General features: G+C 39.9%; 1 protein-coding gene across 3 annotated transcripts; it reads right to left on the bottom strand.

Annotated features, from left to right (window-relative positions):
- Positions 1-15,482: 15,482 nt before the first annotated feature.
- MYB (MYB proto-oncogene, transcription factor) lies at positions 15,483-51,633 on the bottom strand. 3 transcript variants are annotated; one of them, XM_070417738.1, is made up of 16 exons: positions 51,350-51,633; positions 46,922-47,039; positions 44,434-44,505; positions 42,826-42,918; positions 42,358-42,578; positions 40,460-40,694; positions 38,959-39,039; positions 38,398-38,502; positions 36,643-36,897; positions 35,390-35,740; positions 33,759-33,901; positions 32,695-32,809; positions 32,479-32,601; positions 31,320-31,430; positions 29,593-29,700; positions 15,483-16,757 (listed from the first exon to the last, which is right to left on the bottom strand). In XM_070417738.1, exons 1-16 carry the CDS (start codon positions 51,370-51,372, stop codon positions 16,641-16,643), a joined length of 2,271 nt encoding a protein of 756 aa, XP_070273839.1. In that variant the 5' UTR covers positions 51,373-51,633; the 3' UTR covers positions 15,483-16,640. The 3 variants fall into 3 exon arrangements, with proteins under 3 accessions (XP_070273839.1, XP_070273840.1, XP_070273842.1); XM_070417739.1 differs by lacking the exon at positions 51,350-51,633 and adding an exon at positions 50,243-50,264 and having other exon boundaries at positions 46,922-47,030; XM_070417741.1 differs by lacking the exon at positions 35,390-35,740.
- Positions 51,634-72,089: the final 20,456 nt, after the last annotated feature.

Genomic DNA, 72,089 nt, shown 5'->3' with positions numbered 1-72,089 from the left:
AGATATTAATCATAACAATGTCATTTAATTACACACACACACACACACACACACACACACACACACACACACACTGAACCTCTACAGTCTTATCTGCACACTCAGCTTTCAAGTGTTTATAATCTACCACTAACCTCACTGCTGACATCGTGTTCATCTTTTCCCCCAACATTTTGTGACTATTTTAAACATCCAGAAAAGTTGAAAGAATTTTTAAAGCAAACACGTATATATACTCACTGCTAGATTCTATCATTAATTTGCACTACTCGATTTATCATATCATCTATCCATCTACCTATTCCTCTTCATCTACCAATTCTTCTGTATTCACGTTTTAGTTAGACAGTTCAGTTGCCCAGGAGAAAACACTGTCAAGAATATTGGTTTGTGAGCAAAGTTTTGTCTCTTCACCTTGGCACCAGGGTCTGCAGACAAAACCGCTGAAGACCTGAAAGTCAGGATGCCAAGTAAAGCACCAACTGTAGTCAGTTTCAAAATGACTTACATAGTCTGAATGGAGGCACTGCCTGCCTGCTGATAGGAAAGGTTGGCAAGAATGCAACTCTTGCCCACTGGCCCAGAGAACGTTCCTTTACTGCAGCTCCAATTCTGAGTCATATTTTGGGCCTTTCTCTCTCTCTCTCTCTCTCTCTCTCTTTCTTTCTTTTTTTTCTTTCTCTCCTGGGGCTTCCCTCTCAATCATGATATAAATAAAAATAAGACATGGAAGGAATCATGGACTCATGGGATGTAGAAGGCAGGAGACCATCTTGTGACTCTGCCAAAGGGGCCCGGTGCCCAGATAGATGAAGGGTAAAGCCACTGAGCACAGAAAACTGAAAAACAGTTATAGTGATGGAAAGAAGAGGCAGAGCAACTCCAGAAGAGTGATACAGCTAGATGTTAGAGGGAAGAGTGGTCAATATGTGCCATGGGAGGGTGAGCGTGGAGGGGGTTTCTGGAAAAGGGTCCTTGGAAATGCTCTCTACTAGTTTCAAGCCATAATGCCTACCAGGTATCCCGATCACTGATTTTCTGTACCCAGAACATGCTACGTCATGCCTTATTCTACTCTCTTAATACAAATACTGAACCAAAGGATTTGAAAGCTAACGGTTTGGGAGCCCCACACATTCCAATGTTTGCTAACAGCTTTTGTGTATCAGGTGGGGGAAGTCCTGTGGCTGCTTGACTCTGGCTGCTGGGAGTTTCTTCAGTAAGTGAAGCCCAGTGACTTCTCTTCCCCCTGCAAACCACAGCCACCCTATTTGAGGGTAAGCAGATGTTAACAGAATGATACCACCTACCTAGAGAGCACTCAAAGGGGAATGGAAAGAGGACATTTTGGAGGCATTTAAGCAACTGCATGAAGAGTAAGGAAAAATTCTACTTCACCTAAGTCTGTACATTATTTTTGGATTCCCTATGGACAAGATTACTTGGTCCTTGGCTTGAAAAATAAGGATGTCAGATAATAGTTTGTAGAAAAGAATTCAAAACCTAAGCTTGGGATGAAAACAATCCTATCATCCTAATTGGTTATGGAGATAGTATGAGGCTGTGACCATTGAGAGAGAGATGAACGGGGGTTTGGAAGGGGCACTGGTGGTGGGAAGGGCTGGAGAACCACAGTGGACAGGAGGAACAGCAACTGAGCTGTGGGAATGCAAGGCTACTTGAGGCAATTGGTCCCTCACAACTGCCACGATATCCCAGACAACCCTCATCTCTCCACAAGACTTACTAGTAAGTCTGATTGTGTCTTTGGTCTTTTCATCTTAAGCAGCTCAAAGGACTGAAAATAGAGACCTCCTCTTATTCTAAGGTGCTCTCTGTATGTGTGTGAGAGGAACAGAGGGGTGAGCTATGTAACCTCTCACACTCCATGTCTTTCCTCCTAGGAAGTATTAGGGTCCTAGATATATTAGAGATAATATAGTTTTATAGTTGATTAATAGGCTATGTTTATAATCAGTGGTTGTTATGGACTGAATTGTATACCCTTAAAATTCATTTGTTGGAGCTCTAACCCCCCAATGTGACTCTATTTGGAGATAAGACATTTTTTAGGAGGTAATTAAGGTTAAGTAAGGTCATAAGGGTGAGGTCCTAATCAGATAGGATTGGTGAATTTATAAGAAGAGGAAAACAGAGACAGATCTCTTGCTCCCTCCATGTGCACACAACACAGAAATATCACGTGACAACACAGCGAGAAAGTGGCCATCTACAAGTTAGGAAGAGAAACTTCACCAGAACCTGACATGCTGGCACTCTGAACCCCGACTTCCAGCCTCCAGAGTGTGTGAAAATAAATTTCCGTTAAGCCACTCAGTCTGTAGTATTTTGTTATGGCAACCCTAGCTGACTAATACAGTGGTAATAAGACCAAAGTAGGAACCTAAATAATCTGACTACTGGTCAAATACTTTTTGCTCTTCTTTTTTTTCTTTAATCAGAATTCATTCTCTCTCTCTCTCTCTCTCTCTCTTTCTCTCTCTCTCTCTCTCTCTCTCTTTTTGTCTCTCTCTCCCCATCCCTCCCTCTCTCATCTCTATCTATTTATCTTTTTTCCCAAGGGAGTGTTCTGTTTTTGAATTCCAGATGATCTACTGATGATAGGACTTAACAACATGAAATTTAAAAGGGGTTTTTCAGAGGACTGGGAACCATTAGGCCGCCTAGGGGATTTCTATGTGCTGCCGAGTATTCCTTGTTTCCCTTTTACAGTATTGATATTTACCCTTGAAGTTTTGTATTCTCCCTAGTGAATATTCTCCATGAAGACAAAAGCTGTGTGTCTAACATAGAGAGATCACCAGCTTTACCTTCTGTCCCAATTCTCCCATTTATATGTTCAATAAACATTCATGAAAGACATTATGAGCTAGGCATTGTGCCCATGGAAGATGGTAATAGTACAGTGTTTCTCAAAGTGTGGATCTTGAACCAACAACATAAGCATCACCTTGTATGTTGCCCCCTAATATGTAGACAAGGTTGAGAACCCCTGAGATAGTAGGAAGACTACAAACGGGAAGTGGGATTGAAACTGAGCACACTGGCCTGGTCAGTGTGACTCAGTGGTTGGGCATTAACCTATGAACCAGGAGGTCATGGTTCAATTCTTGGTCAGGGTACATGCCCAGGTTGAGGGCTCGATCCCAAGTGGGAAGCTTGAAGGAGGCAGCCAGTCAATGATTCTCTCTCATCATTGATTTTTCCATCTTTCTCTCCCTCTCCCTTCCTCTCTGAAATCAATAAAAATAAAAATCTATATATAAAAAGGGCTAAGTGACTGACTGGCCAGTACATATGATGTGCACTGGCAATTTAAAAATAGACGTTGACTCAAGTTTGAAGAGCATGTGACTTTAAAGTTAAAGCTGTAAATACTTCATCACAAGGGAAATTAGTCAAGCACTCTGAAAGTGTTTTTACTCTTAATGTGGTGTCCAGGGAGATATTAGAATAAGTTTAATCAATTTATTAGTCATTGTTTTTATCAATGTTGTTTTTATATCTTGTTTTTGTTGTTTTTATATCATGGTTTTGTTGTTTTTATATCATGTCTGTTGTTATATCATGTTGTTGTTTATTTATTAATCAATTTATATATTATTTCCATATACACTTTACAAATTTTCTTTCATCTCTGACACTTCTATTATAAAGGGCGAGTAGCAGTATTAAAATATTTTGTATTTTAATTCTATAATACTATATTATATATACTATTTTGACATGTGATTTTTTGTAATAACGTAATTACCGCACAAATGTTTCTTCTAATTAATTTCCTTTCAATGTGCATGAATCTCTGCACTGGGCCACTAGTGTGTATATATATATATATATATATATATATATATATATATATATACTGAGCACACTGAAGGAGGCCAAAATATTAGGTTGAGTCACATAAAGTTGCCATTGTTGTAGATAAAAATTGTCAAATGTTGGCAATTATATATGATTTAACCTAATAGATGTTCTCAACTCCCAAACAAAGCAGTCATGGCATGTAACTAACAAAAGGGCTGAGGATATGAAGAAATCAATAAGCTCCATTAGTTTGTGTAACTGAAGCAGAATCCATGATCTTCACCACTAATAATAGAACTGCTATTGTGATTTTTGGTTACTCTTCCTCCAGGACGAGGGTCGCAAACTGTTTCTGCAAAAGGCCTGGTAATATATATTTTAGACTTTACAGGCCATGTGTCTTTCTCGCAACTGCTCAATTCTGCTATCATAGTGGGAAACTAGCCATAGACAATGTGTAAGTGAAAGGGCGAGGCTATGTTCCAATAAAACTGTATTTACTATACAGGCAGTGGGCCAGATTTGGCCAAAGTCCGTCATTTTCCAAGCCCAACTCTATGGTATGGATTTTCCACAAGAGTGCTAGAGAATACGAATAAGTTGCCTAAGACTTTTGCATGATGAAAGAGCTGGCTAGTCGAGTTAGGTAAAGTTATTCAAAATAGCTGTAAGACACAGAGAGCTTCCATATGTTGAGTAGCTTTCAAGTGATACAATAGAGTATTGTTGAGTTCTTTGAACTAGAAGGACTCCCATTTAAGCAGCAATTATGAGACTTGGGGACAGAGATGGAAGGAGCCCTGAAGTGTGGAAACTCCTTTTCCCTTCTTATACAATTGGTATTGAGCAAATGTTGTTGTATTAGTTTGCTAGGACTACCATAACAAAGTACCACAGACTGAGTGGCTTAAACAACAGAAATTTATTTTCTCACAGTTCTGAAGGCTGGAAGTCTGAGATCCAGGTGTTGAAAGGGTGGGTTTCTTCCAAGACCTTTCTCCTTGACTTATAGATGACTGTCTTCTTGCATCTTCACATTGTCTCTCTGTGTGGGTCTATCTCCTAAACTCTTATAAGACATCAGTCATGTTGAATTAGGGCCCACCTATGTGGCCTCATTTTAACTTTATTACCCTTTAAAGGCCCTATTTCCAAATACAATCACATTCTAAGGTACTAGAGGTTAGGACTTCAACACATGAGTTTGGGGTGGGGACATAATTCATCCCATAACAACTATCGGATGCATTACCTTCAGGAGCAATCCTCTAACATCACCATACTTTCCCATTTGCCATGTCTTAATGACTTCACTACTCAGAGATGGTTGGAGCTGAAAGGTGTCTATAGCTGAGGTTATCCAAATTCATTTTATAGCTGAGCAAACATAGACCAAGAGAGACGAAGTGGTTGACCATAGTCACATGGATAGGTGGAGATGAGACCATGTAGGGTTGTTAACTCACATTCTTTCATGGGTTTTCCAAATATTTTTTGAGCACCTATCACATGTGGGGCATTGGTTTAGACACTGGAGAAAACATGGGCTTCCCACCTGAGTTAATTTAGATGCACACTGAACCATGACCCATAATTAAGCATGTGGCTCTGATGTGACTGGGAAAAGTGGAGGGCTGAACATTTGTTGGTTTCATTACTAATAAAAAGCTAGGAGTACTTTCTGAAATTTATGTTTATAAGTTCTAAGCTCTTTATTTTATGGTATCATCAATTATAAGGCTCAATGGATTTAATAACAAGTTTTTAAATTTTACTTATTAATTTGAAAGAGAGCGATTAATTTGTTGTTCCACTTATTTATGCATTCATTGGTTGCTTCTTGTATGTTCCCTGACTGGAGATCAAACCCTCAACCTTAGTGTATCAGGATGATGCCCTAACCAACTGCACTAGCTGGCCAGGGCCAACAATTTTCAAACGAATAAAAATCAGGCTATGTTAAAGATACAGCCTGATGTCAGAAATGTTAGAACATGAAAAAGCACATGTTAGATTTAGAGATATAGTTATTAAAACAGCAAATCTGAAACAGGTGATTTTCCTAGTACTTTGGGGGTATCCAAGACCATATTGCTCTACTAGTAATTCAAAAATTATATGTATCAAATTATGTATAGTTTTGAATTCTGCCTTTCATGGGAAGTGCTCAATAAATATTTATTGAATAAGTGAGTTAGGTTCTTGGCAAATAATCTCTTACCTGTCATTTTTTATTCTCTTTAACTTACATATTTATGCCCTTTATTTCCCCCTTCATTGTCAATTGGTGGAATTTCCTGATGGAGTGGCATTAATTCATGTCTTCAATGCACTATGTTTAACCAGAGTACATTTCTAATGTCTTTTCATTTTGGCTGATTTGCAATAGGGAAGGGAAATTGACTGGAGATGACTTGAGTAAAGACAAGTACTATCTTACCCAATGACCATCTTCCTAGTGTGCCTTTTCCCTTGATCACTGCTTGCACTGACTCAGAAACTGACCAGGAAGAATGTTTCCATTGTTAGGTATTTGGGACCATTAAAGAATAGGTGGATGGATTTACATTCTTTAGAAAATTGATCAAATGAAAACAAATCCTAGTTCTGTCCTTAACATCTACCTCATAGGCTAAAGGTAATTTATTAACTTAGAAATTTATTTCCAAGGATATTTTACAGCAGGAAAACCTCACAATTCTAACAATTCCAATGACTTAGGGCTACTTTAAATTTTGTCTTTGATCTGAGGACTTCCATGTGCTTTGTAACTATATACTGGATTAAATACTTCCTCCATTTAAATAGACATCCCAAAGCACAGAGCTGCAAAGTGAGTTGAACAAGGGTTTTTCTGCAATTTGATTAGAGACTGGTTTAGAACCAGGGACTTCTGTATGAAAACATTGTTTCAGTTTGTGTTTATTTATGTGCTAATCTTCTTGAGATATAAATTCCCTAATGATAGATCATGTGCAATAAAACCATATCATTAAAGAGATATATTGTGTGTAAAATTATGCTTCCTTACATATTGTAAAAATCAAGAAAAAGATGGATCTGAAGGCAAAGGTTAGCCTTAGTTAATATCTATAACATGATTTCCTAGAGTTAAGAAACTCTCTACTTATAGTTATGGGTTTAATAATTTTTTAATATTCTATAGACTGATGGGTAATATCATGAATTATGGGCTCCACAGGAATTGAAAGCCATGGATAGTGTTAGAAAAGAGCACAGGTTTGGAGGAGTAAAAGGTTTTTCCCAAAGCAGGTATTTTCGTGTGGTCCCCTCAGACCACCTGCAGGAGAATCACTTGGAAGCTTGTTAAAATGTTCCTAGGCCTACACCTCACTCATGAATTAGAATCCCTGAGGATGAAGCCAAGAGTCTCCATTTTAGACAAGTTCCCAATGTGCTTCTAACGCCCCCAAAAGTCTGAAAAGCATTGGGCTAGAAGAATGTGTTCTAGATTAGAGAGTATAAATAACATAAATATAAAAGCTGAAGATATCTTCAAGAATAAATATTGGCAAGATTCCTTAACGGACAAAATACCAGGCAAATCAAAGATTATGCCACATTTTCATTTATTTTTATTTTATTTTATAATTCTTTATTGTTGAAATTATTACATATGTCCCCTTATTTTCCTCATTCACCCCCTCCAGCCAGCCCTTCCCCCCCACCCCATGCCTTCAGCACCCTATTGTCTGTGTCCATAGGTTATACATATATGCATACAAGGTTTTTGGTTGATTACCTCCCACCCACCCACTCTTCCCTGCCTCCCCTCTGACATTCCACACTCTCTTCCATGCTTCCATGTTTCTGGGATCCTCTTCATTCATTGGTTTATTTTGTTACTTAGATTCCACATATGAATGCGATCACGTGATACTTGTCTTTCTCTGACTGACTTATTTCACTTAGCATGATACTCTCCAGGTCCCTCCATGCTGTCTCAAAGGATAAGAGGTTCTTTTTTACTGCTGCATAGTATTTCATGGTATAAAGGTACCACACGTTTTTATCCATTCATCTACTGATGGGCACTTGGGATGTTTCCAGATCTTAGCTATTATAAATTGTGCTGCTATAAACATAGAGGTGCATACATTCTTTCTGATTGGTGCTCTGGATTTCTTAAGATATATTCTTAGAAGTGGGATCACTGGGCCAAATGTCAGTTTCATATTTAATTTTTTTGAGGAAACTCCATACTGTTTTCCATAATGGTTGCAGCAGTCTTATGCCACATTTTTAAAAGTCAATGGAAGATTTGGTGTTTGAAAACAAGAAAGGTTGTGGATAAATTATTGGTTATTGGTTGAAATATTCTGCTCTTACAAAAGAAAAGTGTTTAATGCAAACAATTATTCCTGTACTAATTTATATACTATAAAACATGAAAAGTCTGTTGCATACTTCAGATCAAAGGCTAGTTTCAATAAGATTTTCTGGAATTAAGCACATTCTTTTGAAATTAAGAAGCAGTAGGAAATGTACTATGTAAAATCCAATTAACTGGGTATAAAATTCAGACTCTGAAATTATCTGGCCCTGCTAACCCGAGGTCTAATTTTATATACTATCTATGAAAAAAGGATATGAACAAAATTATTTATATAAATCCAGTATAAATTACTCACTTTATTTCCCTGCCTAAAACCATTTAATGGGCCCCCATATCTTTCAGGACAAAGCTCAAACTCTTGAACATTTATAGGGCTTCCCTCTCCAGCCTCTTATCTCCCCCACACCACCTGGTTTCTCTTTCAGTTACTCCTCATTCTGACTTCTCAGACATCACCAGTGTTCTCAAACCTTCCTTCCCTCTCCCTTCTTCCCAGCATATAGTAGGCACTTAATACATACTGTGTCATTACTAATAATATTATTACTGACAATAAAGAAAAGTGTACATGTTTAAAATATACTTTCAAGGCAGAGTATTCAGGTGTTTCTGAGCACTTGTGTGTAAGAGAGGTAATAAGGTAAAGGGAGAAATCAAAGATGACACACTTTTGGCTTGAGAAATGAAAAAAAATTAATTAAGAAATTAGAGCTAATTACTACAAATGAGAAAAATAGAAACATTGAGTGATTACAAATTTTACTTTGCTTAGACTAAATTTAAGATGCATATGTGAGGAGGATATTAACATGGAATAGAATACAGGAGTTTGTAATCCCAGAAGGGGGTAAGAACTGAAGATAGAGTTGGTATTTAAAGCAACAGAAATCATGAAATCCCTCAGAAAAAAAAATGATATCAAGAGAAAGTGGAAATGGCCACTTCAAGGCCAAGAGTAGGTGGAGTAGGAAACAGAAGAAGCAGTGAGAAAGGAGGAAAACCAGGAAAGTGGTGCTCCGAAAGTGGTTCAAGAAAGCGGGAGTGTCACTTCTGTTGAAAGCTGCAAACAGGTGAAGTAAAATGAAGCCCAAGAAGTGACCACAGAATTTGGCCACATGGAGGCCATCGGTGACACTGACAAGGGCAAGCAAGGTGGAGTAGGGGCAATGGAAGTTCATGCAGCGTGGGCTGCAGGAAGAGGCAACGAGAGAAAGTGGTGACCACAACCGTAGAAGATCCCTTAAGCAGTTACGCTGAGAAGAGGAGCAGATAAATAGAGCCGTATGATGGTGATAGGGGATAAAGGGAGGATTAGATTTTACTGCTGGGAGATATAGACTGTGTTCGTGAGATAAGAATCATTTCAGAGAGAGGAAGACATTATAATATGGGATAAAGAGATAGTATCTGCAGTATGAGGCCCTGAAGGACACAAGGGGGTGGCTTTGTAGAGGCCGAATGGAAGGGCTGGCCAATGAGTGCAGCTCTTCTATGCTGGCAAGAGGGAAGGCAAGGACTTCAGTACACGTGCAGGTCTGTGAATGGCTTTGGTGTAGGAAGGTGAATACTTCTGTTTTCTCCTTGATGGATGAATTGAGGTTATCAGCTGGGAATTGGGTAGAGTTGTGATGTGGAGGTTTGAGAGGAAGGGGTGTGAAAATGTGGTCTGGAGCATGGGGAAAAGAATACACTAGAGAATATCCTCAGGCAGAATTGCCTGAATGCCCATTTGCAATTTGTCATCATGAATTTGAAATAAGACAAGTCATTATATTTCCTCCAGTAAATGTCAAATCTAACCTCACCCTGTTGCCTTCTCCAATTCCTGCCCCTACTTTAACTTGGCTTCATCTGTTAGTCATGCTGGATGCCAGTTCTGTGGGAAACCTGTGTTGCTCCTCCAAGTCTAGATCTGATGCTCTTCTTGGTCTCTGTTACCTTTGTTAGGACCATACTGTAATCCACTTACTTACCAATATCTGCCAGCAAAGCATAAGGTCATGGGAGGCAAGGACTTTTTTATATATGTTGTTCAAGTTCTACCCCAACTTCAAACATAGCACTTAGCATACAGTAGGTGCTGAACATATACGAATTGAATAAAAGAAATATGGCCCTCAAGGCAAATGCCAATGTCTCCAATTTTCACATTAGCATCGAGAACATTTGCATTGAATGTTAATTTAAAAGGATTCTTACCTATTTATTACCAATCCACTAACAAGTTCCTTGAGACTTAGAGTTCAGCTTCCTCTTCCTGCAGTTCCCAAAGTTACTATGTATGATAGTGTACAAGTCAACTTCATTTTATTAAGTTTTGCCAAATGAACAAAGAAGCCAGACAACAGTGTGGTGGTCACCTGAGGGAAAGCAGGTAGGGCAGGTAGTAAATGGTAAAGGGGATCAAATATATGGTGATAGAAGGAGATTTGACTTTGGGTGGTGAACAAACTATACAATAAATATACAAATGATGTATTATACAATTGTACACTTGAAATCAATATAATTTTACAAAGATGCAAGAATGCATGTAGTAATTCACATGATCTTCACAACACCCAACAATCTTGAGATGTACTTTTAAAAAATTACATATATATATATATATATTGATTTCAGAGAGGAAGGGAGAGGGAGAAATAGAAACATCAGTGACGAAAGAGAATCATTGTTTGGCTACCTTCTGCATGCCCCCCATTGGAGATTGAGCCCACAACCCAGGCACGTGCCCTTGACTGGGAATCAAACCATAACCTCCTACTTCATAGGTCAAAGCTCAAGCACTGAGCAACACTGGCTGAGCTTATCTCCAATATAAGTAAAATATAAGTAAAACAAAGCTTAGAGAGATTAAGTAAAGGTCATACAAAGTCACAGAGGTCATAAAGAGCAGAGTCTGAATTTAAGCCAAGACTGGTTGGGCTCCAAAATGGGTTTTCTTTCAATAAAGCAATGTGGCAAGTCCCTTATCATAAGCCCCTTATGATGGCTAAGGTCTTTTCCAGTTCTAATAATGGATAATTTCTAAAGAAACAAAGTTCCTCACTGCACATATTTCTCTTCTTGGGTTATCAGTCTCACTAGTGGCTGGGAGATACTTCAGAGTCTTCTCAGTGTCTCTCCTCTTCTGATGTGCATATGTGGACACAAGCTTTACACATAGTGACTCAAACAGTAACCTTTCTCTGAGCAGTAAGTAATACTGTTTCCATTTATTTTACTATTGGAATCTCTGCTGCAGAAAGCAGGAGGATTTAAAAAAAATGACCAGTACAAATAAATGTTTTAGAGATGCTTGTGAAATGGGTGTTATGTGAATGTATTTGTACATAAAACCTAAATTTACACTACTTTTTCATTAGTTTAAGTTTTTAGTTTCTAGTTATTGGGTTACGTACTTGTTGGAAAAGTAAATATTTACTTCAGTTCTGTATAATGCTGAGTTCACTCTTGCCATTAGTTTATTTTAATAGTTGTAATATGATCACTGAGTTTAACTCTGTAATTGGCAATGCACATGATCAGCCAGATGAACATTCGACATACGACATGATATGCACCACTGAGTTATGGAAGGCATATGTAATAACAAACATTTGCATAGTGCTTTATTTAACAAGAGTCATTATAAGAATGAACTCACTTCACAGATGAAGAAACAAGGCACAGAGACGTCAGTGACTTGTCCAAGTTCAAAATGCTAGTAAGTGGCACCTGGAAAATACTTTGAGAGTGCATGAATATTACAAGCTTTCTAACACTGGCATGGTGTGTTATCAACGATCAGAAATATGATCAAAGAACACTATACAGTCTTGAGGAAACCAAGATGGCGGCATAGGTAAACACCGGAGTTTGCTGCCTCGAACAACCACTTCAAAAATACAACTAAAAGACAGAACGGACATCACCCAGAACCACAGGAAGGCTGGCTGAGGAGACAGTCTTCAACTAGAAGGAAAGAGAACAGCATACCGAGGCTCAGAGGAGGCGCAGTGTGGAAAATACAAAGGTACGGAGGTGCGTGTGGAGTGGGCTGGTGGCTGACGGCGCGGTTGTTATTTTCAATCTAGAGGGAGTCTCAGACTCTGAGCTCCAGATCCAGGCGAGTCTCTAGGGACTCAGACTCAAACGGGAGAAGCGGGATTGTCTGGCATCAGTCGGAACGTGAGGGCAGCTTTCTCTCTGAGGTTTGCAGCGGTTGCTGGGATTCTGAGAAGCAGAGCCTCTGGGAACGGGACTGAGAGCAACCATAACTGCTCCCTCCGCCTGCCCTGTTGATCCCGTGTGACCCGCCCCGCCCAAGCCCTGCCCAGAGCCATTTGCCGGATAGCCTCAGGCAAAGGCTAGATTAGCACCTCCCCAGAGGACAGAAGTTTTCCCACTGCAGACACAGCTGATTATCACAGCCAGTTGGCCTGGAGGTCAAATCCTTCTAGTATTAACTACAACAATCAAGGCTTAACTACAACAAGACTGCAACAAGACTGCGCACAAAGACCACTAGGGGGTGCACCAAGAAAGCGTAAAAAATGCGGAGACAAAGAAACAGGACAAAACTATCAAGGGAGGATATTGAGTTCAGAACCACACTTTTAAGGTCTCTCAAGAACTGTCTAGAAGCCGCCGATAAACTTATTGAGATCTACAAGAAATCTAATGAGACCCTCGATGCTGTGATAAAGAACCAACTAGAAATTAAGCATACACGGACTGAAATAAAGAATATTATACAGACACCCAATAGCAGACCAGAGGAGCGCAAGAATCAAGTCAAAGATTTGAAATGCGAAGAAGCAAAAAACACCCAACTGGAAAAGCAAAATGAAAAAAGAATCCGAAAATACGAAGATAGTGTAAGGAGCCTCTGGGACAGCTTCAAATGTACCAACATCAGAATTATAGGGGTGCCAGAAGATGAGAGACAGCAAGATATTGAAAACCTATTTGAAGAAATTATGACAGAAAACTTCCCCCACCTGGTGAAAGAAATAGACTTACAGGTCCAGGAAGCGCAGAGAACCCAAACAAAAGGAATCCAAAGAGGACCACACCAAGACACATCATAATTAAAATGCCAAGAGCAAAAGACAAAGAGAGAATCTTAAAAGCAGCAAGAGAAAGAGACTCAATTACCTACAAGGGAATACCCATACGACTGTCAGCTGATTTCTCAACAGAAACTTTGCAGGCCAAAAGGGAGTGGCAAGAAATATTCAAAGTGATGAATGCCAAGAACCTACAACCAAGATTACTTTATCCAGCAAAGCTATCATTCAGAATTGAAGGTCAGATAAAGAGCTTCACAGATAAGGAAAAGCTAAAGGAGTTCATCACCGCCAAACCAGTATTATATGAAATGCTGAAAGGTATCCTTTAAGAAGAGGAAGAAGAAGAAAAAGGTAAAGATACAAATTATGAACAACAAATATGCATCTATCAACAAGTGAATCTAAGAATCAAGTGAATAAATAACCTGATGTACAGAATGAACTGTTGATTATAATAGAATCAGGGACATAGAAAGGGAATGGACTGACTATTCTTGGGGGGAGGGGAAGGGGTGTGGGAGATGCGGGAAGAGACTGGACAAAAATCGTGCACCTATGGATGAGGACAGTGGGTGGGGAGTGAGGGCGGAGGGTGGGGTGGGAGCTGGAAGGAGGGGAGTTATGGGGGGAAAAAAAGAGGAACAAATGTAATAATCTGAACAATAAAGATTTAAATAAAAAAAAAAAAAGAACACTATACAGTCTTGAAGACGAGTAACAAATCCTTGGCTCCAAGAGCACCAAGTGCATCATGTATATGAGAATTCAAAGTCTGAGTTGGAAAAGAGTGACTAGAGGAAATTATAAGGAACCCATGTGCAAGGGATATTGTAAAGCAGTGAAAAGAACACCAAACTGAGAGATGGCAGCCAGTGGAAGTTCATCTGTAAAACAGAGAGTTGGACTGGATGACTGGCAGGGACACTCTGTCCTTGCCCCGACAGATAATGTCCTCTGGCTCTGCCCTAGGAGGCCTGCTGGCTGCCTTTTGTCCAGGTGCTCCCTTGCCCTCTAACTTCTGCTTGGTTCTGTCAATGAGGAGGACCCATGGCAGAGACAGGAGGGGTGGGGGAAAGAAAGTTAAGGATTCCTCTTGAATCTCCCTGTAAGGTCCCAAAGGTTGTGGATCCTCTGAAGGCCTCTTGCTTTCTATGACTCTCCCCCTGCATGGGGCGGTGTTCTCCAGGCCTGCACCCAGGGGCACACACTACTCCTGCAGTCCTCCATGCCTTGCTCACATCCGTAGTATCAGTACTCTTGCAAATGAACTCCCTTGGATTATCCCAATTCAAATGCCACTGGAACTCTGCTGATACTGCAAGAGTCCTCCCAGCTGTCATTGCACACATGCTTATTTGTGAACTACTGAACTTGGTTTTCTTGTCTTTTTCCAAAGTAGAGACTCTTGGCTTTTTCAAGTGAAGTTCAGATGGTGTGAAAATTAGCAGAAGAAAGAATTCTGAGTTCATTCCCTTTTCTTAAAAGTACTAGTGGCCTGGTGCACGAAATTCGTGCATGGGGGAGGGGTGTCCCTCAGCCCGGCCTGCACCCTCTCCAATCTGGGACCCCTCTTGCAACCCGGGACTGCTGGCTCCTAACCGCTCACCTGCCTGCCTGCCTGATTGCCCTAACCACTCTGCCTGCCGGCCTACTCAGCCCAAACTGCCCGCCCCTGCCGGCCTTCTCACCCCCAACTGCCCCCCTTTGCCGGTCTGCTCACCCCCAACTGCCCTGCCTGCTGGTCTGCTCACCCCCAACTATCTCCCCTCCCCCCCACTGGCCTGATCGCCCCCAATTGCCCGCCCTGCTGGCCTGATTGCCCCCAACTGCCCCCACCCTGCTGGCCTGCTTGCCCTCAACTGCCCCCCTGCCAGCCTGCTCTCCCCCAACTGCCCCCCCCACCGGCCTGATCACCCCCAACTGCCCCCCTGCCGCCTGATCACCCCCAACTCCCCCCCCCCACTGGCCTGATTGCCCCAACTACCCCCCCTGCCAGCCTGCTCACCCCCAACTGCCCCCCTCCCCCGCCACCAGCCTGATCACCTCCAACTGCCCTCCTCTCCTGGCCTGATTGCCCCTAACCACCTCTGCCTCAGCCCTGCCACCATGGCTTTGTCTGGAAGGACATCTGGAAGGTCTCCCGGAAGGTCTCCTGGTCTAATTAGCATATTACCCTTTTATTCGTATAGATAAGAACATCCACTAACCCCAAGTAAGACAGAAGTCAAAAGTAGGTAAAATAAGGGCACAGCTTTATTTCACTACAAGGCAGTAAGTACATTGTCGTATCAAAAATTCAGTGCTAGTGATGTTGTACCAAACGTTGTTAAGGCAGCCACTGGCTACGGACCCTAGTCTCTCCAGCCCAGCCGCAAACACAGGTTCCACATGTGCGGCAGTTCTCAGACCAGACACTTCAAAACCAAGAGGAATGCTGATCAAACACATACATCTGAATTTAGGAACAGTCAGGCCGAACTCAAAACAAAACATAGGACACCAACAACATAAATCTCCCAAAAAATAAGTGCAATCCATGCTCTTATGAACCACAGTTAACAACAACAAAAAATAACAAAAAACAAATGCAAAAATCTCCCAAATAAGTTTTCCAATGTATTACAAAAGGAAAAAAAAGTATACATATAAAAAATAAAAAAGTCTGAAATACTAGTGCATAGTCAATTACCTAACACCAAGTCTCTGTCCAAAGCTCTACTGCTTCTCTCATACTAGCAGCATGTCTACAGGCTAAGACCATAGCAGCAAGACACATCTTTTCATTTGGCATTTACAAAATTAAATTACTGAATAAAAATATAATTTGTTTTATAAAACTATTTCATACAGTAATAATTTTTAAAGCAAGCCAACAAAAAACTCACCAAATGGTTTAGTACAATAAATGTACCTCCAATGTTAGTAACCATAAATGAGCATTTACAATCTCGATTCATTATCCCATGGTATTAAACCAACATTTATAGTAATGCATTGTGTTTAGTGGTTGAGAAAAGTGAAATATTGGAGTACCATATTTTGGGTAAAATTTCAAAAACCTCATCATGAAAAAATACTGGTCTGTTGGATCCTCTAAAATACAGGTAAATCGCTTTATGTTTTAAAACATCTGCACTAAGATATTAACAACTGGATACAATTCATTACCTAATAATTTAGGTAAGACTGTTATTTATTTTTTTTAAAAAAATCCTTTTAGTTGGGTGAAATCTGATGAGATTTCATCCACCTAAAATGCACTTGGTGCCGCTCTCAACTGTTGTACCACAACAAAAATAGGTTCTTCTCCCTTTCATGAAAAGTTTCATGTAGAGGAACGACATATCCTAAGTCGACGTGAAGTGTTCTGAAAACCATAATGCTTGTCTGGGAACGTCTCACATGACCAGAGTCCGGGTTGAGAAGGCATTCCCATATTTCCGAGCCTGACCAGAGGCTGTCACCTGATCTTCCATCTTCCCACAGGATGCAGCTTCCCAGGCCCCGCTACAAGGCTGGTGGGGAAAAGAGGGCAACAGCAAGGTCAGACAGGAAGCACATATGTTAGCACCCAAACGGAGTCCCAATCCTAGCACCGCCAGCAGAGGGAATTTTGACCTCCAGATAGCAAGTGGTGGACACCAGGGAGCCTTGGTCAGATAAAATTTTAACTCTCTGACACCCAGGAATCCAGCAGAAATTATTTATACCTAAGAGAAAAAAATCCACTCCAATCAGTATCTTAAAATATAGCCATATTTTCATACTTGAGTGCCTTTTGTCTATTAGGCGATTTTACAAAGACAAGGATGGGGATAAAAATTCCCCAGACACCAAAGGTGAGCTCTATTTACCCATTAAGCAAACTCGTGAGTGCGTGAGTTCTCTGAATGAAGAAGCTCTCATAAGTGCTAGAATTGATCACCAATTCTTAAACATGGCATATGGTTTTTTTGTAAAATAGCAATTAAATAAATAATTTAGAATATCTGTTTACCAGGAGAGCTTACTTTTATTTATTTATTATTTTTTAAATTAAATCTTTATTGTTGAAAGTATTACATATGTTCCCTCCCCCCGTTGACCCTTTCTAGCCCCCATCCCCCACTCCAGGCCTTCCCCACCCTATTGTCTGTGTCCATGGGTTATGCATTATGCATACAAATTCTTTGGTTGATTTCTTCCCACCCAGCCACCCACTCCCGCCTTCCCTCTGAGAATCCAGTCTGTTCCATACTTCTATGTCTTTGGATCTATCTTGTTCCTCAGTTTATTTTGTTCATTAGATTCCACAGATGAGTGAGATCATGTGATACTTGTCTTTCTCTGATTGGCTTATTTCACTTAGCACAATACTCTCCATGTCCCTCCATGCTGCCTCAGGATAGCTCCCTTCTCAAAGACACACTGGAAGATGGAATGGGCAGCACCCAGACCCAGGTCCAGTGCCTGGCACCTCACACACATGATGTTATTTGCACAGCACTGCTACCCCATGAGGGGGGTTCATTCTCTCCTGAGTCGGGCAGAAAACAGACACTCAGGGAGTGGAAGTAACTTGCCCAAGGCCACTGCCAGGGTAAGTGATGGTGTGGCTTTGAGTCTAGGTCTGTCTTCCACATAGCCCCGGCTCCTGCCTTCCCTCCGTATTGCTCCAAACCAACATAAGTACTCTCTGTGCCCTACTTAGTTCCCAAAAGGATCTGAGATGCTCACAAAATAAAGACAAGATAACAGGGTTTAAGAAGTGGACAAGGCAGGGCCACAAATAAATGTATAAAAATTAATAATAATTGTACTTCCCATGAAGCACAATGCACCTGCTAAGTGTAAACCTCAGTTTTGGCCCTGAGCTCTCCAGCAGTCAGTGCAAAGAGGGAAATAGAAACACAAACTCAAATCTAAACCAATGGTTTTTAAAAAGCACAACTATGCCTGGTATTGACATCAAAGAGATGTTTCTTTTCCACAGGACAAAAGAAGAATAAGAAAAGAAAGGCCTCTGCTCTCTAGAGCCTCGAGTTCCCTTCAGGAGACAGAATGAACACATGTGAAACAGCTGGAACAGTGTGAACAGAGTGTGGTGGCAGGCCAGGGGAGGAGGTGATGGGACACCCAGGAACTGCAAGGGCAACACTCTAGGGCAATGATTTCCAACCCTTTCCATCTCATGGCACACCTCAACTAGTTACTAAAATTCTGATTTGACAAAACAATAGGTATACTTTTGATTCATTCACATTGGATGGCTATTGTGTCATTTGTTGTTGTTGTTATTGTTAATTCTCACTCAAGAATATTTTCCCATTGATTTTTAGAGAGAGTGAAAGGGAAGGGGCAAGACACAGATGGAGAAACATCGATGTGAGAGAGACACATCAACTGGTTGCCTCTTGCACATGCCCCGACCAGGGCCAGGGATTGAGCCCTTGACCGGAATTGAACCCGACACCCTTCAGTCCAGGGGCCAATGCTCTATCCACTTAGCCAAACCAGTTAGGGCTGTGTCACTTCTTTAAAATTTGAAAATCTAAGGGAAAAGAGGTCAGTATCTAAATAGTCAGGTATTGCATGTTTTAAACATTCTGCAGCACACCAGTTGAAAATCACTGCTATAGGGAAAGGGCAACAATAGGCAGGATTTAGGTAGACTGGACAGAGAGGAGTGCAACCCAGGTGGGGAAATAGCATGAAGGAGTCAGGGAGCTGACATCTGTACATTCTTTGTGGGAGGACCTGGGAGAGAGGAAGAGATACAGTGCACTAAATGACCCTTCACAGGTGCTTACGACACACCTCCCATGCTTCCAAGTGTTTTACATGATCATCTCATTTAATTCTCACACAACACACGTGAAACACTGCACCTGTTTTACAGACCAGCCATTTAAAAGGAAGAGAGAAGTTAGGGAACATCCTCAAGGTCACCCAGGTAAGAAGTGATGAAGCAAGAATGTGAACCCAGGCCCTAGTGAATGTAAGAAGCTGCGTCCATTAGAGTTCTTATCAGTGGACAATTGTGGGGTGAGGCCAGGAAGGCCTTGGAATGCAGAAAGAAGCATTTAGTTGGGGTGTCGAAGTTATCAGACTTTAGCAAGGAAGTATGATAAATCTGAATGAACGTGGTGATGGGGTTTCCTCACCTAATGGCTGAGACAAAGTTTCAGTGACATAAGGTTTATAGCACATGTGTTTAACTTGCAAACTTTCATAGGACACAAACTGGGTTCACTCACTCCTGCCCAATCTGCCACCCATCTCTACCACCAACATCAAAGGCACCGGCCAAGTTTACACATGTTTACCCCAAAAGGCTCAGAGGCTCCACATGTAACCTGAACTGTACGACATAGCAAGGTGGATTATTATCGCAATATTTTCCTGGAAGTGGATCACAAAGATGGCAGGACAAAGGTGCCAGGCATCAGGGCTGACTTCTGCCACCAAGCCACTTTAATGTTTTCTCAAGCTAAAATCATCAGGGTAGTTATAGCCTCCTATGAAATAGTTCTGAATAAGTGATGTTTCTCTAGGTTCGAACAAGTAGATAATTCTCATACAAATTTCATGTTTTAGTTACTTGACTGTTAACATTTTTCAGTTCAGTATTGAAACACCAAATTGACACAAGAAACCCAATTAAAAAATAAAATGCAATGCTATCATTTGAAATCTTGAGCTCACATTTGTAGTCACTGTAGCAGTGTGACATATAATAACTACCATTTGAGAGCGAACAGCTTTACTATGGTGGATGTCTACCATGAAGTATTAAGCAGTGCTTGAAGTACTTGGATCTTACAAAGCTAGTGTCTAAAGAAGTAGCAAAGCCAAAACTGGTTTGGCTCAGTGGATAGAGCATCGGCCTGCGGACTGAAAGGTCCCAGGTTCGATTCCGGTCAAGGGCATGTACCTGGGTTGCGGGCACATCCCCAGTGGGAGATGTGCAGGAGGCAGCTGGTCGATGTTTCTCTCTCATCGATGTTTCTAACTCTCTGTCCCTCTCCCTTCCTCTCTGTAAAAAATCAATAAAATGTATTAAAAAAAAAAAAAAAAAAAAGACTTGAATTAAAAAAAAAAAAAAAAAAAAAAAAAAGAAGTAGCAAAATGAAATATCTTAATATCCTAATATCCTATGTATAAATCTAAAATTACATGAAGATACACACAAAAACCAAAAATACAAATTTTGAAAGAATGCATTCAAAAAATGGAGGGAAAGGGGAATCTAAATGAGAATGGAGATGAAAATGAGGAGCAGTGAAGAATGTTCCTGTTTTTCCTGCTTAAGAATTTTTCTACTTAATTGTGTTTCAATTAATATAGAATTAATTTCTAAAAGACCATGTTGAAACAGTCTTATGCTTGCTTTTACTACACCTCTTGGTTCAAGTCAAGCTCTGATCCTTGGCTATATGATACCTAAGCTAATTCAGAATTCCCAAAATCTGTTTGGGAGAATCTAATTCCAAGTATTACCAGTTCAATATATTTTCAACTTGAAATGTGGCTGTGTTCTTGCTGGATCTCCCACACGCTATCGCTTTATTCGTATTTGGCTCTCCTCCAGGACCAGATGTTTAAAATATGATCAGTATAAGGAAGGTACCATATATTTTAAAGTAGGATTTTGAGATAAACTTTTCAGTCAACTTTTCTTAAGTCAAAGTGGAATTTACCAAGAAATAAATCAAATGGACGGAAATATTCAAATTCCAGAAAGCAGAGCATTTCAGGGGCATATGAGCCCTGAAGCTCAGGGCCTAAGAAGGGCAAGACGACTTGGAACACCTGACTCTCCCAGTGCAAACACCAGGACAGAGTACCACTGTGTACAAGAGCCACTGTGTGCAGAACAATAAGCCAACAGGTAAGTGTGCGGGCACCTCCTTTTCTGCACCGTGAGAGCACAAAGCAAACACTTCTTATAGCAATGAATGAATAAAACTGGTCAGAGCGGGCACATACCCACACCTACAGCATGAAAGGGAGAGCAGAAGGCCGAGTACTTGGGTAAGAAAAGAAACACTCAGGTCCAACAGCCCAAATGGCAGCTGCCTCCTCTTCTGCTATTTCCTTCTCCCTCCTTAACTTGAAGCCCTGGGGCCCTGGGCCAACTTTTCATGCAGACAGAATAGTTTTGACAAACGAGGATTAAATGTCTTCGTGCTGGAAGAAGATTTTTTAATACTGTCATGTAGACCTTTGTGCATCCTCCTCACTCCCTCTCTTTAAATTTTAGTTTCATTTACCATAAAAGATTGATAAGAATTACAGATTTGTGCACACAAATTCTTGTTAAGTTACTAACCCATGGTACTATTGCAGACATGTCACTCTACCCAGATTTATTTCAACATTAATAATCCTACCACACATCCTCCTCCTCTTGCCTGCAAGTCACCTTGCTTATCCTACAATCTACCTTTACTGCCCCTGGGCAGAAGTGAACTGTAAACAGACTGTCAGAGCTTTCACTGAGATATCCTGCTAAAGCACTTTAAATAAATACTCAGATCCTTTGTAGAAAACAGAAGAAATAAAAGGAGACAAGACCATGTCCGCAGGTGGTTTTCTGCCAGATTATCTTCACATTTTTCACTTAGAATATGAATAGTTTTTTCATCATGCTGAACAACTACTATTATCATTACATTCAAATAGCAACCTCACACAATAGCTGCTGATGTCAAAGGCCTTGGCAAGGTATGTGCTCTGCAATCCGAAAGCCTAATAAGAAATTTGCATAAATCATAAAAACCAATGCAACTTGTGAGATGATATTATGTTTTTCTTTTAAATTATAAGCAGATATGAAAGATGTCCAAAAGAGTATGAATAAGAATGATCTGACTTTTCTATTTAGCCCATCTGAAGAAAATAGTTTGGGCTAAAATTATAAACGTCAAAATTCCTTCCTGAAGGGGCATGTTTTTAAAATGTATCAGTTATAATAGATAACAAAGAAATATTTAGTTGTATCTTGAAAGTCAAGGATGAACCTGGGTGAACTGTCACTAAGATAAGGTTATTTTAGGTTTCCAGACTTTTCTCAGGCATTAATGCCACCCTATGCATAAATGCACAAAACAATGACTGTTCCTAACTTCAGGATGTTAACTTTTCATAGTAAAGAGCCCTAAAAATTAGGGGAGAGAAGGCCCAGGCAGTGACAGGAAGTTGCCTAATCCACCAGTGCCTCCACTTCCCATCCAAGCCTAAATTAACAATTGCTAATACTCAGGGACTTTGCCTAAAATTGGAGCTTGTCCCAGATATCTCTAGGACAGTTCTGTCTCTTCACTTTACATCTTTATAGATTTTCCAACAGTTTATATCTTATAGCCTAGGGTGTTACAAATTTTTGGAAGAATAGCTCTTTCCTTAGTCACATATTAGTTCCAGACTATTAAGATTAAGCCAAGTGCCAAATTGCTCTAAAGTAAGTCTATCTTTGCTGGCCCGAGGAAGATTCAATGTCGTAGTGTTAGCAAACCAACCCAAACAAAATCACCACATCTTGTAATATCTGGGGCAGGGCACCCTGAGTTGGAGAACTTGACATACCTTCCTACTCATTTAGCCTTTCTCAGGTCAGCCCCAAAGTTATACCCAGCAAACTTGCTTAATTTATTTATTTTTTAAAATTTTTTATTGAGTTTATTAGGGTGACTTTGGTTAATAAAATTAAGTAGGTTTCAAGTGTACAACTCTATAATACATTATCTGTATATTGCATTGTGGGTTCACCAACCAAAGTCAAGTCTCCTTCCTTCACCATTTATCTGCCCCTTCCTCCCATCTCCCCTCGACCCACCAAACTTGCTTATTATATAACATATCTTAAAAGCAGGTTGCTGAAATACTACTGATACTTATGCAAGATTCTTGCTAGGACAAGTGGAAAAAAGTGACCCAAAGGGAGAACCAAATGAATATGAATGTACACGACAACACACTGTACTAAAGAATGCCCGGAAAGCTCGATGCCACATGGAGACAGACTGTTTCCATATCTGTTGACATGCCAACACAAGTAACAGAAAAAATAGAGAAAACCAGTAAGTCAGTTGTTTCATTTCCATAGCACCAATGAGATCTGACTACCTTTATTTCAGGAATCAGTTGAATCAGCCCTTTCTTTTGGTGACCCACTGACACAGTTCTGCATGAGTGGAACAGGGAATGAGACACAGTGTGTTAGAGGAAATAATACACCACAGTGCAAGAAGACTGGTCGTTGGTGAGGCCTCCTTGCCTGTGTTTCTAAGGACAGGGCTGCACACGGCCTTTGCCTAATAATAGACACCACCAATGTACACTGGCAAATGAGCTGCCATTTTGAAAGCATTAGAATATCCACTTGAACTTCATAGCAACCTTGTGGGATAAGTGAGGGATGTGCCATGATCCTAATTTTCAGACAAGAGCATTTTGATCTGAAGAGGCTAATGAATTAAAGACATGCATGCAATTAGAAAAGGATGGTGTCTAGACTAGAACCCAGGTTCCTGCTATCTGTGTGGTAATTTATTATACTCCTTAGCAACGCCGATCAGGCAAAAATGTTTTTACCCTATTAAAAAAATCATAAGTAATTTATATAAAAATAGGAGCAATCCAAAAGACGTGAAGCTGAAAAAAGTGAGCTTTAATTGTTTGTAATAATATTTTAAGATTTTTGATGCTGTGCAAATGTGTTTAAATTATAATGGCTTGAGAAATTGACTTAAACTCACTTTTTAGAAAAGTAAGGCCATGACAAGCCAAGTCAGGAAATTAAAATTTAAGGCTGTCATTCTGTGGTTACCAAAAAGAGGAAAGTGAGTGAGTAAAAAGCATATGAACACATCTTTTACACTTGGGTTTTAAATAGGAATAAAAGGAAATTATAATTTAAGAGAAAAATACAGAAGTTCAGAAGGCTTATAACTTAAGTACAGTTTCAGATCTACTAATAAAAATGTCGATCTTAAGAAATGCTTGGCGGTAAAATGTATTTATTTAAAAATGTAAAGCAAATTGAAAGCATATTGAGGAAAATAGGCACCTCTTTTCTTCTTGCCGAGGAGGGAGAGTGTGTGTGTGTGTGTGTGTGTGTGTGTGTGTGTGTGCACCAGCTGCAGGCTCTCTCAGGGTAACTTTTGAACAGCTCAAGCTTTCTAGGCTGAATGTTTATTTCCTCACTGTGATCATTTTTGAGCTTTTAGACTCCATTCTCTACCCCCCACACAAATGGGGGGAAAATGGTCCAAGATGAGGAAAATGGTCCAAGGTGAAAATCTCACATATTTTAAGCTACACAAAAGACACAAATACCACACATGTCTCAGAACATTTATATTATGATTCCCTGACTGCTTTTATAATTTAAAATTAAAGCACCTTAGAAACCAACAAGAAACCCAACAATTATAAGATTATGTAGCTGCCACAAACTACTTTTGGCAAATATTCAACATAAATAATTTTAAAAACAAATATAACATTAGTTGTGCATAATGGCTAATAATTGCCTCTAAGCATTCTAGCTTATGTGTTAGGAGATATATGGAGAGTTCTGATTTATAAAATTTATTGCTTCTCAATGCACATAAGGAATGGACATATTTGGTACCCTGACTTTGGTCTCTACAGACATTTCCTACTAAAATGGCCAATCTTGGGGAAATGGTTGGTTTCTAGGAAGAGAGGAAGGAAATGTGGCTATTAAATTAAAGCCATTTGAATTAAATAAAATGGAAAATTCTGTTCCTCAAAAGCACTAGCCACATATGACAGCAGCATACTAGTATGGAACATTTTCATCATGGCATAGGTTCTATTGGACAGCATTGGTCTAAAGATTAAGAGAGATTTAAGAGACTTAAACACCAAATGCAATGTGTGAAATTGTTTCAATTTTGATCAAACAAACAATAAAAAGATTCTTTTCTGGATTAATGGGGAAATTTAAATAAAGCCCAGGAATCAGAATATCAAGGAAGTATTGTTAATAATGTCATCCATAGTATTACGTTATATATGAAAATGTTCTTACTTTTAGAGATAGATGAAAATAAAATGTTGCATTGTCTGGAATTTTAGAACGCTTCATAAAAAATGGATGAGATATAAAAAATGGATGGCAAAGTGTTAATAATTGCTAAATCTAATTCATAGAATATTTTCTATACTTCTATGTATGTTTGAGATATATCATAATGAAATGTTAAACTCATAGCTTCTTGTAGTTCTAGTTTTAATATATCACATGTATTTACACATATTTCTGTATAAGCATGTGCATTTATATGTACATGAAAAGCTGAACCGTAAGGCCCAGTATCTGGGCCTCCATAAGAGTAATTGGTCTGTGTGAAGTGTTACTGCCATAATAAAGCCAGCGATGATTAAAACCAAAATGACAGAATCCAGACTTGCCAAATTATGTAGTCTTCAATAAACTGTTCTTATACCTAAGGAAAGTTATTTAGTCAACTAGATGGATAGATAATAGTTATGTAATACTGCACTATTACAAGTGGCAAATATTTTAGAAGTCTCAGAATTTTAAAATACTGTAGGAGTCATATTTAGTTGTTTTAATTAAAAAGCACTATGATAAAATATGTAGTTTGGCTAAAATCTCACTTAACACATTTGATTTATTGTAAGTATAAATAAAGTTTATAGAAGTTAAATGTATATATAGTACTTTAAATCAAATAGCCACATCATTTAACAAAGGCACAATATGTTCAATAATACCATGCATGAGAGATCTGCCTAATTAGGTCAAATTATCAATGGATACATATGATAAAGCACTGTTTTAAACAAACAAAATTAGCAAATTGCATAATAACCTATATATTGTTGAGCTAGGATTATATGAAGTATAGGCAATATATGCTTAAATATTTAGAATTATTTGATGCATTCTTAATGTTCATCATAAAAGTTTGAAGCATTTTAGAAATCACATATTTCTATGGTATCAGAAGCTAGATCTTCATGTCACAAAACAAAGGAGATACTTAGTGTGTATGATTCATTCATTAAATAAATATTTCTTAAAATGAATTGGTTACCCATTATAACAGGTTATTAAAGTAAATTTGAGCAGTGTACATCAGTAAACCATATAGTGCAGACAGAAAGATTGACTCTAAAAATAACTTTCAAGTCTCAGTTATTCAGTTTAGTAGAATTGACAAATACCACTTTCACTGTTGGATGAACATAGCTGGCTTAAACTTAGTATATAGATGTCAGAATCGCTAGAGTTCCAGATAGGACTTGTTAACATGCTGGAAATACAGATGAATAAAACAGAGCTATTACTTAATTTTGAATTTCAAAGATAAGTAATGTCTTCTTGAAATAAAATATAAATATGTTGATAATAAAGTTCCATACTGATTTTAAAAAAATTCAATAGCGTTAAAAACTTAAATACAGTTGACCTTTAACAATGTGAGGGTTAGCAACACTGACCCCTGCACAGTAGAAAATCAGTGTATAACTTTTGACTTCTCCAAAACTCAGTTGTCCTTTGGTACCCATGGGGAATTGGTTCCAGGACCCGCTCAAGTACCAAAATTCACAGATGCTCAAGTCCTTTATATAAAACTAGAGGCCCGGTGCACGAAATTCGTGCATGGGTGTGGTCCCTAGGCCTGGCCGGCGATCAAAGCGTGAGCATCTGGTGTGGAAGGGCAGGTCCCAGCTGACCTCTGGGCCCTGGGCAGCACCTGGGCCCCCAGGCCCCTGTGCGCTCCCCTCCACCTGAATCATTGGGCCCCCACCCGGCTCCCCCAGCACCTGGGAGCCAGGCAGCAGCCTCACCCCAAGCTGGTCGCCATCTGCAGGAGATCGGCAGGGCATTTGGGCCCCACTCACACCTGCCTTGGCCTGGCACCGCCCGCTCACCTGCTCCACCATCCCGCTGCGGTTCTACTCTCTTCGGGGCCCATCGGGGCCAGCAGTGCCTCCACTGCCACCCGCTGCCAGCCCTGCGTTGCCAACACCCACCATGCTCCACACTACCCCCTGGTGGTCAGCACACGTCATAGCAAGCGGTTGAACTCCCAGTTGAATTCCCGGTCAAGGGGACAATTTGCATATTAGGCTTTTATTATATAGGATAGTGTAGATCAGCCCTTTGCAATCATAAATTCAACCAATCACTGATTGAAAATACTGTTTTTCATCCAAGCTTGGTTGAATCTGTGGGTGTGAAACCTGAGGATACATAGGGCCTACTATTATATATTTATTGACAAAAAAATCCGCATATAAATGGACCAGAGCAGTTCAAACCCATGTTGTTCAAGGGTCAACTGTACTGATAACTTGCCAATTTTAGATAACATATATTTTATATCAGTACCATGTTCAACCCAATGGTTTTGGCTAAATACTAATTGGTTATGCCAAACACTTTTAGGATTCAATTTTAGGAAAATAAACAAGGGTTTTCACCTTAATCATAACTACTTAAGTGTATTTTACATAGTTGCTCTTTGAAATTTAGGATGCCCTTTTTATATACTACTAAAAATGTGGGTTGGGTCCCACAAGCTAAGTTACAAAATATATGCAAAACTTAATCTACCTTAATGTACGAATAGCACTTAGTCAAATTCTATGCTGTGGAAACCAAGGGCCAAGTAATTTAGGAAGGGAAAGGGAAGGAAAAACAAGGAAGGCATCTTCCTTCTGGAGCCAGGATCAGCGCCGGGTGAAACTAAGAAGTAGCTACCTTTGCCTTGGCACCCTCCTAAACCGCCTTCTGTGTCCGTCTTATACTTTGGTGCAGTTCGTTCCCTTTGTCATCTCCCAATTCTTTGTGATATTCGGAATCTTCTGCACGTGGGGCCTACCCAGGAACCACTCCGGGTGCCCCACAAGCACCGACTCTGCCTATCCACACTTTGGTTAACAGTCACCTTTCACCAATGCCTGTTGGATCAGATAGAGGCTACAGGAAAGCAATCTGGTCGAATTAAGCACCAAAATGTGCCTAGAGCCCTTCCAGCTGTATTACTTGCATTACATTATTTGTACCACTTGAAAAATAATGCTAAATATCACAAATCATTAAAAGGGGGAAATTTTAAGATGCTCACAATTTGGAGAGAGAAGGCCTCCCCAAAGATGGAAAAGCCCTTTACAGAAAGGGCAAGCTCCTAAATCACACATCCTATTCCAGTGCACTTAGCTCACAGTATACCCTTGACTGTCCACTTCTAAACCCAAGTTATTTATATGCTCCAAGGCTTATGAAGTCCCCCTTCGTGTCGCTCAGGGAAATGGAGGGGGCGCTCTGCAGGTGGCTGGGCAAGGGGCTATTTAATGTTGGGAAATGCTTTAAATAATTTAGGGGAGTAAATTTGCATTCTTATTTACATCTGGTGCAGGATTAATTTGGAATTTGTTGTATTTCATTAACACATACTGACTTCAGAGTTACAAGAGAAATTCTTTTGACATGAAAACCCAGCAGCAGATGGTCAACAACAGGTTAGCCCTATGATATTGACACTTGACTTACTTATTCTCATAGTCAAATATGTCATAATTATTTATTTTTTAGCTAGCTCATTTCAAACTTCATTTAAACTCTAAATAGCGGCTTGAGTTGATGGCTTAGTGATGGAGCATAAAAATTTTTGGAACAAAAAGTAAACTATAGCAATGAACTTTATAGAATTTTTAAAAGCAGAAGGAGATATTGACACATGTGTAATATATGAATTTAGTCTCAGACACAGTAAGAAATGTTTCATCTCATCATACATTGGGAACCTGCTCTAATAAAAATTTCCAGCATGTCTCATATGAGTCACAGCAAGGAATTTTCAATTTTTTGAAAAAATATTTTTATGGATTTCAGAGAGGAAGGGAGAAGGAGAGAGAGATAGAAACATCAGTGATGAGAAAGAAACATTGACCAGCTGTCTCCTGCATGCCCCACACTGGGGATCAAGCCCACAACCCAGGCATGTGCCCTGACTGGGAATTGAACCCTGGCCTCCTTGTTCAAAGCTTGATGCTCAACCACTAAGCCACAACTGAGTTTTTATATCAAGAGTTGTTTAAAACTACCACTCCTCTATGTCTAAAAACTCTTATCAAAGGATTATCGGTCAATGGACTGATTGATTGATTGTCAAAGTGGACTTTACTTCAGTAGCTCACAGTGGTCCTGCTCACCCCACATGAGAGAGGAGTCCTGATTGGGGTTGAATGGTCCACCTCAATTGTTGCCAGTTGCACCTAGCCCTGGGCAGGGGGAGGGACAGGCTTTCCCCAGCTTGTCCTAGGGAATGACTTTTAAGATACCAATGTTGGAATGGTAATTACCTGCAAGGGACTTGCCAGGGACCTGTTTTTAGGTACTGTAAAAGCTTTGAGAACGTTGTCTTCATCTTCTGATACTGGCGTCATTAAAACGGAACTTGTAAGAATATTCTAAAGGGAAAGAGAATAATTTGAAATTCAAATGAAGTTGGATAATATGAAAGCCAACACAATTCTGACACTATAGTGAGTAGATTGCTATGAGATGATACACATTAGTGGGGAAAATTCAGGTATCTGCCAGAAATTCTCTTCTCAATGAACTAAAAGGAAAACTCAACTATGTATTAACCCTAATCCCACTGTGGCCAACACCAATAAGAAAAAAAGCTAGGCACTCAGAAAACATCTGCTAAATGAATTACTAAATACATCTTTAAAAATGAAAGTTTTACTAATCTCTAGTGAGAGAACTATTTTATATATTGGCACAAAAATATTTCAGAGGTACAAATTAGTGGCACTATAATAGTAATGGTTAAAAGTATGTAATTTAAAACTAGACTTTCTGAGTTTTAACCCACTTATTAGCTATATGATCTTGAGCAAGTGACTACGCCTCCTGGTGCCTCAGTTTCTCAACTGGTATAATGGAAATAATGTTACCAACCTTGTAAGGATGTTGAGAGCATGAAATGAGTTAATGTATCTAAAGCTCTTAGACCGGTACTTTTCACTTTGTACATATTGAAAAAATATTAGCAATTGTTACTAGCTTTGATTCATCATAAAGGACAATCATTTACAAATTAGAAAGTTAAAAAAATGGTGGTAACTGGTGCTAAAAAAAAGAAATGAGCCATCAAGCCATGGAAAGACTTGAAGGAAACAAAAGTACGTATTATTAAGTGAAAGAAGCCAGGCTAAAAAAGCTACACAATGTATGATTCCAACTATATGACATTCTGGAAAAGGCAAAACCATGGAGACAGTAAAAAGATCGGTTGGTTGCCAAGGGCTGAGGGGGAAGAAGGGCTAATAGGTGGAGCATAAAGAATTTTCAGTGAAACTACTCTGTGTGATACTATAATGGTGGATACATGTCATAAATTTATCTAAACCCATAAACTTTACAACACCAAGAGTGAGCCCTGATATAAACTATGGACTTCGGGTGATAACTGTAACAAATGTATCACCCTCGTGGGGGGTGTTGATAATGAAGGAGACTGCGTGTGTGGGGACAGTGTGTATATGGGAAATCTCTGTACCTTCTGCTCAACTTTTCTGTGAGCCCAAAACTACTATAAAAAATAAAATCTATTTTAAAAATGGTTGTAACCAAAGCAATCCATTATAGGGTACAATAAAGGGCATCCACTATAGACACTATAGCACTATGCCACATGCTACATAGAACCAACCAGGTGACAACTTAACAAGGAAATACTACATTTAAAAGACAAATAAATAAATGAAAAGAAAATTTAAAAATTAACATTCTGTTTTCATGGAAAATACATATGTTCATACAGCAGATTTTTTTTAAATGGCAAGGACTTTCAAATCCTAAGAAAACAAATAATGACAAAGTCTGCAGTGGAATAGAACCTATTTCCAATACATAAACAAAACCTCAACTTTACATTCAACATTAATAACAGTAAGAAAATACTCATGCAAGAGAATATTTCGATGATGCATTGAGGAGTGCGGAAACCACAGTAGCCCACGGGCCACACACAGAATCCTGTGTGCACCAACATCTCATCACATGGATGTGTACTTACTGGCATATCTGCCACAGGTGATGCCTGTGTGAACAGCTGAGTGTTCAGATTCTCGCCTTCCCAGTGGTTCGAGCAGAAGAAGTTTCCTGCTTTATCAGTTGGAGATTCCACCTAAAAGCAAAGAGGAAGTGCTTTGTTGTTTCGAGAACCAGAATTCCCCAGGAAACAGTTCTACTCAAGAGTAAATTTCTGTAAAATGAATAGGGTCTGAGAGGATCATGTGTAGCATGGTAACTATAGTTGATGTCACTTATTGTATATTTCAGTGGTTCTCAACCTTCCTAATGCCGCGACCCTTTAATACAGTTCCTCATGTTGTGGTGACCCCCAACCATAAAATTATTTTCATTGCTACTTCATAACTGTAATTTTGCTACTGTTATGAATCGTAATGTAAATATCTGATATGCTATATGTGTTTTCCAATGGTCGCAACCCACAGGTTGAGAACCGCTGGTATAATTGAAATCTGCTAAGAAAGTAGAGTTGAAATTTTCTCACCTATAAGGGCGAATATGTGAGGCGATGGATGTGTTAACTCAATGAGGAAGAATCCTTTCACAATGTATACATATATCAAATCATCACGTTGTACACTTTAAACAATTTACAACTTTACTTGTCAATTACATCTCAATTAGGCTGAAAAAGAGTAAATGTCTAGCCAGTCTCCTAGTCACTTATCCTTATATGAAAATACATTCAAGAGGCACTGTATCTAAGCTGTTAGAAACATTTCTTGCTACCAAGCTCAAACTTTGATCCTTGCAATTTAGATTCCCTTTTTTATACCATGAGTTAAAGATACTATTATTTTAATTTAAATTTCAATTCTCCATGACATCTAAAAATTAAATATATATATGTATCAATAATCTCTCTATGTAACCAGGGACAAAAGTAAGTAAAAAGCTCCTTCCTTCTCATTCCTTTATCCTCTCCAGCATGTTTTCTGTTCAAACATGAAGTAGATAGAAGTGGCTTGGCTTCCCAAATGACAGGCCACATGCCTGCAGTCTGACAGCAGCTCTGAACTGCCTCTGGCATGAAAATCTTGTAGGAAAAGGGTATTGTTCCACAGTGATGATGCAGACTCATCCATAAGGTACAGAGGGAACAGCATTCACAGCCTATTCCTTTCAAAGGATCACGAATTTACCTCTTGTTTGATCTTCTTCAGTAAAGGTCCATTTCCTTGAAACTCGGTAACAATTCCAGATTCATCAGATTCCTGTTTGATCACATCCTGCAGGTCTTCTACTAGATGAGATGGTGTCTGAGGCTGAAGGGAAGAGTGGGCATGCCGTTTGCATCAGAGGAAAATTTCTGTCTGAACTAACAAACCAACTAACCCAAGAATTTTACAAACACTTACTAGCATCTTCAAGGGGCCATATTTTATTTCTTGAGCTGCAAGTGCATGTTTAAATGGTGTAGGGGTTCTCGGAGAGCTTTCTAGGATTGACTTTTTGATAGCTGGAGTTCTGAAACTTTAGAAAGAAAACAAGTGTTGGCTCAATACACAAGAACATATGTCCCTCACACTGCTCTCCCTATTACATTTAATATTTTTCTACTGAATAAAAGACTCTGTTATTCATATGGAATTGGGTATACTGATTAATCACACACATATTGTTAATAAAAAGATATTATGTACATCAATCATTCTGAAAACACATGTACTGCCTGCCCCTGCGTTTCTATAATGATCATAAGCATTGTGAAGATCTGATGTCATTTACAAATACATTTCACCTATTATTAAAACATGGTCCACAGTAGAAAACATGTTAATATTTTAAACTACTTATTGTACTTGGAAATAATAAGATTAAAGATTGATTAAAACTCATATTGATGTTCTCTGCCATTTCTTTGAATTGGTTAAGCCTTTATTGAATATAAATGACTGCTTAATCATTCCTATAATATCATATAATATTACTGGGGGTGTCAGAAGCAGTCCTAATCTATATAAATTTCAAAAGAAAAAAATAAGGTTAAAAAATATGAACTAAAAAGAACTATTCTCATTCTTGTTCTGAAGTGTATAATCAAAGAGAAAAGGAGGCTAAAAATCTTATTTTCAGTGAAGAAGAAAAGGCCTATTGAACAAACAGAAAAACTGAATGGAAAAGTTATATAAAAACTACCTCTGCGTATATGGGAAAATTTGAGGTAAACTACAAAAATTAATTTAGTTTATCCTCCCACCATCTACCTCTGGATAGTTATAATAGGCCCAGGACACATATTCAATGTGGAATATACATGATTAAATACATACAAGTGGATCCATAACATTATATACATTCAAATGGATCACAGTGTTGATGCCAGACACTGGGGACTATATTGAGACATTGGAGACTATATTCTCTTAAATAACTATAAGTAAATAAGATCAATAATTTTATTCTTGAACCAAGAACTTACATAGTATTTTCCTTTTGAGCTTTCACAGTCTGGTCTCTATGAAATGGTGTTGTAACAGTCAATTTGTGACCACTGAGAGGGGTGGCAGTTAAAGAAGGCATTTCCAAGTCTAAGTTTTCATGATTACTGGAAGTGTTTAAGAACTAAATATGGGAAGAAAAACATTACTTAGATCAAGCAGTCATTCTTTATTGAGCCAAGTTTAAAAATCACACTGTGATAACAAGCAAATATGTTTTACTGACCCACCATATAAAATAATAAAGATGCTCACAACATGTAGTGTTGGACAAGGGTATCATTTTATGTTAATTGAACACCAAGATTTGGAGTCTGATTTAAAAAAAAAAATACCAACCAAAAATCTAGGGTCAATGCTGAAAAAATTGCAAAATCCTAAGAAAATATTCTCAATAAATGACATTTGCCATTAAAGAAATAAGATGCACTCTTCATGAAGATTAAAAGTGTTACAGTGATTTGGGGAAAATAATGATTATTTTTCTTTTATACTCTGTTGTCTCTCTTTAATGATCGTCGAGCCATTATTATAGAAGGCTTACATTAGGTGGAACATTTTTTAACAATAAGCTATTTCTCTCAGAACATTAATGTTCTAGGAAAATAATAGGTGTTCCTCAAACAGTTCCAAGGTAAAATAAATTTGGGAAACACATGTCATAACCTCCTCCTGGACATTCACAATGCACATCAGTGGATTAAAATCAATCTTTAACTTAGTTTGAGTCAGTGTTTCCCAAACTTATATACTTTATATGTGGATGGAACATCTATCAAAATCTTGCAGAATGAGTATTATCTAGAACACAATTTGGAAAATACAAGCAAAAAGCAAGATAAATTGTTTTGGTGAGTGCATCACATTTGTTTATACTTAGTGCTGTTCTTAACACTCAACAGAAATAATTGGAAAAACATTTTAAAGTGCCAAATTACCTATTAATTTCAATTATTTTAATAAGTAAGAAACACACAAGTTTTTAAAGGAATTATAATTTCCATGCCTTTAAAAAATACTATATGAAACAAGAATATTCATTGGCAAAAAACTATGCTAATAAAATCTTATGGCACAACTCAATATGCCATAATTGAGAAATTGAAATTAAAACATAAATTGTTTTCCTTAAGCATTTGTCCCTTATGCTCTTCCCAAACTTTTCCACTTAAAGATGGAATGGAACCCTTAAAATTTCTAGTTGCAACCCAAGCATAGTTTGCTTCCCTCCGCCCCTGGGTCAGTGAATCATGTAAGTGAACAAAGAGGCAGAAAAATCTGTGAAAATTTTTAAAGGGAGTGAGGGAAGGGAGAAGAGAAAGGGATAGAAATGTTAAACTCTAGTAGTGGAGGAAATAATAGCACATCTCATGCAACTAACCATCTTTCAAATCACTTGAAAGAGAGAATTATGACAAAATCATCAGTCAACGTACAGACAGCCTAAACTTTGGGAGGCAGTATAACTTAGCAACAGCTAGATTCAACAATGCAACAAAATCAGTGAGGGTAAAAATAATTAGTCATTTGTCCCAAAGGATTAGTTTCTAGATTATTAAGGCTTGATTGTCTGTTGAAAATTAGTAACAGCTGCGCAGAAACTGTGCTCTACCTGCGAGGGGGAGAAGGACAGGCTTTTGACAGGGGACCGATTGGGAGTTGAACTGCTGACGTCAGCAAATATGAAGGACCTAGGGTCTCCAGTGGCTAAGGGGCTGGCCTGGCGCCGCTTTGTTCGAAGGATGACCAGTGGAATGGTGCTGTGCCTCTCAGGAGGTACGGGCTTGAGCGGGCCAAGTGAACCCTCACTCAACGTGCGTTTGCTAGGCTCTCTTGCGGGTCTATCCACATTGCCCTCTCTTTGCTGGAGCTGTAGGGCTTTGCCTGCATGCTGTTGGCTAGGTGAAAATTCTGCTTCTCCAAAGAGTTCAAAATTGCTGAGGTCACACCATGATGAAGAATCCTGAAAGAATGTGGGAGGCGCAGAACTCTGAGACAGTGTGTGCATGATATGTGCCGTCACCTGAAACAGCACTGAGAAAGAGATGCTGAATGCAAAGAAAACACCTGCCGGGCCCCCATGTTTAACATCTTCAGGATTAACAATTGTTCTGATACCCTGCTGGTCCTACAGGAGCGATGCAGGGGCCTTTGGGTGCTCTAGCATTTGCATGCAGTCCAAAGCAAAAAAACAAAAACAAACCCTTTTCTAGATGGCACACTTGGCAATGTTTATCCCCTGTCTGAGGGGGGACTGATTGGAAGCTGAACTGCAATACAGGCTTTTTAACTACAGGGAAACAGTGGAAATGAGTGGAGTGTCTGCTCTTGAGGGGCTGAACCCAAGTCTGTTTCACTGAAGGTGGTTTGTCTCAGTGAACCATATGAGACTGGTAATCGATAACCAATGTTTTGTGGAGAAAGCCATGCACCACCAATGAACCTATTACCACTTCAAATATATTGAAAGATTGCTTTAAGCTCTGAGCAAACATAATTCTGAATGTGCTGTCCAAAAGCAAGGCACAATTCTAGAGAAACACAAAGAAGGAAACAAATTAAAAAAATAAAAGATAACTCAAAGATCATTCCCATAACCCAAGCTCTACTTTTAGGTCATTAACTTCACTATTTAAAAAAAAAATATATGCATTTTGAAGGAAATGTGTGAAAAGCTACCTTTTATCTGGGTAGCCTATGAAATCAGATCTTTGGGGAAAAAACATACACAGAAAAACTAAAATAATATTTTTACCTTATTTGTTAATTACATGATAGTTGGCTCTGGAAAATGGCAACGCTTTGAGAAATGGGTTTCCTCACTCCCCTTCTAGAAACATTAACATGCCTGAATAATCTACTTACAGAATCTATAAATTGAAGTGTTTCTGCAAATTCTAAGAGGTTCTTAACATTATCCAGAATGGCTCCTTGGTGGACGATCATGCACCTCGCAGGAGAGGCGCTTTCTTCAGGTAAGCAGCCAGGATCCACAGGCAGAGATGGCGTGGAGTGGTGCTCTTCCAAACAGGAAACAGGTGCACTGTCTCCATGAGGTCTGGTGTGGTCGGCGATGGTGGTGCTGTGCCACCCGGGGTAGCTGCATGTGTGGTTCTGTGTCTAAGGAGGTGGGGGGGGGGGGGGGATAAAGAAAGAGCGGGGAGAAGAAAGGGAGAAGGAACTTAGCAATGAAGTTGCACAAGGTATCAGATGCTGTTGGAGGAAAGATAAAAGTAGTTGCATCATTCAGAACTTGCGCCTATGAAACAGTTGTCAAGATGTTTCCTTTTATCAATGCAAGACCCTGCTTTTTAATAGTGGTATAGTCTGTCATCTACACGATGACCTTAATTGCCCATCCTTTCGTTAAAAATGCAAACAGGGGGACCATGTTACAAAGCCCGACTCTCACATGGAGTTAAAAATCTATTAACATAATTTCCAATAGGACCATAAATGTTTGCTGTGAATTAAGAATTCTCCTATTCTTTCTAACCTACATAAAGGCTGGAGAATGCAAGAGTTAGAGTTGCCTTTCTCTGCATATATTCTTGTTGCTTCTATCCCAGCTGTGGGCAAACTACGGCCCGCGGGCCAGATCCGGCCCGTTTGAAATGAATAAAACTGAAAAAAAAAAAAAAAGACCGTACCCTTTTATGTAATGATGTTTACTTTGAATTTATATTAGTTCACACAAACACTCCATCCATGCTTTTGTTCCGGCCCTCTGGTCCAGTTTAAGAACCCATTGTGGCCCTCAAGTCAAAAAGTTTGCCCACCCCTGTATCCCCTTCTACTGCAAAGGATTGCACCGATGCAGAGAAGGAGTGCCAAATCAACGTGGTTAGGAAAGCAGAAGAGCAAATTAACAGAAGTCTCCTTTCAGCATGACCACGAAACAGGAGAAATTGCAAAACATTCAAGTTAAAAAGTGGGCGAACTAACATAAGCACATAATAATGGTATTATTTAACCAAAAAAGTTTTTACTCCTAGAAATACCTACTCTGTATCACATCTCTTTTATTTACTTGGCTGGTTAACTACATATGTTACAAATTACAAGCTGCTTTCCCAGTTTGCTGCTCAATCACTAAAAAAGATGTCAACATTCAGTAATGGTTCGCATAGCTTTCACATATGCAAACAAAAGAGAGCAGCTAATGTTATTCATGGAGAGAGTATATGCATCTTTTTCACATGTATACACTGAACATGCACCAAATCATGTATGAAATAATAAAGTATGAAAATCTAGGTTAAGAAACATAATAAAGAAAAAATGAAATGAATAGGCATCATACAGATACAAAGCTTTGTAAAAAATAGTTTCATTCATTTTTATCTTTGATAGTCTTTGAATTGATTCCAGTCCTTCTAAAAAAAATCAATGATGACAATCACTAATAGATGTGTCTATTGCAACATAAAAGGACTACTTCCAATTTAGTCAACATTCTTATACCAACTGGGTTTTATTACACAAAACTCATGTCTAAATGTCACTAATGGATATACAGAGCCTTGACTATGTAATATTTAGAAGAGAAGGAAAAAGATACAGAAGAGCACTGGGGTAAAGCCACACTCCTCCCATTTCGGCCCACGGTGACATTCTTACTGGTAGCGCCTGCTGTCCTTTGAGCTCATTCTCAGTTGACATTAGGAGCAACTCTAATTCCTTTATTCGTTTTTCTTTCTCAGGGTCTTCATCATTATAGTGTCTCTGAAATTAAAAGTTAAGAGAGGAAAAAAATAAAAGGCTTTAATGGAAGCTGTAAACACAATGGTTGTGGCCTTTAGTCAAGAGGGAACACACAGCCCAAAGAGCCTGGGCGTGAAACCAATACCAACTGAATTGGGCCACGGTTGAAATCTTTGTGAATGTCATTCTGGATGTAAGAGAGTGATGGGACATCGGAGGCTAAAGTGGACGCTGACTGATGAGTTGTTTATAATATGAGAGAATATGAGAATCCCTGAGCAAACTCACTCTCGAAGTGAAGACTGGCAGATGGCTGGCTGGAGCTCCCCCACCCACCTCTCCACTTGTCCCTGCTTTTTTACTTCAGTTGGTCAGGTGACAATATGTGTTTATAAGAAAGAAATAAAGCATGTCTCAAAAATGGTGCCTTAAACAGCTAGTGAGTTTCTTTAGGAAATGACCTTACAATGGTCTTACCTGAATGGCTGCAGCAGCAGGCTGTGGAACATTGACTATATTGACATGTAATGCGACAGGATATGGGACATGACTGGAGACCTAGACACAAAAAAAGGCAAAACAAAGGACGAATCATTCATGGTTACATATGCTTCAGGGCACTTGGCTTGCTTAAGGACTGAGAAAAAGAATACTTCACTGATCAAATTCACTAAAGATTAAACAAACACACACACACACACACACACACACACACACACTCCTCTAATTTGAAATTTTAGCCAGGCTTTTAATAATGGCTAAATAGCTAAAGCAACATAGTGAAAAAAAAATTTAAAGTGCTCATCATCGATCCTGACAGGAAGTATTCCTTAGAGAAAAATACATCTAAAATACATTCATAAATGGATGAAAGGAGTTTTGGTGGGAAAAACTGATGGCACTAGCTGTTTATAAATAAAAATATTTCTCTGGGGGTAATATGAGTTTTAGTAAATAGCACAGAACTGCTTAAGATAGTTTGTTCACCTGAGACCTTTCTGGAAAGTCTATAGTCAAATATATGTCAAAACTCTTCACAAATATGCTTTGTGTAGAATTTGCATATGAGCTCTGTATTCTTGGGTAAATTTCACTGTTTCTTATTGTTAATATAAAGATAAAAGCTTCTTGCTTTTTTTCTCTTTATTCTTCTCTTTCCACCCACTAAGAATATTTCTTTCCCTAAGTATAAATATCAGGAAATGAAAAAGGAGTCACACTAATCCAAGAAGGATAAAAGGAGACACCAGAGAATAGTATCACAAAACTGCTCTTGAGCCCTGGCTGGGTAGAGCATTGTCCCATATGCCAACTTTGCTGGTTTGATCCCCAGTCAGGGCACATACAAGAATTAACCAATGACTGCATAAGTCAGTGGAAAACAAATCAATGTTTTCTCTCTCTCTCTCTCTCTCTCTCTCTCTCTCTCCCTTTCTTTCTCTAAAATCAATAAATAAAAATAAAAAATAAAAAAACCCCACTGCTCCTGTCCTAGAGTATGAAGGTAAACACAGAATAAATAAATTAGGGCATTTCTGCTCCATCACTACCAGAATGGAACTTACAATTATCTGTTGAATTTCAATGTTGAACTATCTGCTCTTTAAATGTAATATTATGCTCACTTTCATTTTGGAAGACAAAAATATTTGACTACAACTGCATCCCTATTTCCCCAGTCTTCTTCAGCAGGACCTTGTTAAGTAAGGTTACATTCAAACACTAAACTCCAAATTAGATTAGAAGCAGCAGCAGAATCTAACAACCTGGCTTGTAGCCTACACTGTCTCTAAGAGTTGTGTAACCGTGGACAAATCATTTAATGCCCTTGTTCCCAGAACCATATCAGGAAGAACAATACCTATGCCATGATCCCGTTTATGAAAACTCTCTGAAAAGTATGCAACTACAGGGTATTATTACCGGGAGCTAATATAACCACCTCTCTTGTTAAACAAAATTCTCAGGAATGGCTTACATTTTGTGCTTCAGAAATGTGGTAATAGGAATAGTCGTTGTTCACTGAGGGCTGTCCAGTTGGAGGGAGGTGAGCTGGCGGCGGAGCAGGAGCAAAGCCCATCAAATGACTGTTCTTCTGGAAACTTGCGGCCACCGTTGGCTGGCTAGCTTTGGAAGACTCCTGTAGATAACCTTCCTGCTCCACCTTCCGACGCATTGTAGAATTCCAGTGGTTCTTGATAGCATTATCAGTTCTGCACAGAAATATATCACATACAAATTTCACAAACAAAAACTTCAATTCAGATTAGAGTTAATTGACAGAAAACTGTCCCTAACAGAGACCTTTTCTTTTGGTCCACTAATAGTGTCATTTCTTTTTAATCATTTCCGTCTTTTCTGCCTCCTAAGATCATGCTTTCCCTATTACCTAATTTAAATTCCATACGTTTCTCTTAATTACATAATATGGAGTTGTAGTTTTCTATAAATATTGAAATCCTTAAACCATTTTGTTTCCTTGATAAGAGTATTTTCAATACAACCACCCTTCGTATTTATTCTGACTGGTACAAGACTGTAATACAACTTAAAGTTCCAGCTGTCCTAGAAAATTACTCCTTTGATTTGGCTTAGTTGGGGCTACACAGACATCACAACGGGTCCTCAGTAAAGTGGGTGAATGATAATGATGCTGCTGCCACCTCATTGTCCTCTCTTTATCGACAACAGCACCAGCCAGACATTTTGAGTGAAAAAAACCCAACTCCCATCTTTTGAAAAGCATTTCAAATTGTTCTGGTAACCAGACAGAGGTGAGAATGGAAAACAGGCTCTAGATAGGAGAAATGCTAACTCCCAATGTATTTTCAAACTGCAAAGCATTTTTACTGAAGTGTTTCAATTCTTAGGAAAACAGTTTCTCAATTTAAAAAAACCGTTTTAAGCCTCCCTTTTACTATTTTGATGGGGGTGGGGAATGTATGCTAAAGAAAGAGGAAGTTCAATCGCCCCTTAAATTTTTAGAAGAATCAACAGCATATCCTCTCAGACCATATGGGAGAAAAGGCGTCCTTTTATCTACCTCCTGGATTCTCTAAGCTCACACTGAACACAAGGGAGGAAATGCTTTGGAACATCACAAGAGAACACCAGATAAACCATCAGAGCCATGGCCTTCCTTGAAATGACCCTTCTTCCACTTTTGGATTATAAAGCTCAAGAACAAAAATATTTAAAATATTTTGTCTTAGATATTTTTATGTAAGCTTCCCCCACCCCCCCAAAAAAATCTGTTATAACTGTTTAAATAGGGAAAGGGGCAAAAATGAGCTTCCATACATTTCCCTCATAATGAGGTCATTTTTGTGCCTCTTTCATTAGAAAGAAAGGATAACACTGACATTATTTAAAAACCTGGAAGCAGTATGATAATTCCATAACTATACTATTTCTTTCTTTAAAAGAGGAAAATTAAGCCAAGTGGTTTAATGAAATGCTGGTTTATCAGGAAAATGATAGGGAGGTCCTTCTGGTCACTTAACCAGCTATGTGAACTTAGAGCAGAGACAAACTGTCTAGCTCAGTTTCCTTCTGTATGTTTAGAGTTTTGAAGTTTCAATGTGCTTTGACATGTATTTTACTTGACACTAACACTTGCCCTGTGAAGGAAAAATGGGGAAAGTGAAGCTGAGGAATGTTCAATGGCTTGGCTCAAGGCTCACTGTTGGGTGGATTCTGGAAGTACTCAACCAGATAAACTCCAAGATCTCCTCCAGTTCTAAAAGCTATGGACCTGGTCTAATGAATGAAACACAATCGATGGAATGTAATTCACTCACCATACATTTAAAACAGACTGTTCAATACCCACTCCCTCATTCCTCCCAATCAATATATTTTTTGACATATTATTACCGTCCAGGCAGTAGTTTTGCGATTTCTGCCCATCTGTTCCCCAGCCTCTTGTGTGCCTGGTAAATAATTCTGTCTTCCTCTTCTGTCCAGGAGGTTTTCTTAACTTCTGGATTCAAGTGGTTATGCCACCTCTCCCTACATTGTTTTCCAATTCTCCCCTTTAAGTGCTTGGCAATAACAGACCAACGTTTCGGACCGTATTTCTGTACAAGCTCTATCACCTTCAGATAAACACACAAAAATAACCTATGTTTTAATGTTATGTAATGAGTCAGTGTAATCATTCTGTTACAAGATCTTTAGAAAATTTCTAAAAACCTGCTTTCATTCATTTAAAATATGGAAAAAGAATTCTTTTGGTTCCTGTTTGCACACCTTACCTGTTTCTTCAAGTTGGGAAACATTCAAGGAAGTAGTTTGGGGAATATTCTTAATTATGATTCATACAACAATGAACAAGGAACTTACTCTCTGATCTTCCTCTTTGGTCCAGGGACCCTTGATGAGCTCAGGGTTTAGTACTTTCTGCCATCGGTGCTGGCACTGCACATCTGTTCGATTCTAGACAAATAAGATAAAGTATGCATTGTCATATAGAGATGATGTGATAAGTGCACACGAAGATTTTGCTAGAATATGAATCATACATAGATAACATACAGTGACAATGATCAAGAACATTCTAGGGCATGTTTGGAGAGCCCACCCATCCCTCATTACTTACAGCTAAAGAACATACAAAGAATATATCAAAGTTGCATCTAAAATTAGAAGTTCTTCCTCCTGAGGGCAACAGTCCTGCCATGTGAACAAAAGGACCATCATATTGCATGTATGGCTGTGAATTTAACTTAACCTTAACCTCAGTCTGTTGCATGTGAAAGTACCTAGGACTAAGACTAAGCATGTTAGGGATTCCATATTAAGGTCAAGCTTTTATGGAAACCCACTCTAGTGACTCCCATTCAAACTAAGAGATGTGCTTCAATTTAGGGCCACCAGTGTTAATATTCAGAACAAAAATGAATAAACATAGGCCCTACCTTATACCAGCTTGTAATTTTATAAGGAGGAAAAGACAAATACATAATGAATAGAAGGCAGAATTTGATTCATATGCAAGAAGAAATCAAAGCAAAATGATATTGGGGAGGGAAAAGAAACCTCTTCAGGAGAAATGATGTTTCCTTAGGAGGAGTCCGGAAAAGCTCTTGTTATGGACTGTGAAGGACATGAAGTAACTATGCAAGACATTCTAGGAGGTGGCATCGCCAGGGACAAAGGCCCAGAGGAGGGACAGCAGACATGAATTCAACTCAACCTGCTTACAGAGGGGAAGTCAGAAACAGAACTGGAGCTGTATGTTGGGGCCATATGGGAGGACCCTGTGTGCCAGGTCCAGGCAGTGTACTTAATTTGTGAAACTAGGTCACTGTTGTTGGTTTTGAAAAGATAAGGTACAGCTGCATTTTAGGAAGCTCCCTCTGCTAAAGGATAAAAAAGTGGAAAGCTATAAGTAGGGAAACCAGTTAGGAAGCCACTGTAATCATCCAGAGAAGAGGGAAGGGAGAATAGTGAGGAGAATTAACAGACCAATGACAAAGGAATTCCAGAACCCTTAGTCACTACTTAGGTGTAGGCAATGGGGAGGGAAACAAGTCTAGAAGGACTCAGAAATTTTCAACTGGGGTACCAAAACATGGTTATTTTTTTTTAAAGGAAATTTAAAAGAAGCTGGCTTGGGGGAAATATCACAAGGTTAGTCATCTATCATATAACAAATCACCAGAGTGCTAATTTATAGTATTCTATAAATGAAAAGATATTTATATGATCCAACAAATGAAAAGGTAAAGTAAGAAGCAAACATGGAAAAATGTTGTATGTCCTTTAATAATAGATTCAGAAACCCCAATTATATGTATTATAATATACAGTACAGGTTATGGATGAGGCATTTCTCCCCCAATTTCTCATATATAGCAAATAAGCAATGTCTTAACATATTCTCCCAAAATATCTTACTTAAATCTTTGGGAGATTTCCTTTTACATGAAGAAAAAATTACTAACTTACCGGGAGATAATTGGCTATAACTTTCCAGTCATCTGTTCCATTCTGTTCCACCAACTTCTTTAGTTTTTCATCCTAAGACAGTTAAAGGTAATCCAAGGACATCAGTCATTTACTGTACAACTCTATTCAAGTTAGAGTAAAGGGGAATCAATTCAATAATCTAATTCACAAAATATCTCTCAAAAATATCCAAATACAACAGATAATTAATGTGACATACTGATTTAGAGTATAGATTTATTTAGAGTCAGACAGACCAGAGACTGAACCTTGACTCAGCTATTGATTAGTTGTATAAGCTTGATTATATCATTTTGCCTTTCTGGGCCTTAGTATTGTCATCTATATAATAGGAGTGCTGATGTCAACAGGGTTATTTGGGGATCACATGAAGTAACTATGCAAAACATTTAGCATAATGCCTGGCTCACTGAATGTTTAATACATGGTAACTATTAAAAGTTTTACTCTGTGGGGGAAAAAAGACCTCCAATGTTAGATTCAAGATATTTAACTAGACAATAGATAGGATCTTGAGTAAGAAATAGCTCAACCACCATTCTAACATTTAGTTATTTTAACCTCTTACAAATAAAAAAAATGGAAGATCACTTTTCTTAATTAAACTTAAAGGTATGTATGATGTAATAAAGTCATTTAGTTTTTGTATCAAGATGTGCATATTTTAAACATTAGAATATAGAACTTAATAGAACAAACTTGTTAGAACACAAAAGACACCAAACATCAGGGGAAAATCTTTCAGTTCACTCTTTCTAAACATGATCTACCAAGTGAAAGAGAACCCTCACATTTTTGCACAGCTAACTTCACACACAATGTGCATCCATGGTATGACACAGACATGGGAATTAGGAAACCTGTGTTAACAAAATCTCCATAGGTAAATTATGTATTTCCTATGGACTTTACTGGAAATCCTGCCTGCCTAACAAGAGGAGCTCTGGCTTATGTGAAGTAGGGTGGAACGAAACTGCAGAAGAGCCAATACTGTTAATTCTAACATAAAATCTTTAAAAAATCAATTGCAAAATTTTTGAAACTTCAAAGAAAAAGCAACCTTTCCTATACATTAATACTTTTTCTCCTTAAATATTTTTTCATTCCTACAAAGATCAAGCTTTCAATAAGCTATCAGAAAAAGGTAAGCAGATATATCTCCTTCCATTATTGATTGCTTTTAAAAAATCTTTATTGTTGAAAATATTGCAGATGTCCCTTTTGTCTTCTCCAGCTCCGTTGACCCCCCTCCACTCCGCTCCTAGCCCTTCCTCAGGCCTTCACTGCACTATTGTTTGTCCATGGGCCATTCATATATGCATATAATTATTTGGTTAATCTCTATCCACCCACTCCTCCTGAAATAAGTCAATCTGTTACATGTTTCAATGTCTCTGGATCTGTTTTGTTCATTAATTTATTTTCTTCATTAGATTCCACATATAAGTGAGATCAAGTGATACTTGTCTTTCTCTGACTGGCTTATTATGCTTAGCATAATACTCTCCAGGTCCCTCCATGCTGTCTCAAAGGGTAAGAGATCCTTCTTTTTTATAGCTGCATAGTATTCCATTGGGTAAATGTACCACAGTTTTTTTCATCTATTCATCTACTGATGGGCATTTGAGCTATTTCTAAATCGTAGCTATTGTAAGTAACACTGCTATGAACATAGGGGTGTATATATTCTTTCTGCTATGAACACACGGGTGCATATATTCCTTCAGGCTTCTTAGGATATATTCCTAGCAGTGGGATCACTGGGTCAAATGGTTGTTTATTGATTGCTTTTTGAACAGATCTCCATGTATATGGCTCTGTGAAATACTATAGATTATATTTTAAAAATGTTAAATGAATCCATTAAAACAAGTTCTATGAATGTTCTTTTTACTCTTTTGTTTGTTTTGTTTTTGGAAATAGCAATTCATCTATTTGTTCAGGGAAGATTTGTTAATAGTCCACTTTGTGTTAAGCAATTCTGGGTTCAAGGACCACAGAAATGAACAGATACGTAGCCTTGCCCTCAGTAGACTTGTTGCCTCCTGTAAGAGGCATATATGTCACAGCAATAATAAGAATATGTGTCCAATGATTGCAGGATGCATCCCAGGAAAGTGAAGGATGGCTTCGCAGAAGAGGTGATAGCTCCACAGGTAATAAAGAAGTAGTAAGAAGTTGTGGAGCAAAAGGATAAGAACAGGATAGGCAGCAGGAAGCATAGATGAAACAAATTAAGAGGAGAGGACATTCAAAGAACTACAAAAGGGTTGGATATTGAAGATATAGTGCACATATGGGGAGTGGTGAGAGGTAAGTATGAGTATGCTGCACAGGCAGGCTAGGATACGATTTCAAAGAGCCTGACAATGAGTTTGAGCACGTGTAGTTTAGCTGAAATTTTGTTTTTCATAAACTAATACATTCTATGTTCTATTCCCCATGTTTTAATGACGTGATTAGTTACCTCTTCCCTGGTCCACCTAGTTTTCCCCAAGTGACGCTTTCCAGACTTGGGAAGCAGCCCATCATAGTCATGGTCACACATCTCAATGTCTTCATCATCCTCATCACTACTGTATATGCTGCAGAAATAAAAAATGGGCAGATGTAGACTGAAACAAGAAGGTTTAAACTATTGGATTACAAAAATTCCACAAAAACTCAACAATCATTTCAAAGGTTAGGTGATAAAACTTTGAAAACTTGCACAAGATTGTTTTCTGCATTCTGTTGCTCTAGTATTGGAAACTGGTTCTGCTGTTATTGGTCTCCACAGATACAGCAAAGGACCTGGCACTTTCTTATTGCTCTGCATGTTTAAACCTGCTGTTACTGTTAGACCAGTGACAAGTTACACACTTGGCAGGCAACCTTCCAACCAATGAAAGTTTAAGTTTAAAACTTAATATTAAGGACAATAAAAGGCATGAGAGCCCATGTCCTTTACGTAATTATACACTCAAGATCTTTGGCATACATCACAATATTTAAATAATATTTCCCAAATACAATAAATAACTCAGTCATGTTGTTCCAATGGGACCGGTGTTTTATTAAGAGAAAAACATTCAGGAAGTAATATACCCAACAATATAATTATAGTCATTCCTTCAAGATTAGAAGACTAAGAGAATCTAAGAGGAAAGGATTTTAAAAACCTGAGGAAGAATAAAACATTCAAGTGATCTACTTTGTAAATAACATTAATATCAAACACTTCAAAACTCTAGGCCAGTTGATCCAACTTGTGGCCACATTTACAATACTCAGTTTCCAGAGTGACTAAGTGTATAATTACACCACCTGATAGTCAGAATCTTACTTACTCTTTTTTTCAAAAATCTCTGACTGAATGGTATTAGAAATATCTTAAAATGTACCTAATTCAAAACTAAGGAATTCCCCCAGATGGGCTTAAAAAGAACCCACTACTGTTTTTAAAGGAGCCTTTTCTTTTACCTCATTGACCCAAACTATGAATTTTGACGACTTTTGAAGTTACTCTATACTTAATGTTTATTAATCATATTCTGAATAGATGAGAGTAATTTTGCAGTCACAGATTACTTTTACTTATAATTTTACTTATCAAATTAAGATATGAAGAAAAATTGTACTAACTGAAAAACTTCAATAAAATTTATTCTTGTAATACTGAGACTAATAAAATAATGATATAAAGCAATATCATAATGTAACTTATTCTTTTTAAAAAGAAAGTTTATATTCATATTAGGTATGTCTTCCCAAACTATTTTACAAGTATACATTACCCACCCTTTATAAGGCAAACAAAAGGGCTTACCAAAAATCCTGAATTTGAGGTTCTTATAATTTAAAACTATTATTTGGGGCAACAATCTGAAGGTCCAGGATGCATGGTGACAAGCAGGATGTGATCCAAAAGTAAAAGGCATCACACACACACACACACACACACACACACACACGACATTAAACTGTACTTATAATCCATAACCATTTCTTTCATTTAGTGTCTATCCCTTCAAGCAAGAGCCTGAAGTTCTGCAGTATCAACCAGAGGTTCTTAACTTCTGATCAATAATTACAATAGTTTCCCTTGAATAAAAAATACAAGCATCATAAGTGAAACCATTATTAGAAGCCCAGAGCTGTAGGTCAGCATCTTTTGAAAGATTCACAGGGAACTCCTTGGAAATCCCCCAAATGAAGTGGCACCCTTGTGAAATATCCGGGATACCAAGAAAATCAGAGTAATCTGAAAGTGACCCATAGATTCAACTCAATTTAACTTTTTAGGTTGGGCGGGATCTGGAGATTACATTTTCAGAACTTCTCTCTTGAAACAGCTCAACTCCGAGAAACAAGCAACATATTCAGCCACCCATAGGGGGCAGCCAACATCAGTTGAGAGAGAACAGGCATCAAACAGGACTAGAATTCTGGAGGCAAAGGTGCCAGTCCTAGTTTTGCCTCCACCTAGCTGCTTGACTTGGACAAATCACTTCCCCTCTCTCAGGACCTCAGTTTCTTGCGTCTACCTAAAGGGCTTGGAATCTATTTCTAAGGTACTTTCCAGTGCTAATAAATAATGGTTGCATGACTTCCGTGTCTCTTAAAAATGAAGCACAGCCGCAGAGATGTGCTAAAGCAAACTTTTGGGGGAAATGTGGCGTGTGACTTCCGCGGGTCCTGAAGAGGCCGTGAGGGGAGCAGGGTGAGCCCAGGGCTGCTCACACGCTCCTGGGTCCATCAGCAGGCTAGGCACGGGGGCTCGCCTTTGAGATTTGCATGCGATTTCCTTGCTCTAGGTTGTCCGGGTCGCCTAAGTAGCATGATTAATTTCTACTAAGGGCCTGAAATAACTTTTCCTTCATCTGTACTGACAAGATCTCAGACCCAACAGTCAGAGAACTTTCAAAGGCTGATTTCAGGCTTGATGCACTTGACTCCCCCACCTGCTAGACCTGGTGTGGTTACAAGAGTACGACTATGAATATTACATTCTGTCAAGGAAACAAACCGTGCAAAGAAACGAAAAAGAAAAGAGGTGCTGGGGGTTGGGAAAGAGGGAGGGGAGCGGGAGGAAGTGTCTTGTGGCCGCTACTGTGATTCTAGAAATGGGGTTCAGACTCATTTCGCTGACCTGGTTAATAATCCCTGCCCAGTTGGCGCCGGCCTTGCAAGAAACGGCTTCGGGCCCGCAGCCGGGTTTCTCTTCCCCCCACCCCCGGAGGCAGGTTCAAGGCTCCCGCCCCTCCAGGCCGTCTCCCCCCTCGGCTACCTGGGAGCCGCAGGGAACCAGAGAGGCCCCGCCCCGCCCCGCCCCGCCCGGCGGGGACGATCTAGAGCTCCCCGCGCGGAGCGTCCACCGAGCCTCCTCCCAGCACCCCTTCCCAGCGCTCCTCCACTTCCTCCCAGTTTCTGCTCGCAGAGAAAATAGGTGACCTTGGCTTTCTACTGTGAAGTCCCCAAAGCGAAGGTGAAACCACTCGAGCAGGAGCAGCACCCTCGCCCCGCTCGGCCAGGCTCAGGGCGAGGCGCAGGGAGCCGGCTCCCACCCCCGCCCCCCAACCCCCAAGTCGCCTCCCTTTTCCTCCGGCGCCCAGCCCTGCTTCGGCGCTGCACCCCCCCGCCCGGCCAGGCAGGGTCCGAGGGTGCTGCTGCAGGGCCCACACCCACGCTCTGTGCAACTTCCCAGTGCGGCGCGGGGACCGGCAATAGCCGGTTCAAAAACAAATAAGCACCAGAAAATCAAACCAGCCGGGGGGGAAAAGGGTTGGGTCCGCTTTGCCTTCAGGACCTTTTTGCCCGACCTCTTCGCTAGGGTCCGTCCGGCCACCCCTCCTCCGCCCCGGCGACCTCAGGCGGCGGGAGCACTGTGCGGGGAGGAGCCGGCGCCCTCGGCCGCATCCACGTGTGCGCGCCTCGCCAGGAGCCTCCAGCCCAGGGGAAGAGCCCTCGGGGATTGCGTCCCGGTTGCGCAGCAGCGGCCTGGGGTGCTGCCCGACTCAGTCCCTTTCCGTTGGGTGGCAACGCTGACGGCCGCCGAGCTGGCCCCCGAGCCCGGCCGTTCCTAGTGGGCTCCCGCGCGTCCAGTCCGGGAAGTCCAGGGGCGGGTGGAAGCCCGGGCGCCAGCAACTGACAGTTCGGACCCGTGTGTGCCTCCCTCTCTGTTCCCTGGTCCCCTCCGTCCGGCCAAAATGTAAAGGGACTTCACCCATCCACCCCAAGCGCGGTGACATGTGCGGCGCCGGCGCGTGTGCAATGTTTGCATTAGAAATAATAACTTTCCCAGAGCATAATGATCAGAACCTTCAAAGCCATGGCTTAAAACAATTTTGCAAATGTAGAGACTCATTCCCTCCCCGAAAATATTTTTTTTCCCCAGCCGCCTGTCAGCTGACGCTCTTCTTAGGCTCCATAAAGAATGAATGAAATTTAAATGAACTACCTGCAGCTACTACACAATCCGGCATTTTCCCTATATCTGCCATATGCTCGGCATTTCCAAGTCCAAACAAATCGTAATGCATCCAGCAATTATGCTGCGACTCCCTCGCCGACAGCCGCGGCATCAAGCCAGGGACCTAGCGGGCTCCCCGGGGCCGGTGGGCACCGCTCATTCTCCCGCAGGAACGTGCTGCTCTTTCTCCCCCAGAGAGAAATGCAACTTGCAAAACGAGCCGCAGGGAGTGCTTCCCGACGTCCTGACACATTTCCTGCACGGACGTTTCCATTCATCAGTCTTTCCAGCGGCTTCTGCTGCGGAGGCAGAGGTCCGAAGTACTCGCAGGATCTGACAGCCCCGCACCAGATCCGGGATCGAATTCCCACCTGCTCTCCGGCAGCCTCGCGCCCGCGCCCTGCGCGCCCCCACCCGCGGCCGCCCTCCCGGGCGCCCCGTTACCTGTGCCGGGGTCTCCGGGCCATGGCTCGGCGGGCGCGGGGCTCCGCCGGGAGCCGCGGGGACCGCAAGGGGCTGCAGCCTCCCGCTGCCCGCCGCCTGCCTGCGTCCCTCCCCGGCTGCGCAGCGACGTTCCGCACGGCCGGGGCGAAGTTTCTCAGGAGAAAGAGGAGGAGGAGGTCGCGGAGGAGGAGGAGAAGGAGGAGGAGGAAACAGGTTGATATTAAAGTGTAAACTCTGTAAACAGAGATGCCATCAAACAAAGAGCTTTGGACACTCCCCCTCCCGCCAAATCTGGCGCCCCTGCAGTGCGCACGCGCCCTGCCCGCCGCCTCCACGGTCGCCTTGGCTGCCGCCCGCCGGGCAGCGGAGCTGGCCGGGCCGCCGCTCCTCTCCGGCTCCCGCGCCGCCGCGCTGCGCCTGGCGCGCCCCGAGGCCCGAGCGGCGCGCGGGCGGGGAGCCCAGGGCCAGGGAGGGGTGGCCGGAGGCTGCGGCGGCGCCTTTTCCTGCGCAAACCCCGCTCCCCGGCCCCGGCCGCGAGGGCCCGCGCCGGGTCGCGCTGCTGCCGCCTCCCTGCTGCTCGGTGGCCACACCACAGCCTCCCCACTCGGCACGCTCCGGGCCCCAGAACCCGAGCTCGCTGGGCTCTGACTCACTGTTGCGGGGGCGGCGATGGGCGCGCAGCGGGGCGGGGTGGGGGGCGCGACTGCCGCATTAGGGATTGGGTTTTAGGCTGGGGTGAAAACTCAGATTTCTGCAGATGGGGGCGGACGGGGGCGGGGGGCGGATAGTAGGGATGGGAGCATATATGTTCATCGGAAGTTTGGCTAGGTCTTTAAAAAAATTTAATTTAACTCGTTAGTGCCAAAGGACACTCATTTCGAGTGGAGCTGGAGCGATCACGGTTCACGGACGGGACACTCCCGCGGAGCTTTGAGTCCCCTCCTAGATCCTGGAGCCCACACGCCGCCTTCGTGCAGTCACAGGCCCTTCACTCTCGCCCGGTGCACGCCCGGCCCCACCCACGCCGCCCGGCCCCGGCGGCGCCCACTGCACGCCTCCGCCCGGGCCCCACTCTGGGATCGCGCCTGGATCCCACACCTGCAAAATCCACGGGGCTGCAAACAGCCCGCCCCTAGCAGAACTCAAGAAACCCCACGTTTGCACGCGCGGTTTTAAAACTTCAACGATTTGTAATGCGGAGATCGGTATCCATGCTTAGTGTTTTACTAGATAAAAATCGCCCAGAACGTTCGCGTTCATTTAACGAGGGGCTCCCGAAGAAGTGAAGGGAGAAGATAAGTGCTGCATTTATAAGGATCGACGATTGGGGGGATTTTAGGGGAGTTTTAGTTTTACTTCCGTTTATAGACTTGTACCATTGGGGATTTTTTTTTCTTCATTCTCTGTATACACTAATTTATTTTTCCTTTAATCTTATAGGAGTTTGAGACTTCTGCTGACTGGGTTTGTGGGTGTCCCATGTGCCCCGGCAGTTCAAACTTAGCTCAGAAAGCATTTTTCTTACTAAAAAAGCATTTTCTTACTGAAATGAGTCATAATTTTATTAAATGGCGAAGCATGTTAGGTTTCAAGACTTTATCTGGTGTTTTAAACTTTGTTTCTTAAAAATTGAAATACAGTTTAAATTCTTATCAAAAAATGTCAGTTGCTGGTAAGATTAAAACATTCCTTTCTTTGTGAGAAAAACAACAACACTGAAACAAAATTATTGTGAGATAGTTCAGTTCACAATTCTGAAAGACAAGTCACTTGTAAGTTTACATATTTTCAAAGCCAGTATTTATTGCTAGGTTCTTTAACAAAGTTTCTCCACATCAAAAATAAACACATTTAAAAAATATCCAGAACAAACATCTAGAAACCACCCGTAAAGGAATTGCATTCTGTCTCTGGGATTATTTTCTGAATCTAACTGGCATGATTCCCAAACACTGAGCCTCTGCTACAATGAGAATATGTGAACCCTTCCCAAAGTGAGTTCATAACCTCTTTCCCAAGTTTCTTAGGAGTTAAAACTGCTCTATGATTCTTAAACTCCTTTTAAGTGGAAGATACCAAATTCCGTTATTTCCTTTGTGCATCATTTTCCTATGTGTTGTTTTGAGAATTTATACTACTTTCATTCCCCAGACATTTTGGGGTATCAGTTCACGTTTTTCCTCATATGTGTGACAAAAATACATTTGGGGGCAAGCTTAGTCCAATAAAGAGTATACACGCAATGATTCTTACTAGGCTAATTTGGGATATATTGCCACCTGATAAGTATATGGGAGGATAGAATATAATGGAGTTACCATAAATTCTTGTATATATAAAATATATTTTCAAAAACATTGCAGAATGTTCACTGTCACTATATACATTTCCTTTGTCCACTTAAATTACAAACACATTTTAGATGACTTCGTATATTTTCCATTACTCTCAATTTAAAAAGAAATCTGCTGAATCAGTTATTTTAGCTGTGGCAGGGGCTAGGATAGTGCTAACTTCAGACTTTTAATTGCAAAGCACTGGGCAGGAGTCAGCAAACTTTTCTAGAAAGGGCCAGATGGTTGTGTTGCGTATTATTTTTCTTTTCTTTTCTTTCTGCTTTTTTCTTTTCTTTTCTTTTTTTCTTTTCTTTTCTTTTCTTTTCTTTTCTTTTCTTTTCTTTCTGCTTTTCTTTTCTTTTCTTTTCTTTTCTTACCTTTTCTCTTCTCTTTTCTTTTCTCTCTATCTCTCGCTCTCACTCTCTCCCCCCCTACCCCTCTCTTTTACCAACACTTTAGAAATGTAAAAATCATTTTGAGCTCAAAGGCTGTATCCAGACAGCAGGCCTACATGAAACCAGTGACCCTCAGTCTCCAGTGTGTATCAGAATCACTGGGTGTGGCCATGAAAAATGCACAGTCCCAGGTAGTCCCCCTAGAGACAATGATCAGTAGGTCTGAGGCAGGGCCCGGGAATCTACCTTTCAGACAAGTACCCAAGTGATTATGGTAGAAGAGGTGTCCAGACCACTGATTGTCAATCTGGCTCAATACATTTTTACCTTTGCCAGTCGTCTCTCACCACCTTCCCCTACTTGATTCTCTGTCACCTCTCCTGGCCTAAGGATTCGGGCTTTCACTAACCCAAATTAACTAAAGTCCATGGGAAAGTTGATACCAAGTGATCACAGGGCTGTGTCAGCCTATTCCTTCTTCCTTTACTACTAAATGTCAGCCTCATATCTGAAATTTGGAAGAAAAGGAATTACTGATTGTCATCATGATTCTCCTCAGGAAAGCAAGCACTTAAAGCATTTTATTTTACTCTGAACACTGGGGGAGAAAGATGTGTAAAAGGTACATAGCCAACGTTTTTTGCTTCTGATTACTGGGAAATCCTGGGCATGTGGTAGCTCTTTAATACCTGTGATCAGTGTTTCAAAGATGAATGAATTTTATCAATGATGGTGACAGACAAGGCTTTAGGGACTCTATGTCTGTAACTGCTCACCTTTCCCCACCACCTCAACACAATTTGGGTCAGAGCATTAAGGGGGAGATAATTACAGTAAACACCAAATGGTGAAAATACATAAAATTCTTGATCATTTCAGTTAATGAATGACAGAGAGCCGGATCATATATAATTGCAATCCATAGGTTTGAGATAAACCTCATGTTGGCTAGCAGTAAACTTTTAGTAATAACCACGGCAAGTACAATGTTTCCTAGAGCCTCCATATGGGATAGCGACTAAGTTACTGATTCCTGGGTTTTGCATTTCCTGTGTGTTCCCAACCTCCTGATTCACATAAACTTATATACTCCTATGACAACTAACCAAGTGGGGATATTTTCATTGCCACTTAAATGGAGTCTTGAATATGAGGTATGAGTTTTTTCATGACGAGGGAAGAACACTCCGGTGTAAGGGAAAAGTGTGAGCAAAAGCACACAGTCAAGGAACCACAAGGCATATTCCAAGCACGGGCAACAAGGAGCTGTCTAGATTGCTTGGAGCAAGGAGCGCTTTAAAGGCCAGATTAGAGAGAGAAGTGTGTGTGTGTATGTGTGTGTGTGTAATGGAAGACCTTCACTTGAAAAGTTAATCTAATAGTATCATCACATAAATCAGAATGAGAAGAACATGAAGGGGAAGAGGTCAGTTAATTGTTCTGGACCCTAATTGGAATGAAAAAGGAGGGGGCAGATCAGAAGAACATTACATAGGCAGAACCTACAAGACTAGTAACTGATTAGATGGCCCTTGGAGGCACCATTAATAGAAATAGGGAAGTCAAGAGGGGAAGAGAAGTGTGCGCTAAGGAGATTCAAAGAGGAAAGTGAGTTTAGATTTCAGTATGTTAAGTTTGTGGTTTCATATGGAAGAGATCCAGATAGAGTTGTTCGGCCTGGTAGAGAGTGTGGGATCAGACTCTGCTGGAGAGGTTGAACTAGACAGCGGTTTACTAGAGTGAACCAGTTGTGAGCCAGTTGTTAGACACATGCATTATTAAAAATGAAATTATATAAACCTACAATTAAATATATATTTAAAGGTAATAAATTTTTAAAACTAATAATTTCCTAATTATTTTGCTACACTTTACTATTACATATGCTCCTGAGGTTATTTATCTCTATCATATCTGCATGGTAGAAATACTGTGTAATGTATGCTAGTATGTATATCTTTCCAATTCTGTGTTCAGTGAAGTCATGTGGGTAGCTTGCAATGGGCTAAGGCTGGAGTATTTATACCACAAATAGCAGCAAGTGCTATAAATAGGGCCTTCCCCCAGAATACTGGTGGTTAAATCTTGACCAGGGCAACACTGAGTAAATGCTATGTTAAGAGTTATCTGCATGAAGGCAACAATTGCGCAACCTCATGGATTTGCTAAGATACATTTGTATAGAAAGATGATCAAGGAAAAGTCTTTGGAGAATACTTAAGAGGTTCAAAGATGAGACTGGCTGTAGGGGCTAGGTCAGTGATGGCGAACCTATGACACACGTGTCAGAGGTGACATGCGAACTCATTTTTTTTGGTTGATTTTTCTTTGTTAAATGGCATTTAAATATATAAAATAAATATCAAAAATATAAGTCTTTGTTTTACTATGGTTGCAAATATCAAAAAATTTCTATATGTGACACGGCACCAGAGTTAAGTTAGGGTTTTTTAAAATGCTGACAGGCCGAGCTCAAAAGGTTCGCCATCACTGGGCTAGGTGGAAAGATCTGTTACAGAGCAAAGGAAATTATGTGTATGTGTGTGTGTGTGTGTGTGTGTGTTTTCTTCTTTAGACTCATGTAGTTTGTCAACTGATTTTGACAGGTTTTCATTTACTTTGAGGAAAAGTATTTGGGGCAGTGGTTTTCAAATATTTTTGGCTGTGACTCACAATAAGAAACCCATTTTTCATCTCATCTCAACACACACAAACACACACATATTCATGCTGAGCTAAAAAAAAAAAAAAAAAAAAAAAGATGTTTCACCAAACACTACTCACCTCTAGTACCAATCATGTAATCTGATCTATTATGTTCTATTTCACTCTAAATAACTCCTGGTCAGGAACCCTATATTGTTTTGTGCCCTGCTGATAGATAGTGAACCAGTTTGCAAAACACTGTTGAAGGATTAAGGCCTTACCTCTTTCTACTTTAGAAAATATGCTTTTTGAAATAGCTAACTTTTCCTCAAGTGACAGTCCTATCTTCTCAAAGCTTTGGGGGAAAGTCCTCAAACCAGTTTACAGGATTTATTTTTCTCCCATCTCTTCTCACGATTATTTTAGCCAACTCTTCCTCCTTCTGTACACATCTATCCTATATAATAAAGATGTAATATGCAAATTGACCCTCACACTCTTGCATCACAAGATGGCTGCCGCCACGTTGTCACAAGATAGCCAGCAGAGGAGGGCAGTTGGAGGTGACCAGGCCTGCAGGGGAGGGCATTTGGGGGTGATTAGGCTGGCAGGAAGAAGCAGTTAGGGGCAATCAAGCAGGCAGGCAGGCAGGCGAGTGGTTAGGATCCAGCAGTCCCGGATTGTGAGAAGGATGTCCAAATGCCAGTCAGACATCCCCCGAGGGGTCCCGGAATAGAGAGGGGTCCCAGATTGGAGAGGGTGCAGGCTGGGCTGAGGGACACCCCCTCAGTGCACATATATATAATATATACATATATATATATATAAAAGCCTAATATGCAAATTGTTCCCATGGGAGTTCGACTGAGAGACCAATCGCTTGCTATGACATGTGCTGACCACCAGGGGTCAGCATGGAATGAAGGAAAGCCCGGGCCAGCAACCGGCAGCTGGGGAAGGGAAGCCCCAGCTGGCAGTTGGAAGGCCCCGATAGGCCCTGATAGTAAGCCAGATCTAGGGACCCTATTATGTACGAATTTCATGCACCGGGCCTCTAGTATGTTATAAATGTAAAAGGGCAGCTTTCCGAGTCAGTCAACAAAATAACAAGCTTTTGTTAATAGAAATTCTAACAGAAACAACAATGACACTTAGGAGCTTGTATTAGCAACAGAACAATAAGGTGTCTAAGCCTGACAATGTTTTCATAATTTCTCTTATTGATAAACACACAGTATTTACTCATTGCCAGACACTGTGCTAGGCATGGGTTTTTAGAAAGAAGAACATGGGCCCTTTGCTAGATGATTCCTGCACATTATAGGCCTCTTTTCCATTTCCATTGTCACCACTCTCTTCTAGATTATCATTACTTCAGCATGAACTACCTTCACAGCTTCTAACTAATTTTCCACTCTATGATTTCTTTCTCCCCCACCCATTCTCACCTCACTGCTGTATCAATCTCACTATAACCACTTTTGGCGGTTTAGTCATATGTTTAAAAACTCATAATTGGCCTCTTCATGTTGAAAAGATAAGATCTGAACTCCTTAACTTGGCATTCCCTGTCTTGAGCTTGCTCTGGCTTCTGTGCCCACACAACCTTGCCCCCAGGGGTGATGGTGTTTAATAATTGGTGGCTCATGTACTGACCAATCAGAATGGGCCTGTGCTATAGACAACCTGTGCAGCCCGACTGGGGTGCACTGGCTGCACGTCATTCTACTTCACAACACAACCTACCTTCCAACCTTATCTCCTACCACCCTCTGTTCACTCCGTTTCCTCCCCCTAAAAAAACATTGGCAATCTCAGGGCCTTTGCTTACACCATGCCTTCTGCCTGCAATGCCTTCCTTCCTCCTCTCTGCTTACATAAGTGCCCCCCATCCTTCATGCCCAGCTAAAGCCCAACCTTTTTCATGAAGTTATCTTAGACTTCCCTAATCCACAATCATTGCTCGCACATGTCAGCTGTGATAATGCCTACTTTCCTGCCCTTTACTGAGCGTATGATCTTTAATACCTTCCTTTGCTATTTATTTACTTACCTACCTAGTTATCTATCTATATATCTAACACTTTATATTTTTTAATGTGCCTTATCTTGATTATTGATCACAAACTGGAAGGGAGAGACAGAATCTTCTACTTTTCTACATACTAAGTTCCTGGGTCAGGATTTTAAGCACAAGTATACACGGAAATGTCTGTAGTGCTGATGACAATCCATGAGGGATTAGTTGGAGCTGTTATATGTGTGTGCTTTTAAAATATATTTAAGCCCTAATTGGTTTGGCTCAGTGGATAGAGCGTCGGCCTGCGGACTCAAGGGTCCCAGGTTTGATTCCGGTCAAGGGCATGTACCTTGGTTGCAGGCACATACCCAATGGGTGTGAAGTAAGCAGCTGATCGATGTTTCTCTCTCATCGATGTTTCCAGCTCTCTATCCCTCTCCCTTCCTCTCTGTAAAAAAAAAAAAATCAATAAAATATATTTTAAAAAATAAAATAGAATATATTTAATAATGCCTTATATTTGTTTTTTTCTAATTCTTTACTGTTGAAAGTATTACATATATCCCCTTTCCCCCCACTGACCCCCCCCACCCCACCCCTGCCCCCATGCCTTATATTTGGGTTTTAGAGATACAATGAGCTTTTGTCATATACTAGTATTACCTCATTTAATCCTTATGGTAGTTCTTGTCTTTCTGTCTATAGTCCCCCTCCATATTATTTTCAGGTGGAGGTAACTAAGGTTGAGAGAGTTGAAGTGATTTGACCAAGGTTACACACACATAATAAATTGAAGAGCTGGGGTTGTTGAAACCCAGTTTTTTCATTCCAAATCCTGAGTTCTTTCTACTCTATGGTAGCTTCCAACTTTCATTCCTACCTTTTTTTCTTGTAATTTTACTCAAATTGTGAATACCTCACATGGATTCAATTTAGTCCTCAAATGAAAGATGATAACCTTATATCAAAACCATTGCTTAATCTTACTAGCAGTGCCTTCTTTCTAATATTTGCATAGATTGCTGTCCTTTTGGCAACTTGAGTCTGGAACGACTTTCTTTCAAAACATGCTTTTTTGTATGCATGCATATAAGCATAACCAATGGACACAGACACTAGGGGGGTGAGGGTACAAGCAGGGGGGTGGGGGGAGCAATGGGGGGATAAGGACACATATGTAATATCTTAATCAATAAAGAAAAAACATGCTTTTTCACACAGTGTTTGTATCTTATTTCTTTCCTTTCCACTCTATCATTACATATTTATCTCCATTTATTTACTTTAATATATCTTTATAGAATATTGAATTCCATTTTTTTACATCAAGGAGCCATCCATTTTGAAACCAGTCATAAAATCAATGAGTGCTTAATTCCAACAACAAGGAAAAGCTTTCTTAGTCTTTGTAAAATTCATTTGGTAAGAACTGACATCTTTTCCAATCACTAGTGTGCTTTTCCCCTTCCTTCCTTCCTTCCTTCCTTCCTTCCTTCCTTCCTTCCTTCCTCCCTCCCTTCCTTCCTTCCTACCTTCTTCCCTCCCTCCCTCCCTCCCTCCCTCCCTCCCTCCCTCCCTCCCTTCCTTCCTTCCTTCTTTCCTTCCTTCCTTCCTTCCTTCCTTCCTTCCTTCCTTCCTTCCTTCCTTCCTTCCTTCCTTCCAACTTGGAAAAAAAACCTCACTGCAATATACTTAAAGGTGCCTTTCAGAATGTGAATAACAGAATTTTCATGATGATAATGTTGATTAAAACTCCCAAAGCATTTCATAGTAAATAGGTTTCTTTGTAAATGTAATGTGGGAACAGATTTTATTAATGCAATACCTGATTCAGCTCCTGTGGAGTGATATATAATCTTGTGCCATGTTATGGCTTTATTGGTTCCTTTTGAAGATTGTCAACAGGTTTTGCGTAGAATGACTCATTCAAAAGAACATGCCAAGCAAAGTTTTGAAATTGGAATAGGCTGACTTGCTGGTGTTCTCTCCTAGTGAATGGCATCACCACCTTTTCAGTTAGTCAGGCCGGAACCTGGGGAGCCACTCTAAACTCTCTCTTCCTCCAACATTCAACTAAGCACAAATTCCTGTTAAGTTCACTTCTTTAAAATTTATCCCATAGTTTCCCTCTTTTCTTATCCCCTCTACCACCACCTCAGTTTAGACATTTACCTACTCCTTGATGCTGGGCTAGCTTCCTTAAAACCATTCTTGTTATAGTTGCCAGACAGAAAAATTTGTAAACATAAACCTATTCATAATACTCCTTTGCTTAAAATCCTGCTTATAGTAGTGGCTCTTGACCAGCACATCACACTATAATGTGTCTCCCTTACCACCTCGACCAATGTCCCCTTCATCCTAAAAAACAACCGACCTACAGGTTAAAGATCAAAATCCTTAGCATTATTTCTAAGACTTTTCATGTCATACTTACGAGCGAGTACAAGTCCATTGCTTACATGTCACTACATATGCCATGAGGACCTGTGCCCAGGTACCCTGCTCATTCTGACCCTCTGCCTGCTGCTCTCCTCTCATCCTGCCTCGGTGACTAATTCCTGCTTATCATCACCCCAGCCTCAGTTTGGAGGCCTTTTGTTCGAGAAAGACTTCCATGGCACACTGTGAATGCTTCAGAACCTTTAACAGAATACTTAAATTACATCCAACCTTTGTTTCATGTCTCTCTCACCCTTTGGAATAGTAGGTCTCATATATTTTTTAAAATATTTTTATTGATTTCAGAGAGGAAGAGAGAGGGAGAGAGAGATAGAAACATCAATGATGAAAGAGAATCATTGATTGGCTGCCTCCTGCACATCCCCTACTGGTGACTGAGCCCACAACTCGGGCATGTGCTCTGACCGGGAATCAAACCGTGACCTCCTGGTTCATAGGTCGATGCTCCATCACTTTGCCACGCTGGCTGGGCAATTCTCATATTTTAGTGGCATAAGAATTGCTGTTCAGCACAGAGATTCCTAAGTAACCATATCCAGAGAGTCTAACTCAACTGGCCTCACTGGGATTCAGCTGATGCTGATACGATGGTTTATGACAAGCACTTTAGAGGCCAATATTTGGGGTTCTACTAATCTCCATGTAACAATTTATTTTTCATTTGGTAGATACTCCATAAATGATTGATGCACTGGGTTAGATTGAACAGAGCTTTTAAATCAAGAATTATGTCAATTTCAGGATTTTTTAAAGGCCTTTTGTCTATCTTTCCATTTTTACCTCAACAAAACACCCCACATGTCCTTGCCTTCTGTCTGGCTGTGTCAGAGGAAGTAGCATCCCTGAAAGATGGTAGCAATGAAGAATCTGAGACTAGGGCCATTCAAAAATTAAAATTTGTCAATAAAATGAAAAGTGATATTATCTGTGATTTTCTCTAGTTACATAGGTAATTGGATTTGCTGTTGAGTGGTGCTGCCAAATACAGTTTAATGCCAGCTACATATTTACTTTAAATTGTTCCTGTGGCCATGTTATAATAGGTAAAAAGAAACTGACAATCCTAATTGTAATAATTTTGTAATTTCATTTTATTTCAACTGCTATATTCAAAGTATTATCATTTCAATGCAAATCAGTATTAAAAATTATTAAGAACATCCTTGGCATCCTTGTTTTCTGGTAGTAATTCTTTGAAATCTGGTGTGTATATTATACTTATAGAACATCTCAACTCAAATGTTAAACTCTCACCAAAAAGACTTGATCCATTATTAGAATTTATAAAATGTTCATTTACAAACCCAAGTTGTTTCAAAACATACTTAAATGTTTTCCAGTAACTGAAGCAAGTATCAGGTTTTAAATGTATTATTAAATTAATTGAAAAGAAATAAAATTTAAAGTTCAGTTCCAAAGTCACACAAGCCAGCGTTCAATTGCTCAGTGGCTATATGTACCTAATGGCTACTATATTAGACAGTGTGGCTACAGGACAGGGAATTGTTTAAGATCAGATACTTATTAATCAGCTGTCTTCAAGCTGTTGAGCCTCACCCTCATCATTTTCTTATAAGTTTTGCAGAATTTTTGAATGCTAAAATTGAGGACATTTTTTCCTGATAGTTTTAAGTTATATTATCTAACATTAGAATTTTACTTGAATAGTTAGCATTTTAGCTTAAATGAATGTAAAGGCTGACTGGGTCAGTGAGAGGAGGCAGGGTACTATGAGGGCGGAAATATGTATGTGATTGGAGTCAGAGTCCCTGAGTGGTCTAGTACTCCTAAACAGATTGGGTTACTTCAAGCAAAATGCTTAATATCTAAGCCTGTATCTTCATCTACATAATAGAGCTACATAATATTCTATGCACAATCATGTAAAATCAAAGTGAGGATCAAATTGTAAAAACAGGTTAAAGTGTTTTATAAACTGTGGATAACAATATAAGAACACAAATATAGTTTATCACTAATAAATCGAAACACTGGATTAATAGCTATCATTTATTAAGCATTTGCTATATATGGAAAGCACTTTGCAAGCCAACTCTAATTCTTTCCAGGTAACTGATATGCTCTTCATTTGACTGAGAAGAAAACAAACAGTTGAAAGTTTAAGTTCATGTGCAAAGTTACATGATCTTTCAAGTTTAGAGCCAGAATTTCAACGTAAGCCTTTTTGATCCCAAAGGCTTTCCTAGAAACTTGGCTCCTCCCCCTGACCCCCAGCAAAAGGTAAGGTTCTTAATTTCTTTTCAATAGTGGGAAAAGATAATCCAATTATGATTTTTTGGAAATAATGAATCAGCTGAGACTGTAACTCATTTTGAGAGGGATTGTGGAATTCCAGGCCTCTACTAGGGTTTACCCATTGCAACAAATAGAATGAAGCAAAACTCCACAGGGATTTTGAGTGTGATTTACTCCAAATAATTTCCCAAAGAAAGGGTATATGACCTTCTGAGGTCAACAACTATTTGCATTTCTGGCTGTGATTCATGCCTGGAGCCATGGGAATTAGTTGGCAGTAATTAGACGTACACTCATTAAAGAAAACAACTGGACTCTAGTAGTACTGTAGTCAGATTTCATGTACATTTGAAAGCTTTGCTTTTAGGGACAACATAATTTGATGTTCAGAGAAGAAAGGGAATCAACAGCAAACTCAAATCATCAGAGATGACCAATGTTAATTCCAAAAATAAGAGGCAAGGCTTTAATTATATTTACAGATTTAGATACCCTGTTTTGTTTTGTTTAGATACCTTCTTGATCTCCCTTTTATACCAAAAGGATGTAAGGCAGCTCTGGCAATGTGGCTTACAAATTTTATGTTGCTTTGGTATGTAGAAAAGAATTATATTTGTCTTTTTTCTGGGATTTAGAAAATAATTTTCAAGATTCACAGTTATAATAGTGTGTAAGCCAAATTCATATAATAGAGCATCTTATTACTGTTTGGGGGGCCAAGAAACACTCACTCAGGGTTTAATATGTGAAGGCCATGGTATATTGGGATACCCCATCAATCTCCTCCTGAGAAGAGAGTCTGTCTGCTGCCCTCCCCAAGGCCTTATCTCCTGGGTTCTGGGCAGGCCGGGGCCCGTCCCCTGCCCCCAGCACAGTTTAGGATAGTCCCCAGGCAGCCAAGGGGCAGCATAGCTGGAAGACCTTGAACACCTTTCTTAGGGTCAGCAGCAGCAGAGTAATGCCTTGAAGGTCAGAACAGCAGCCAGCCAGTCCTGCAGTGTTGATGACAATGGTGAGCTTGACAAGTCCCTGCTCTGAAGGAGCTCAGGGAGGGAAGTATAGCAATTACCATACAAGGTGCATAAAGTTCTGTGGGAGAGAGCTTACTAGTAGGTTATCCATAATTATAAAACAACCAGAGAAGACATTGGTGAGGCTTTCCCCTGCATATCCCAGTCTAATGTGTTTTCAGTAGGCTGGCCTGTCCAAGGATACTTTCCCTGTCCACCTGACAGTAACCCGAAGGTAATATCACACTCCTGTTCAAACTATTGCATATTGGTCCATTTATAACAATTAATGTTAGTGTGCATTCAGTTTTGAGTTGGGGTTTGTTTGGTTGAGAAACAGATGAAACACTGGAATAAAAAACCTCATTCAGTAGAAGATAAATCCTAGTGAGTGTATCCCATTTGGTGAACTTGGGAGAAAATCCAGAATTAACCTGGCTTTTTCAATTTTGCCCAGGTCTTAACTCTATCCAAAATAAATACAGTACCCACAATGTGCACATTATACTCAGCATGCTGTAAAATGTTTTATTCAATTTTCTTCAGAAAGTATATATTTAAAAAACAACAACACTGAAGTCAATAAAATTATATATTAGATTCTTGTTTTCCTTGATGTAAACATTCATGCCAATGCCACTTGAACTACTGTGTGAGAGCAACTATATACCTAAGTGAGGTGAGTTAATTCATTGGTGGTATTAGAGACTCCATTTGTACTTCAATATCCTGAGATGAATTCTGTGGCCAGGTATGTGATCCTAAACTGTTATTTACTTGGGCTGGCCAAGAGATTAGCTCCTGCAATTACTTGCCCCAAGGAATAAAATTTCAGGTCATTATGAAAAATGCTTTTTTCACTTTGCTTTTTCTCCTCAATATACATGTGAGAGAACCTTGATTTTTGAAGGTAGCATCGCACGGCTTAACTGAGGGCTTTCAAATGAAACCATGGTTTGTCTGTTGCCAAGCAAAGGAGAAGCCACAGATATTTCTAGGAGACTCAGATCCCTTCTCTGAAGCTGTTGTATCTCCGCTGCTGGGATGCTCCAGTTAGCAAGTTACAACCTTAGGGATGATGAAAACTAGCAAGATCTCTCCAGTTTTCTGCTTTCTCTTCACAGCTCCCCAGCCCCAGCCTTTATTGCGGTTCATTTGGGAAGGAACTTGCCTTCAGAGCCATGCTTCACCTTGAGACCAGATTGCTCTGAAGGTAGGTGAGTCCTGAGGTCAAGACGGAAGCTGCCCATCTGGAGCCTGCTGAGAGATCTGCCCAGGCCACCTCACTTTGGGGGCTCAGATATGGCAAAACTGCATCGAAGACAATGTTGCCTCAGGAATATGTGGGAAAATAGTTTATATGTGTAAAATATTCTGAGCCTATATGAAAATTCACCAAAGGAAGAAAGGATGAGGGAGTAGAACTAACAGCATTTGTAGTATTTGTATACTAAAAGTTGGTTTAATTTCTAAACCAGTGTTTACATTATGCTATTGTCAGTATTCTGCATTACACATTATCATCACATGATTTTCTTTCATGAAAGGATTTTTTGTTGTTGATTTGTCACTTTTCTCCAAAGCTTCTAACCCTGAAAACTCACAATTCAATAAATAATACAAATCCAAAGTGTATTTTAGGAATTCCCAACCTGGGTCTGGGAGTAGACTTTAGGGGACACTTTAAATTGCATGTAAATTATAATGAATATATTCATTTTATTTTTTTAAGGGGAGAATTTTTATAGTAGTCATTATATTCATGAAGTCATTAGTGCACCCCAAAAGTGAGGTATATTATTATGTGCTATTTTGTGGAATGAGTCTATTTCTGCCTCAGGGAATGAAGTTGATAGAAGGCAGAAGTTCTCATTTAAATCTAGTTTTTAAATAACTATTTAGTCCATAAATGTGAATTTGATGAAACCATGGTCAGGTATGTTATCCACTACATACACAGATTAGAGATAAATGGAAGTATTATATTTTATAATTATGAAAAATAAAATCATGTGCTTTCCTCCTAAACTTAGAAAGGTCCACCTCAAAGAATTAAAACTTCAATTTTTCCATTTTTAAAAGAATTTATTAAACTTATTACGGTGACATTGGTTAATAAAATTAAGTTTCAAGTGCACAACTCTATAGTACAGCATCTGTATATTGCATTGTGGGTTCATCACCCAAAGTCAAATAAGAATTGAAACTTTTAAAATGTGAATGTTGGTTTTCAAAAAACATGGAAACTTGTGTAAGATTTTGCTATAAGAACAGTTTTCCTCGCCCCAGAAATAAACATTAAACCAAAGAGAATCAGAATTATAGTCACAAGCTTTTATTTTTTGCACTTGAAGAACTGAAAGCTTTCTCTGTTTGTTATTTTCTGAGGGAGGGGGTTTCCTGTGTGTCTTTCTGAAGCTCTGGGGATCCCCTCATCTTTTCAGGCCTAGCTGCTTTTTCCTTCATGGCAAGCATCCTCTGAATTGATAGGGCTGCTGTGGCCACCATTTGCCATCCCCTGGCAGAGCTATTTGTGATTTTTCGGGGCTGAATCAGTGCACTGTTTCCTGGTATAAGGCTTGAAGTGCCTCCAAATGCTGACTGCAGGGCCTGCCTCCGGGGGAGGCAGAAGATGTCTGATTTGAAGGGACGAAAGGCTGGGTTCGCAGTCTCTCAAATCATGCTCACAAGGTTTGAAATTCAATTTCTAGAAATGTAGTACTTTGAGATTTTCATTTCTCTGATGTTTTTGTCCTTCGAAATACAGTCTTACCCGGCAGTCCTACTATTATTAAACTAGTATTTTGGCTGGGACATTGGGACAGCTATGCACACCTAAACGCTGAGAAAAGAGGGTGGTTTGTAGGTACAGGAGAATCCAGGAGGGAACAGCTGGGGGCAGTCCTCCAGGATGGGCCTTGGCTAGGCCTCTTCCAAGGGAAGAACTCAGGGCTCAGGCTCTGCCCCCTGCCACTGCAATTCCAGGAATGGCCACTAGGGAACTGGGCCCACTTGTCAATTTGCATTCCACCCAGATTGCTAATAAAGACTAAAACCTGTATCAGCTTTCAAACCATATGGGTATGAAAGATACATTTTTCTTTTATGCCTGAGATCTGGAACTTTAAAAATCATAAGTGGTGCCTTACATGGATTATTAGTGCAGAGCACTTTATTGTAGCTCAATAAAGAGTTCTATGTCTCCATTACACAGACTAATGACACCTCCAGACATATTTACAGTAATTCCCAGCTGATATAGTTTAATTAATGATATAAGGACATAATTACATGTTTTAGTGATCTTTCACATATTTACAGGAACTGCTATAACTAGCTTAATTAGAGTAATTATGTAAATAGCTGATAATGCACAACAAATTACAGAAAAAAAATCTCCTAGAGTCTAGTATGTTCAGTTTCTAAGCAAGCTTATAAAAGGAAAACATTTACATCTGGGGATTAAAGTTAAAACTACATGGCTTCTAAATTTTGTTCTTTCTAAACCAGGCAGAGCATAACAGTTGGGGGTTTAACAGTTAACTTTTCTTCCTTTTGTAGTTGTGCTGCAGACTTCATGTCCGTTGTTGTTCTATGAAATTGCTCATTCTGCTTTGCCACTGGCTCGAGTTTCATGATGAGTTTTCTGTCATGTTGGGGAGTTACACTGCACTCACTGCGAATTGAAGATGGTGCTTAGGGAAAAGGCTGACAAACCTCACACCTCTCTTTCATTTCCTTTCTTGTCCTTTCTTTAACTGAAAGCTTCTGTTTTCATCACACTCACGCACAAAGATGTTTCTTTGGACCAGGCTCTAAGAGCTCTTTCTGAATTTAAACACACATTTGTAGGGTCTATGATTGATGTTCTAATGTGGAGTTCTAACTCTTGTTTGCCCACCTCTCAGTTCCTTTCGATGTGGCCTTCCCTGTCGAAGTGATCAGACTTTTAGTCCATAGGAGGAAGCAAGAGGCTCCTTTTAAAGTGAAATAATGCCCCTCCTTAATCAGCTGGTGTGTTTCCCTTGGTTGATTGACATCAGGCACACCTTCTCCCTTCCTTTACTTTTGCAGACTGCTGGATCCATGTCATTGCACTTCCTGTGTAAGAAGACTGAAGGCAATTCAATTGAGACAAAAGAAATATCAATCATAAGTAGCAAATAGGATCAAATTTTAATTATAATTTGCTCATATTAATGGCTCTTGATGTCTTTCATTATTAATCTCAATGGACACAGTCTGCATCATGTAAATCAATTAATTCTGCACTGTCATGTATTGTGCACCCATCTCTTTTCTCCAACTAGATGAAAGGCTCCTGGAGGAAGGAAGACTATGCCTAACACTTCTTCATTCCTCACCAGTGCTTATCATGGTGGTGGTTACATGGCAGGCATTTAGTAAATTCTCATTAATGAATTCAAGTGTATTGAAAGAGGATCTTTGCATGTGGCAGTGCAGGCTGTGTATGTACCACTCTAGGAGGCACCATCCAACATCATCTTTGCAATGCTTTCTGCTGTTACAAAATATCAGCCCTTTTCTTCTCAGTGCCACTTGCTACCATCACAGACGTCTTTAGCTTTACCCTTACCAATTAGTCTCCCTCTGCTGAAATCTGGAATTAGTCAATCATCTCCACAATAAGATCCAGTATCCTTCCTTAAGCAATTCACAGGCTAATAGGAAACACAGACATAGAAACACATAATTGCTAAAGCAGGTATTACAGACGTGGGATAAGGGAGGAAGTAACATTTAAGTTGTAGAATTAACAAGATTAACTGGATAGTAGATTGAGAAAGGGGCAAAGGGTCACTCCTAGGTTTCTGGCTCTGAGGACTTCACAAAATGATGATGCATCGTGTGGGAGAGGTGATTCTGGGTAAGAAGGAGAGGGTCTAGAGAGAAAATAGCAGTTTGGGATATGTGGCTTTTGAAATGCCTATGGAAGATGGGAGATGCCCAGTGAGGTACTGTTTTGATTGGCTTGGTGCTGAGCAGTGGGAAATAAGGAGCATCAATATCATCAGTGTTGGGTGGTGGTGGTATGGAGTGTTTGAGCTCCCCAAGAGAGTGTCTGCAAGATGAGAGGGGGAAGAGCCCAAGAACAGAGTTCCTTGGGTGGGGAGGAAAAGTTAGCTAAAAGCAGAGTATGAGCAGAAAATCCCAGGAGCTCTGGGTGTCACAGGCCATGTTGTGATAAACGAGAATAGCCCATTCTAAGATCCTGCTTTAAAAATTGATAGGAATGATTCCTAATAAGTGCAACCATATTTCACAAAAGCATTACATTTTCTTTGCATATGAAGTAAAGAGATAGACATTCCCTTTCTAAACTTTAGAATTATTATTTATTTGTGTAGTAAGTCCTCTAGTAAGTTGTTATCTGTTCAGTTGAAAAATTAAGTTAGAATTAAATAATGAAGCAGGTGTTCCTTCAATGAATATGGAGAGTAGGCTGAGGTGTAAGAGCTAACAGTAAGGTGAGATCATCAGGGCCTGTTGGCAGGCAAGGAAAAGGAAGAATTGCTCATATCTGTTCACAGCCCTGCCCCATGGCCAGTTTCCTGTTACAAAGAGTTGTACTTGATACCCTTGGTCCTGAAGCCCCTTGCAGCAAACCCTCATAACCCATCCTCTTGCATTTCCATATTATTTTTCTCTGCTCTCCTCTGCTCTGCTTGCTAAGTCTGTTTTAGGTGTTTATCCCCTTGTTGCTTTAGAGTTTCTTACATATACTACAGTCTATATACTTCTATGTACTTATGATTCTGAAATTTTATCTCCAGTCTGGATCTGTCTCTTGAACTCCAGACTCGTGTAGCTAAAAGCCTGGTCCTCATTTCCGGACCCTTCAAATCTTTCCTTTTTCAGGAAATGGCAACTCCATTTTCCCAGTTTTAAAACTTGGAGATTACAGTAGTCCCCCTTTATCTGTGGTTTCGCTTTCTGCAGTTTATTTACCTGTGGTCAACCATGATCTGAAAATATTACCTTGAAAATTCCAGATATTTTGAGAGAGAGAGAAACCACATTCACATAACTTTTATTATAGTGTATTGTCATAATTGTTCTATTTTACTAGTTATTTTTGTTAATCTCACACTGTGCCTAATTTAGAAATTAAACTTTATTGTATGTGTAGGAGAAACATACTATATATAAGGTTCAGTACTATTTGTGATTTCAGGCATTCACTGGGTGTCTTGGAATGTGTGGACCTTGGGTAAGGGGGGACTACTGTATCCTTGATTTCTCCATAATCCATCAAGAAATCATATTAGCTCTACCTTTAAAAAATACCCAGGATGTTTTGGGTAGTGGGCACATGGTGCAACATACAGATCTTGTAACATAGAAACCCAGACCTGAAACCTATGTTGACCAATGTCACCCCAATAAATTTAATTAAAAAAAAATCCAGGATGTAGCCACGTCTCATCACCTACATTGCTACTATTTAGTTATTAGCCACCATCATCTCTCATCCATAACATTATACTGTTCTAGACTGGCTGCCTTCAGTCTAGTTTCAACATAGCAGCCAGGTCTTTTTAAAGAAGTCAGCCCAGTTCGGCTCAAAACCTGATGGTTTCCCATTTTAGAGTAAAACCCTAAGTCCTTATAATGACAAATGCATGATTCACCATCCCTTTGCACCTCTCCCAGTGCTCCCACTACCAGCTTTGTACCCGAGTCTATTGTTCTTGCTCAGGCCACTCCAATCTCTGCAGCCTTTAAGCTGATCGTGCAAAATGCTAAGCATGCTCCCACTTCAGGGCCTGCTTTTTCTTTGGCCTGGATGTTCTTTACTGTATTTGCATGACTTGCTCCCTTCCTTCCTTTAGGTCTTCATTCAAATTTCCCTTTTCAGTGAGGCCTTCCTGTGTACTCCAATATTTCAGCTCCCCACTCCCACATCTCCAATGCCCCTTCCTTGCTAAATTTTACTCTTTATCGCATAACCACCTTCTGATGTATAATTTGTCTAAGGTTACACAGTAAGTGGCAAAGTCAAAAAGTCTCAGATTGCTACCATCCTTAATTGCCTTTAGATTTATATTTGGATACTTGATATATACTTATAAAATGGGGCCATTTGCAAATAGTTTGGACCACATGTTAACAGGTAATACAATGAACCCACCATGAATAAAGCTACAAAAACAAAATGAAACGTTCTTTTAAAAGCACATGCTGTTAAGTAAGTTGAATTACGGTAGGCACTATTGTATTTGGGAGGTCGTTTATTTCAATGGGAAATGATAGATAAGATCCCATGCTGACTAGTTTATTGGAAAAAAAACGGTCTTTTTCTTAAAAGTCAAAGGTCAATTTTTTCTATGGTAAAGAACAAAAATAAAACTATAATGTCATTATGTCTAAAATATCTTGGTGAAACTTTAGTTAGTTGTCCAAAGGAAACAATTTAACTCCCTAGGATCAAGAAAATGAATTTGAGAAATTAGGTTTTTAAAAAATATGTATAGACTGTAAAGCTGATACTTTGACGTTCATGCAAGTAAAATAAAACCTTTAATTAAAAAAAAAACTGGTGACAGGAAAGGATTTGACCGTGATAATAGATGTTTTAGAATGATAACGTGG

Source organism: Myotis yumanensis, unplaced genomic scaffold, assembly GCF_028538775.1.
Source record: "Myotis yumanensis isolate MYYU_CA2020_CCGP unplaced genomic scaffold, mMyoYum1.0.hap1 SCAF_6, whole genome shotgun sequence".
NCBI classification, from domain to species: Eukaryota; Metazoa; Chordata; class Mammalia; order Chiroptera; family Vespertilionidae; genus Myotis; species Myotis yumanensis.
Note: the sequence above shows the minus strand (reverse complement) of the source record. Positions and strands in the feature narration are given on the sequence as shown.

Excerpts from the sequence above, each read along its gene's own strand:
- MYB (XM_070417738.1), bottom strand. The coding sequence starts at position 51,372 with ATGGCCCGGAGACCCCGGCACAG. Across the intron at positions 42,919-44,433 it reads TTATAGCCAATTATCTCCCG|AATCGAACAGATGTGCAGTG; the intron begins GTAAGTTAGTAA and ends TTATTTGTCTAG. Across the intron at positions 16,758-29,592 it reads CCCTGGCAAGTCCCTTGCAG|CCTTGTAGCGGGGCCTGGGA; the intron begins GTAATTACCATT and ends TTTCCCCACCAG.